Here is a 72,089-nt window from a genome sequence, read left to right as displayed (position 1 = left end):
TCAAAGCATTGTGTCCCGACGTCCTTCAGCACAAGGTTTCTTAAAGCAACTCACATAGTCATTTGCTCCCCTGAACACAAAGTTCAAGATCATCATAGGATCCAAACACAAATAACACACAGGGAGAAAGTTATCACACTCCTAACTAATGGAGAGAAACAAGATAACATGTAGGTATAAATATCATATACACAAAATAAAACTTATTTAAACATAGCTCACGTCATTTCACCATTTTGTTGCCCAACATCACATCACAATACAATACATCTCATTCATTTTCACAACATTCACGTACTCAAGGATCAAAACACAATATCATAAAGTCAATCAATCCATATCGATCAATACACAAGCGTTATGTAACAAATACACTAAGACTCAATTTTATATGCAATGTGGTATCATGTCAGTGAAAAACCTCGTCAGGCGCCTAGGAGTACATGACAAGACAAACCACACACTAGCAAGTCAAGTCACTCTCACTAGGTAAAATCATAAGGAGACCAGTTAAGGTCATGCTGTCTTGCGCTCCAACCATGTGGGATCGACACAGGCTTAAAGGAGCACTCAAACCGGGTGACACCCAAGGTCTACACTTCGAAGAGTTCGTCAGGGCTTCTCCCTCCTAATTCAGGTCCAACCCAGAAAAAATTTTAGCACACAGACTCTACTGTGAACTATACAAAACACACGACTCATCAATTGTTCTCAAAATAGTTTTAACTCGTCGTCTTTTAAGGGTCTTAGCATTAACTCGTCGCCCTAAAAGGAACTTAGCATTAACTCATCACCCTTAAAGGGACTTAGTATTAACTCGTTGCCCTTAAAGGCACTTAGCATTAACTCATCGCCCTTAAAGGGACTTAACATTAACTCGTCGCCCTTAAAAGGTCTTATAGTTGTGTGATTGTACAATTCATAGTTCATAACTCAATGCACACAATATCTCAATGCACACATCTCAATCACGTGCATACGCAGTTTATCACATACACTTGATCTCAATCACAATGGTATAATCTCAATTTAACATGTTATCACACTTCTAAATCATATACATTTTATCTATGAACTATGCAATACACACAACTGCTCAATTGTTTTCAAAATTATTTTAACTCGTCGGGTTCCCACAGTGGATCCCATCACAATACTTGTCGCCCTTAAAGGATCTTACAATTGTGTAATTTCACAGTTCATAGCTCACAACTCAATACACACATCTCATCTCAATACACATATATTTCATCATTCATCACATGTTCAATTTATCACATACTCACAATTTGAATCATCATTTCATAATCTCAACATAACAATTTATACAAAAGATTTATCACAACATGGGGAGTAAAACTCCTCAAATAGTTTCTCACAATTATATCAAAATCAATTAATCAAAATCATGGGTCAAAACACAAAAACATTAAGAGCACTCAAGTTTATCAATCAATTCTCATCAGAACATCAATTGGTACGTAGAACACAATAATATTGTATTTATAATCATAAAAGAAAAATTATAATTCAATAAACATCCCAAAATAAATTCCAATTTAATCCTCTAAAGATCCCTACAAATGTTCGTTCTAACCCCAATTGCGACAAACTTATCCCTTACCTCTAAGTGGGCTCACGTGTGTATTCTGATAGTGATAGCGGCATCTATAGCAATTTCCTGTGATTCCTCAAGCTTTTCCTCTGATTGCTCTGATAGAGTTCCCAAACGTCAGAGAGAAGGAGAAGGGATTGAAAACTCCATTTTATACTGTCTTCGTGTGATGCAAATTTCTCCCTCCACAGACATTTTTTTTTGCAAATCCCAACGGTGAAGATGTGCGGAATTGAATCTCCAACAACATATCCAAATTTAACGAAAATCCAACGGTTAACGAGTTCAGGATCATAGTTTTACCGAGACATTTTTGGGTTTCTGCAGAAAAAGAAAAGACTACGATGCAAAGTGCATTTCTCTCAGATCGGACATGATTTCAAAATTTCACAATGATCCAACGGTGAGAATGTTTGGAAATGAGTTTTGAACCTCGTGCTCAAATTTCACAATGATCCAATGATGAATAAGTTCAAGATCATCATTTTTTCTCAGATAGGTTTGGTGGTCTGCGGGAAAACGAGGGGGTTCTGGGAGGAGAAGAGGGGAAAATGAAATTGAGAGAAAGAGGAGGCATGTCAGTGTGAAATCTGACCTAACACACCTAACGCTATTTATAGCTAGGGTACTCAAAATCTATTATTTACGCTATTTATTTATTTTTATTATTTTATAAAAACAAACTGTATTTTAATCTCTATCAAATGAATAAATCAAATATATTTTTTTTTCTTCGAACAATTATTTTAATACAAATATTTCTCTTTATTTATTTAATTATAAAAATCTCACAATTTTTCTAAAACTCTATTTATTTATAAATAAAAATCCTTTTTAAATTAGTTTACGAAAAATAGGATGTTACAATTCCACCTCCTTAAAAGAAGTTTCGTCCCGAAACTTTGCTGAAAGACCAATAAGAAAGAGATTGCACATCTAGTTCTCAATACCATGTAGTGTGCCTAATTGAAACTCCTTTCAGTGTCTTCGATCACAAGACTCCTCTCCTCTTAGCAACTAAATCCGACAATCCTAGTTTACTCAATGATAGTATTGCATAAGTTAAGTCTTCTCATGAGAGTGATATCTCAACAATAATAGAATGTGAATGACCTACTATTTGGAGTAGGGTAATATCATAGGAGACACGAATGACAATTTGAAACAAACAAACATACAAAAGAAAACGCGACTGATCACATGGTTGACCGTTTTTTCAAACATGGGACGGTTCAAGAAGAAAAAAAGAGAGTTTCGAGACTTAAGATTTTGGGTTAAAGTGTGGTGTCAAGTTCTCTTATGTGGTGGTTCGTGGTTCACCGGTGTAAATCTATCCGGTGTTTACTCCCCTGGAATCTTTCCAACAACTGGTATTAGAGCCAGGAAGTAGCTAGATTATGATTTCTGGGAACCTGGTAGTAGGGTCATTGTTACAACTAGAAATAAGCAAATACTTAGCCCAATTGATGAAATATATCAGGTCCAAGATTTGAGCTCTTGGCACTCTCTTCAGCTTTTTTGTTTGACTGTTTTTGGAGAAATACAACCTAAAGATGGATATGAAGATCTATCTAGAAGAGTAATTTCATATTGCAAAGGTATACCTTGCTTTAAAAGTTTTGGGTGCATGTCTTCGTTCAAGAAGTAAAGAAGCATGGGAAAGTGAATTGAGAAAACTAAAAATGATTCCCAATATGGAAATCCATAAGGTATGAAAATTAAGTTATGATGGCTTAGATTGTTCTCAAAAGGACAATTTTTTTAGACATTGCATGCTTCTTCAAAGGATTGGATAGAGATTAGGTAACAAGTCTATTGGAAGCTTGTGATTTTTTTGCAGCATTTGGGATAAAAGTCCTTTTAGACAAAGCTCTCATAACAATTTCAGGTGCCAGTAAGTTAGAAATGCATGACTTGATACAGGAAATGGATTGGGAAATTGTTCATCAAGAATCTATCAAAGACCTTGGACGACAAAGTCAATATTGGAAATTCGAGTAAGTGCAAGATGTATTGAAATATAACATGGTAAATTGGATATTCAACTGCTTTTATTTGATAATACCTGTGCTTCTTAGAATGTATCTAGTATGATAGACCTGATCATTATTATTTTAATTTTTGTTTGTCATGGAACTGATATTGTTGAAGGCATAACTTTAGATTTGAGTAAATTAACCAGGGATCTATATTTGAGCTCCAATTCCTTGGCAAAATTGTCTAACATGAGATTTCTTAAAATCCATGATTTGTGCTACATGACTTACTGATTTAACGTGTACCTTCCGAACGGTCTCTTGAGTCATTGTCTCATAAATTGAGATATCTTCACTGGGATGGATGCAGTCTTGAGTCTTTGAAATTTTAACTTTTGGGCTGAACAGCTTGTTGAGATTTTCATGTGTGAAAGCAAGCTTAAAAAGCTTTGGGATGGGGTTCAGGTATGAATGTTATTTTATATATTTTTTCTTTTAATTTGTAAAGGTACAATAGGAGAAGTTATTAGGTACTCTAGGATTACTTATGGTCCAAACTAATTTCTAAGTAATACGAATTCAAAATTTTCAATTTACGTAAAGATATTAATAACACTCAATTGAATTTCATATAAAAATTAGTGGAGACCATGATGGTTGCGGACCATCTAATAATTTTTCGAATTAGAAAGTCCCAAGTGGTACTGGTCTCATTCACAAAAGCCACATGTAGCATGATGTGCTTTTATGGATGCTTAGGTTTATCTTTTGGGTACGGCTCATGATTATGAATTTAACAATTTCTGAAGAATGTGATACAGAATCTTGCGAATTTAAAGCAAATTGACCTTTGTGGCTCCAGAGACCTAATTGAGATGCCAGGACGTATCTAAGGCAGAAAAACTAGAAAAAGTAGATCTTGGTTATTGTGAAAGCTTGCATCATCTCCATGTTCCTTCAAAATCTCTTCATCTACTGGAACTCAATCATTGTTCATCTCTCAAGGAATTCTCAATGGCATCAAAAGAAATGACAGATTTGAACTTATCTCATAGTGCTATATGCGGATTGCCATCATCAATTTGGCGCAATAAGAAACTTAAATTTCTTTATTTTTAAGTGGTTGTAAGAACCTTGACTCTGTTAGAAACAAGTTATTATCAGATGATATGCATAATGCATCGAATTTGTTGTTCTTACAAGCACTCCCTTAGAACATTGGCCACTTAGTGTCTTTAAGAGAGTTAGACCTTCGCGGAACAAGTATTGAGAGCTTGCCTGAAAACATACAAAACCTATCAATGTTGAAAACTCTATGGCTAGATGATTGCAGGAAACTCGTGTCTCTGCCAAAGCTTCCACCATATCTTGAACAGTTGAGGGCCTTTAACTGCACTTTGCTGGAGATAGACACCACTCAATGGTTGGTATTACAACACATGTTACAAAGCAGCATACCTTCGTACATGCACAAACAACGTGTATATTCTGACGGTGGATATTTCATTCTTGCGGGAGACCATGTCACCGATTAGTGTTGGTTACCTGCAGGAGAGAGTTCAATAACTATTCCTTGTCTTCCACAACATGACAACTTGTTGTGTTTTATCTTTTGCATCATTTTTAAGGGACCAGTCTTGAATGCTTGTGTTTCGTGTTCTATCTATCAAGGTGGCAAACATGTGGGTTGGAATGGCAAGTCTATTGTGCACTGTGCAAATTTAATTCCAGATCATGTGTTGTTTTTGTATCATGATGTCTGCAAAGTGTACAGAGAGAGTATAGTTCATAGCAGCAGTGATATACCATTTAACTTTGAATTTGATTACTATGATGTCAAGGTTGGACGGGATCAAGAGAAGATAAAAGGGTGTGGGGTCTTTCCTGTATATTTCTCTACATCGGGGTTGAAATTGGTTAGTAGTAGTAGCAGCAGCAAGGAGTTGGAGCCTCAAATAATGAAAATGAATAGGACTTCATCGCTGTGAAATTTCTTGACTCAAAGGCCTCTTATTTGTTGTTTTCTTCTTAAATGAAATTAGTCCTTCAAATGTAGAAATTATCAGTTGCAAATACTCATGATTCTAGAAAATTATGCCAAGTATATAGATGCAAACAATGAATATTTACATGTTTCGTGTTATTTTGTGGTAAATAGTTAGAGACCTTTCGTAGTCCGGATAGAATAAGATAGAGCAAAGAGAAGAATAAAATAGGCTTAACTGTATTTTTTTTATCACTTAGGCATTACAATTGTATGATTTTGATATGTAAGACCCCGACTACTTTCGGGGTGATTGTGAGTTTTCAATTTTCAGTTTAAAATAGAATTTTAAAACGGGAATGTATTCGGTAAAATTGGGTCTGAGTTGGTTTTTTAAAGGTTTTCAAATCATTTTTACCCCTATTTGTAAACATTAAAAATTGGTTTTTGGAATTTTGTTGTGAGTTTATCCTAAATCTCAGTCCCCCTTACACTACTTTCTCTCTCAATGTGACCCTCTCTCTTGATGGCTTGCGGCAAATTTACTGTAGAGGGATACATTTATAAACAATTTACGCATCAGGGTCCCTTTTGAAAGAAATTGCAGGGGGGTCTTTTCTTATTTGATGCCGCCAGTTGCATTAGCGAGTCCAGGGATGCCGCCAGCAGGAGAAACGATTTCCCTTGTGAACCCGCCAGCAGGAGCAGCGAGCAAGCAGTCCCGCCAGCAGCTCGAGCGAGATGCTCCACGTAGGACTCATACCGCCATTCTTCTTGGCGAGATACATGCTGAGTAGGCACTGATGCCGCCAGCAATAATAGCGACATACACCTAGGGCAATCTCGCCAATGCTAACGGCGAGATGCTCCCTGCGAGATCCCTGTTCATGACGAGACATAAAGTCTGTTAGGGTTCAAGATGTTCACAGGTTAGGGTTCAGAGGCCACACCTTGTTCACATGCATTGGGAGACTATACATGTTCGCATGCATACAGTTTAATGGCGTGTAAATTGACAGATAGCTTCAGCTTTCTTCTTGTAAATTTTGTTTAAATACAGCACTTGCAATGATACTCGGAAGTTGCGCATGCTCTCCCTATTCATGACGAGACTAAACATAAGGTCTGAAATAGGGTTCAAAGCTACCTGTAAATGTTCACAGGTTAGGGTTCAGAGGCTACACCTTGTTCACATGCATTGGGAGACTATACATGTTCACATGCATACAGTTTAATGGCGTGTAAATTGACAGATAACTTCAGCTTTCTTCTTGTAAATTTTGTTTAAATAGCGCACTTGCAATGATACTCAATACTTGCAAAATTTCATACTGAAAGAGATAAGAAACCGAAGAGAGGAAGAAAGACTTTCGTTTGAAGTTTGAAATTTGTTGATTCTATAGTAAGTATTTTATATTTATTTAAAGAAAGTCTTATTTAGTTTTGTTTATTTCTCATGTATAAATTTTTTATTTTGAAGTAATAAATTTTATGGTTAGAATAAAATTTGAAGGTCAAATTGTATTAATTTTGTAAATTAGATTTTTAATTTAGAAATTATTAGCAGTAATTATTTGTAAGCCTTTTTTTTTAACTATTTTTGCGAATGAATTTAATTTCTGTATTTGACATATAGAATTTTTTTGGTATTATTTGACATATAATTTAATTTAAGACAAAAACTAATTACATGCTATTTCTTAACTATTTTGTGGTTTGTTTAGAGTTAAAAACGAAGTTTCATTTTACTTGTGATAAAATATAGTTTATGTTAACAAAAAAATTTGTAATTTTAATTATAAAATATAGTATAAGTTAATAAAAAAAATTGTAATTTTAATTATGTTCCGTCTAAAATTTTTTTAAGTGTAATCCTTTCATTTATAACCCTTTTATTTTGTATCTGAAATTTTTTGTGAAGTTGAGGAATTTTTCATAAATTATTTAATTAGAGTAATTTTTTTTAGAATAAAGTATGAATGTGTAGTTTAAGTTTAATAGAGCAAGCAAATAAATATTTTATATTTGTATCATTGACAAAATATTTAATTGAAGTAATAATTTTATTTGTTAGACTAAAATTTGAAGGTAAAGTTTAAGTGAATTTTTTTTAATTAGAATTTTTATTTTAAAATTAGTATGAGTAATTATTTGTAATCCTCTTTGTTCATGGTTTTTGTGGCTTAGAAGAAATTTGACGTGTGACCCTTCCGGTTATAAATATTATATGTGAGTCTTTAAGTTTTTGAAGGAATTTTTTTTGAATTATTTAATTTGACGTATGAGTAATTTTGTTTTTTTTGGTTAGAATGACGTCTCAATGTTTACTTTAAGTTTAATAGAGGAAGCAAATAAATTTTTTTATTTTTATGATTCATAAAATATTTAATTGAAGTAATAATTGTTTTATTTAGAAACAAATTTTAACACGTGAAGTTTAAGCCAATTTGTAATTAGGTTTTTTACTTTGAAGTTATTTTTTAATAATGTTTACTTATTTTAATTTGTAGTTTAAGTTTAAGTTTAAATTTAATTTAGTAGATGCAGCAAGTAGATACACTTATTTATTTTAAAAAGACTGTTGTTATGATTAATTATTTTTAATTTTGTTGATGTAGGTATATCATGAATTCAATTATTACAGTGTTGTATTTCAACGGAAGAGTATATGAAGACAATGATGGTGTAATATTTGAAGACAGTAAAAAGGCGATTCAGATTAAACGCGGAATTAGTTTCAATGCTTTGAAAAAAAATTGGAGATAAGGTAAAGTTAGAAAATAATGAAATTATTTCTACTATAAGTTGTAGATTTTTAGTTTCAGGAAAATATGTTGCGTTGCAAATTTGTGATGACGAAGATGTTGAAACTATGATCGAAAGTTTTCAACAACAACAACAAATGTCAGTTCTAGAGTTGTACGTAGAAAAAGATGTTGCTGGTGGTTCTATGTTTCATGCTGCAAATTTTGCTACGTCATGTGAACGTAATGTATCTCATCATGAGTCAGAACTGCCAAGAAATATAAGCAATTTACATGTTGATGAAGATAATGATGATGATGATGATTATCTTGCATCTAACTCATACGTTGAAGAGTCTTTCGATGAAGATGATAGTCATGATGGAATATCTGATACAGACGATGAAGTCATTGACATCGTTTAACCAGTTTCAATTATTCACCCAAGCGAAGGTAAATGTTTGTGAAATACAAAATTAGTTGAATACATCTATCTTTTTATGAGAATTGTATTTAATGGTAACTAAATAGGAGTAGTTTGTTGACGTGATTTTTTTTTTATAAATTATTAGGTGTACCAGAAATTCAAAATCCATTTTGGAATGATGCTATGCATTATAATAATATCAATTGGAGTCATCCAGATGAGGAGGACATTTGTGGTCTGGACATGCCAACGACTTTTAATGTTGGACAAAAATTATATGTTGGCATGGATTTTGATAGTAAAGATGCGGTCAAAAATGCACTCAAACAATATGTGATGAAGGTGCATCAAATTTTTAAGGTTGTTGAAATGAAATCACACAAATATATCATTTGTTGCCCCAACAACACCGAAGAGTCTCCTTGCCCTTTTTATATAAGGGCAATTTTATCCAAAAAAACGAATGCATGGAAAGTGACACAATGGGGTGGACCGCACACATGTCTAAATATGACTATGACACAAGACCATGAGAAGCTTGATTCAAATTTAATTGCGACTTGCGTAGTAGGTACGTTTTTTATGTTCATATTATCCTACTTTTGTGTTATTTGTTATTTTAATTTGTAATTTTATTTAGTTATTTGAATTACAGGCATGATCAGAGAAGATCCATCAATAAAAATTTCTTTGATTCAAGAAAGGATAAATAGTGAATTTTCCTATAAGGTTTCATACAGAAAAGCATGGATGGCCAAACAAAAGGCGATTGCAATTGAATATGGCGATTGGGAAGAGTCGTATGCGAAACTCTCGTCATGGCTAACACACATGCAAAATCATTCTCCTGGCTCTTACTTTCAAATACTACATGACGATTTTATTGTTAGTAATAGGGTGAGTCGCGAACATCGTCAGTTTCATAGAGTATTTTGGGCATTTGGTCAATGCAAGGAGGCTTTTAAGTACTGTAAGCCAATCATACAAGTTGACGGCACACATTTATACGGAAAATACCGTGGGACCCTGCTAATGGCCACATCGCAAGATGGAAATGGTGGTGTTCTTCCTCTAGCATTCGCCGTGGTCGAAGGCGAGACGCTAACAGCATGGTCAGGGTTTTTGGCCCACTTGCGTGAACACGTCATAGATAAGAATGGAATTTGTCTAATATCTGATCGTCACGCGAGTATAAAGTCTACTGTTGCTAACGAAGCACTTGGTTGGCAACCTCCCCACGGTTATCATGTGTACTGTGTTCGACACATAGCCAGCAATTTCAATCGCAGATTCAACAACGCGAAACAAAAAGAGATGTTCAAGACATTGGGTAAGGTTTATTTTATACATTAATTTAATTTTGAGTTTCATGTCTACGTACAACTTTTGATGATAACAAATTTGATGCAGCGTACACTCCTTGCAAGCATGTGTTTGATCAAAACTTAGAAAAATTTCGTCAATTGAGTCCAGCCATAACAAGATGGATTGATCGCATTTCAAAGGAAAATGGAGCATGACTTACGAGACATCTGGATGACGATATGGTCACATGACAACCAACCTATCAGAATGTGTGAATAAAGTGTTGAAAGATTGTCGCAACATTCCAATAACAGCGTTGGTCAAGTCAACATATAGTAGGTGCCGAAAGTACTTTGTTGATCATGGTCGCCAAGCCCAAAGACAATTAAGAGAAGGCCAAGTTTATTGTTCTAAGCTTGTTACAAAACTTAGGAACAAGCTTGTTCGCACATCGTTCGCGTGTATGATATCCACTCGACAAGGTTTGAAGTAGAGGAGACCTTCAATCCTATAACGCAACGTGGCGGACAAAATTGGGCAGTTAACTTGAATGTCCATTATTGTCAATGTGGAAGGTATTCTGCGCTTCACTATCCATGTTCACACATTATTGCAGCTTGTGGTTACGTGAGCATGAACTACTACCAATATATAGTTGTTGGTTACATCAATGAGCACATCTTAAAAGCATACTCCGCATAGTGGTGGCCTCTTGGGAATGAAGCAGCAATTCCTCCTTCTGATGAGGCATGGACACTAATCCCTGACCCAACTACAATTCGTGCGAAAGGTCGGCCAAAATCAACAAGGATAAGGAATGAGATGGATTGGATCAAACCATCTGACCACCGACAAAAATGTAGTAGATGTGGAGCTTAAGGGAACAATAGTCGCTGATGTCCAATGCAATCTGACCGTGGGAGTAATTCATTTAATTGATTTATGTATGTTACATGACTGACTTGTATTGCTTTAGGTTTTGTTCAATGTATTTACTTCTTGGTCTTCAATGAAATCGTCAGTTACTTTTTGTTGAATGTGTACTTCTAATGAAATAAAATTACATTTAGAAGTTGAAATAAATGGAGTGGATCAATCGAGGTTGAGTGACATTGGTGTTGATCGTTAGTTAGAAACGTTAGTTATTTTCTTTTGTCTACCTTAGTTTTTTTTAACTATCTACAATGACAAACTATGGACTTAGTCATTATGGTTTAGTGTCTAAGTATTTTGGGTTTAGGGTTTAAAATTGAGTGTTTAGGATTTGGGGTTTAGAATTTAGTATTTAGGGTTTAGTGTTTAGTTTTTATAGTTTATGTTTGAGTGTTTAGATTTTATATTTTAGTGTTAGGGGTTTAAAAGGTATGGTTATGGGTTTAGGGTTTAGTTCTTTTTTTAGGGGTTAGGGCTAAGTTTTTTATTTTAAGGGTTAGGGTTTAGTTTTATGTTTTATGGGTTAGGGTTTAGTTCTTATTCTTAGGGGGTAGGGCAAAGTTTTTTTATTTTAGGGGTTAGGGTTTAGTTTGTATATTTTAAGGGTTAGGGTTAGTTTTATGTTTTAATGGGCAGGGTTTGGTTTTTTTATTTTAAGGGTTAGGGTTTAGTTTTTTTTATTTTAATGGTTAGAGTTTGTTTTTTATTTTAAGGGTTAGGGCTAAGTTTTTATGTTTTAGGGGTTAGGGCTAAGTTTTTTTATTTTAGGGTTTAGGGTTTAGTTTTTTTATTTTAGGGTTATGGCTAAGTTTTTTATTTGAAGGGTTAGGGTTTAGTTCTTATGTTTTAGGAGTTAGGGCTAAGTTTCTTTATTTTAGGGTTAGGGCTAAGTTCTTATATTTTAGGGGTTATGGTTAGGCGTTTTATTTTAAGGTTTAGGGTTTAGTTCTTATTTTTAAGGGTTAGGGTTTAGTTCTTATTTTTAGGGTTAGGGTTAGTTCTTATTTTTTAGGGTTAGGGCTAAGTTTTTTATTTTAGGGTTTAGGGTTTAGTTTTTTTATTTAGGTGTTAGGGCTAAGTTTTTTATTTGAAAGGTTAGGGTTTAGTTCCTATTTTTAGGGGTTAGGGTTTAGTTCTTATGTTTTAGGGGTTAGGGCTAAGTTTCTTTATTTTAGGGTTTAGGGTTTAGTTTTTTTATTTAGGGTTAGGACTAAGTTTTTTATTTGAAGGGTTAGGGTTTAGTTCCTATTTTTAGGGGTTAGGGTTTAGTTCTTATTTTTAAGGGTTAGGGTTTAGTTCTTATTTTTAGGGTTAGGGTTAGTTCTTATTTTTAGGGTTAGGGCTAAGTTCTTATATGTTAGGGGTTAGAGTTTAGGTCTTATTTTTTAGGGTTAGGGTTTAGTTCTTATTTTTAGGGTTAGGGTTAGTTTATTATTTTAGGGTTAGGGTTTAGTTCTGAACAATTTAGGGGTTAGGGTTATGTGTTTTATTTTAAGGGTTAGGGTTTAGTTCTTATTTTTAGGGTTAGGGTTAGTTTTTTATTTGAAGGGTTAGGGTTTATTTCTTATTTTTAATGGTTAGGGTTAGTTTTTTTATTTGAAGTGTTAGGGTTTAATTCTTATTTTTTAGGGTTAGGGTTATTTTTTAAGTGTCAGGGTTTAGTTTTGAACATTTTAGGGTTAGGGTTAGTTTTTTATTTTAATGGTAAGGGCTAAGTGCTTATATTTTAGGGGTTAGGGTTAGTTTTTTTATTTTAAGGGCTAGGGGTTAGTTTTTATGTTTTATGGGTTAGGGTTTAGTTCACATTGATGTTCATCGTTACTTAGAAACATTAGTTTTTTCCTTTTGGCTACCTTAGTTATTTGGTTTAGGGTTCATTGATTATTATAGTTTGATACGCGACATAAATTGTATCCATAAGTAAGCCTTAATAAACTGAATATCATACATTACGTGTGAAATTCAAATGACAAATATACAACAAAGCCTTAATAAATGGAGACATGCAAATCATTCATTTTGGTGTTCGTGATGCCGTGAGGATGTGCCACAAGGTCGATCCCATCTTCGTGCTTGGCGATCAGGATTTCTTCTGCCCCGATGCCTCCCCGCTTCTTCTTCGTCAGCCTCCGCAGAAAATGCGTGACGCAAATCAACACCGAATAAGTCACTCGTATTAGGTATTTGTCCCGGTACATTCCATTGTGTTCCTAACGGGGCATTAGGTGTTGGAATTGGGCCATGATATTGCTGTGAAGGGGTCATTGTGGGCCATGAAAAATGAGCTTGTGTTTCCGCAACACCACCGAACGATTGCTGGCTTGCAGAAGTATCAGTGTGATGACCCTGAAAAGGATATTGATACATCTGTGTTGGATACTCAGCAAATGTTTGTAGCGTGTAATACATTCCATGGCCACGCTCCGGCATTTGTTGGGAAAATTCTTCCCCTTCAACAGTCTCCCTTCGTCTGTCTATGCCCTAAGTTTCAACACTTGACTAAAGTATGTGAAACTGTTGTGCGGGAAATTGACGCTCAGATGCAGGACCATGTGACACTGGCTCAGTGACTCTCTCTTGCTCTTCGGATAAAATTGTAATTTTTCCACATAAGGCACGAGATCATCAACTGTCCATGTATTCCTCCCTTGAGGAGACACCATGTATTGTAATGTCTCCGCAACTTCAGCCTGCAATTATAAGGTAAGAAAATTAAAGCCATCATTAAAAAATGTTCAAGTTAAATATTCAAAAAAATTAAAAAATACCAATGTAGCCGTCTTTGCATTTTGTGGGTCAACAAACATCTTTGTCTTTCGCCTATACCAGACCATGTAGTCCGAGTTAAAGCTCAATAGGCCTTCTTGTCGGGGATAAGCGTCGACCCTAAATGCATGGCGATTATTCCACTGATGAATCATTGGGATGAACAATTGCCCCCAATTTTCGTCATGTTTCCCTTTTAATGTTATGCCATGAATGTTTAAGGGTTGTGAAGGAGACTCTGGAATTGGTTGCTGCATCCCAAATTGTCTCAATACTTTGTCCGGTTGGTGCCACTCAATAACTTGGAAACAAATTAGTGGCACCACCGCGTACCAGGCGAGACTTCCGACTAAACAAACGGGTGGCAACAGTGATATAACGGTTGATGGGTACGGCTCCCACACAAACTACATATAACAACATAGTTGTGAACATTTTAGTAAAATAACACATATAATTTTTTATTTTACAAATACAATAGCATGTTCTTACCTCATGACGTTTCATAATATCCAACTTGCGACGAAAAACTCTCACATCATCATTGCCGATATGTTGGTTTCAACATCGCAGCCACCTACAAAGATTAAAATTTAATATATGCTAAAACCATTTATTCTATTGAAATGAAAGACGTTGTTAAAAATGACAAACCTGTGCCCCAGTGGTGTATTTTCTACTTGGGAAGGAGTCCTCTTTGGAGCCAAGGTTGGACATCGTTCCCATGCCAACATTTGTAGTAAGATGCACATACCTCCGATTGATTTAGTTTTATAATCGGTGGCATTGCACATCTCTCTCTATAGAAAACCAAGTACGGCGGCTCCCCATGCATATCTGCCACATTCTTCAAAGTCACGTAAAAATTGAAGGTACCTTAGCAAAACTTTGTTACTGCTTTTGTCAACGAACAAGACACCTCCAATGAATCTCAGTATCCATGCACGGGCAAACTTTCGTACTTGTTCTTCGTCGTCGTCGTTATTTATTTGTGCAAAATGGTGAGCCAGCCAACTTAATTTAACCACACTACCTCTAATTTCATCTTCTTGTGGTCTTACTCCCAATAATTCCTCACATAAATCAGCCCAATCAAGATTTGTTGAACCGATTAATGATAAATCATCCACACTTATACCTAACAATACAGAGACGTCTTGGAGAGTAATAGTACATTCTCCACATCTCATGTGAAACGTATGTGTTTCCGACCTCCATCTTTCTATCAGAGCACTAATTAATGAGGCATTTATTTTTAAGTACCCCATCTTGATAATCCAGGCGAAACCAGATTGTAGAAGAAAAGGAAAAATTTGCTCAGGAATTTGTTCTTCCCCTTGATACGTGGGGACAACTCGTCTGATATGTAATTTCCTATCTTCTTCCCCATTCCAAACATGTTTTGAAACATGCTTAGGTTGCATCCATAATACATCAGCATCGATGGGGCCAGACTTAATGTTAATATGTGATGAAGATGATGATGAAGATGTCATTGCTACTACAAAATAAAATATAATACAATAAATTCACAAATCAATTTATACATTATTTGTAGATAATATAAATTAAATTAAACTACGCACATTTATAAAAACATTAGAAAAAAATCAAACTGGCCAATTTTTAATATATTCTATACATAAATTAAAATACATGTGAACAAAACTTTAAATAAATAATTTTTTTTCTACAATTAACAAAAAAATAATTGAATAAAATATGGACTAACAAATTATTTATAATACAAAAAATATTGAAATGCAAAAAATTATTTAAAAATATATATACAAAAATAATAATAATGTACAATGTATCATATATTTAATAACGTAAATTTCCTAAAACAATTAATATTAATCTACAAACTAAAACTAACACTATCTTATCATATATATATATATATATATATATATATATATATATATATATATATATATATATATATATATATATATATATATATATAACTAAAAACTAAAAAATAAAAATAATTAACTCAAACAATATTAACTTATCAATTCATTTATTTAAAACTATACTATCTATATATAACATACAAAAATATAACACTAATAAGGCAAATTTACGCATCTCTAATATTACAATTATTTATTTACGTGTAAAATGCTTAATATTATAAAAACTAAAAATTTATGTCTACCTAAAATTTACAAATATGTACCTAAAGCTAATATTAATTTATGCCTAATATTTCTACGCTATCTAATATTACGTGTGTGCCTAATATTTCTAAGGCTAATATTAAGTGTGTCTAATGTTTTTAAACCTCATGGAACCTTTGGTTGTGGCTTACTAAAGTATCATATATATATATATATATATATATATATATATATTACATATATAATATCTAAAAATATATACTACAAACTAAATAAAATTTTTATACTAACTAACCTAACCTAACATTCAAATATCTATTATTACATAAAAATTAATAACAGCATACTTATTAATAATAGTAACTAACCTAACCTTACAATACCTATTAATCCTAATTAACCTAAACTTACAATACCTATCTAGCTAACCTATTATTTTAAAAATATTAACAAACATAATATATAAATCATAATATATAAATGTTATTTAAGAAAATCACTTACCAGGGAATTATGAATTATGGAAGAAAAAAACTTAGCAAAAGCAAAGGAACCAGCACCAACAACACAGCACGCAGACACTCAAGAAACTCAACAATGGAGAAAAACAAAGGTCAGCTTGAAGAAGAGAAGTGTGAATCCAAAGTTTACGTTGGAGGTTTTTTTTATAGAAGAAAAGCGTATACAAGGTCAAAAGCTACTCAAATCCTACTTTGTATATGCTGCATCCCTAAACAATGCAAAGCTGAACCTAATACTGAAAAGCTGAAGCCCTAACTACAAGCCTGTGACCCAGCCTGTGACCCCTAGAGCTTCACGTGAATGGCCTGTCTCGCCAGCACTGTGGGTGAGTCCCACGTGGCCTATCTCGCCGTCACTGTGGGCGAGTCCCACGTGGCCTGTATCGCCATCAGGCCTGGCAGTTCCAACTGGCACAGGAGGTGTGTCGCCATTCGCATTGGCGACACTCTCCTCTTTCCCTCCTACGTGGCCTATAACGCCATTGGCACTAGCAGGTTCATCCTTGCCGCCAGTGGCTATGGCGGGTTCACCCTTGCCGCTAGTGGCTATGACGGGTTCCTCTAACAAAACCAACCCCCACGTTAAAAGTTTGCAAATAGACCCAGATTGGTAAATAGTTTTGAAAACTAACCCTCTACAGTAAATTTGCCATGGCTTGCTCTCTTGACGTGGCTTTGTCTTTAGTCTGCTCTCCCTTTCACTCTGGTGGTCACCACCCGCCGCCGATTGCCTCTAGTCACTGTAGATCAAACCTTGTCACTTGTAGACAATGAAGGGAGTGTGGAGGAGACAAAGAGGTCGTGTCGAAGCCAACAACGAAGGCTTGTTGGTTGGTTTGCATGTTGGCGCTAGTGCAGTGTCTACATCTATGATTACGACACCATATGTGGACGAAGACAACACAAGGACCTGCATCTCATGTTTCGCAATAGAGAGGTGGTGGATATTCATAGATCCAAGTTTTGTTTCATCAAATTTGGGTGTTTTGGAAACCTACTTTCTTTTTTTCTCTCAACTCTCCAAAGATTCTTCAAGCAATTTCATCCCTTCTCTGATTATCATTAATTGTTTGGGATGGACCAAAACCTTTATGATGGATGAGTTATATGTTTTGATGCTATTTCTATCTATACATACGTGGTTTGGGGGTTATTGGCTGGAATTTCTTTATTGTTGTAGTGGAAATTTCCTTTTCTTTTAGTTTAAGTTGATTATAGATGTTGTATTTTAATTGAAATGGAGATAATAAGAATTTGTAACCGGATATGATGTTCGAAATTGAAAAGTTTCCCTTGTTCATTGATTGGTGTTCATACACGATATGATGTTATAACATTGTTAAATTCCTCCCTTTTTTGATTTGTATAGTAAGGTTTTGGGGGACCAATTTTTGTATTCAATCAAGAACCCATTTGAAAGGTTCTCTATACAACATAAATCAATGCCTATGCATGATACGAATTAAAAATGCCTATGAACTATTTAATAGAATGGTTGAGAATGAATTGAATTTTTTTGGAATGTTGTGTTGCAATTGAATTTATTTTTCTTATAAATCTAACTAGAACTTTGAATCGGATTTGGTAACTGAAATTTGAAAGCAATGTATTTTGTGTTTGGATGTGATAAGAAGGATTCATAGATAATGTTTTTGGAAGAAGACACATGAACAATATAGGATGAACATACTAGGAGGCCCTCATTTGCAAATTTCATTGTAGCTAATGTCATCCTGTAATTGTATTTTACTTAATTGTTCTTATTATCACATCTTTTTATAAATAATTTCTATCCACTTTTTTGTTTAACACATGTAATTAATTAAAATATAACAATGGACTTATTTTATCTATTTCTAACTTACCGTAGCTCCTAAAATTTCAAAATCGAAACAGACGCTAAAACTGAAACTGGATTTAATTTTTAATTTCAAAATTGGAAACACAAAACCATCCCAAACGGACCTAAATGTGTAAATATAGTTAGCTTTGTCTCACAAGTAATCTATTCTATAATATAATAGATTCATGTTGATAATAAATTAATTAATCAATAGATTGATGTTAATAAATTAATTACTAATAAGTTAATTATCAATTAGATATTAATACATAAATTAGTTTGATCAATTTACATTTTATGAATTGATATATAAGAAAAATATACATTACATATAAAATTTTTTATACATGTCACGAGTTATATGAAAATATATGTAGAAGAATTGTTAGTATATTACAATATTAAGAAGAATTGATAAATGTGTTATGTGAAAAATATATTGATATATATGAAAAAATTAATTAATACTATAAATTGATATTTGATTGATAATCAATTGATACATTGAATATATTTAAATTCAAAATTTATCATACTTTTATTTAAAGTCAAAATTTATTATAACAAATTACATTAACTATCACTTTGGCAGAAGTCATGCATGCCTTGCAGGCCCAAGAGCAAAGAAGATTTATGAGACAAGAAGGAATTGTGGATGCTATGTATTTAGCCAAATGGAAGAACAACATTGGTGGCAAAAGCAATAACCGTGAACCTTTCCCACCATATCCTTGTTGCAAGAAGACTAATCATGAAGCAAAGAAATGTTGGTGGAGGCATGATGTGAAATGTTACATGTGTGGTCAAGTAGGACACATGGGGAAAATATGCAATTCCACTATTAGAAAATATGCTTTCTACATCAGTTATTTATGACTTTCAACATCGGTTCAAAAACCGATGTTGAAAGTATCGACGTTGAAAGTATTATCATTAACATCGATTTTTTAAAAATCGATGTTAACGTAAAATTACCAACATCGGTTATATAAATAACCGATGTTGATAATATGAATTACACCCAAAAAATGTATATTAATGTTGACAGTTAACATCGGTTTTTTTTACAAAAAAACGATGTTAACGTTTTCGATATTAACATCGATTTTTTTTTTTATAGAAAATCGATGTTAACTGTCAACATTAACACGTACGTTAACATCGGTTTTTCCAAAAAACTGTTGTTAATATGCGTTAACATTGGTTTTTTAAAAAAACCAATGTTAACTGTCAACATTAACACATTCGTTAACATTGATTTTTCCAAAAACCCGATGTTATTATACGTTAACATCGGTTTTTAAAAAAACCGATGTTAACTATCAAGATTAACACATTCGTTAACATCGGTTTTTTTTTTACAGAAAACCGATGTTAAGTTAACATCGGTTTTCTGTTAAAAACCGATGTTGTTTTCAGGATTTTTTTTAATACTGTCTCTGTTTTTACAAAAAAACCAAAATTTAACCTATAAATTTAAAATCAGACCACACAGCACACAACATATATCATTTGCATTCTGCTTTCAAATAGGTTTTAGCAGAAAACTAGCTATCAACAAAGGTTATTCAATGTTAAAATGAAACAATAATTGTAAAAAATGTAATGCAAAGTATGTAAACTAATTAAGTAACCTAAAGTTACATAGTTATCTAACATCCTATGTTTGATTTCTAACTTTTAGATAATACTATGCCCACTAGATGCGAAGCGCCTTGAATCTCTTTGCTTCCAATGGTCTAACTTCCAATGGTCTAACTTCATTAAAATTACCAACTTTTTTTGAAATAAACAATTATCGTCTCCCAATTATTCCTGAAAGATCCTAAGATTATCGTGGACATCCAGTGCATCACGTAATAGTCACATTCAGTGCTTCCTTTTTGTCTATTACACTAAATACATAATGAAATTTGGATATTAATTAAACATTAACTACAATTAGTGTACACACACATAAAATATATATAAGTAGAAGTTTTATTTAAATCACGTACCTTAACAACAATCCACCTAGCAGCAGCCTTGGATTTAGGTTGTGGAGTATCATCAAGTCCTTTCAAAGCACTAGTGTTGAATATGAGGAACATTAAAATATTGATGTTGTTGAGTTATGCCAATGAAAATGTATTGAAAACAATACTGACATGTTAATTATTCCCTCAAGGTAGTTGTTTGGCCTGTTATGTAAAGAACAAAACCAGACAACTAGGTTTTCCTTAGGCGGAATGACGACCATTTGCCAGTGTCTGCTGCAGTAGAGATGAATATGGGTTATTGTAGTAGTATAGATTATTTAAATTCAGTTGTTGTGTTTGACTTACCCATTCAGGTAGGCTCCAAGGTAAACATATCGTTTTGAACTCTACATCTAACTCTTGATGTAACTTTCGGATTCAAATTGCGATTGCCCAGATCTCTGAATGGACCGTGGCTCGAGGAATCCATACACATCGGAATTCCCCGCTCGTAGACTTGTCTCAGTCAGATGCATGTGTTGTTAAGACCAAGTTAATTATGTATGAATTTAAAATAATTACTTTGGTAATTAACAGTAATCTAAAATGACTTACAGAATCCACAATTGTATAACAGATATGTTGAGACATTGACCACCGTGTGCAATGTTAGAGAGATCTTCGTGCTTTATGTACAACGGGAAGTTTTGATTAAACACCCCGAATATGGTAGCATCCCACATAACCTGGAGAGGCTTCAAAAATAGTTGTGGGATGGCCAATGTCATCAGGTACAGGGGATCATCGACCTCATCATCCGGGCTTTCTGGAGGTTTTGCTGGAGACACAGCTTCCTGTTGATCAAACATAGTTAATTAACAAGTTTTGATTACAGTGAACAAATTAATTGAAAAAAGAAACATATAATTAGAGTAAAATACATGTTTTGATAAACGCCTTACAAGATGTGTCGGCCAAGCAAGGAAGGTGTTAAGTGCCTGCCCCACTAAGGTAACATCGTCAGTGGGTACAGGAACGAGAGCCTCTGCATCTTTAACCTCCTCAACACCAACGTTGACTTGGCCATGCAACAAAGGGATGTTGTGAACTGTTGTGGATCCCTCATAAAGTCTTCCCAGGGCAACCAGGCAGGAAGGATTTTCTTCAATGTATAGCCTGCATTTGTCTGAGTCACCCGTCCCTGGATCGTTCCCTGAGGGAGCAACACAACTCTCCTTTGTGCTGACACGAGCACCTGAGGGACCAACCTCTGGCTCCGGAGGCGGTGCAAGTTCCTGTAATTGCATCTGAGACTGAAACTTGGACTGCATCTGGCTGAAGGATGCCATCAGCTGTCGAGTCACTTTTTCTGTGATTGACTCCTCCAGTTGGTCCCTGATTTGTTGGGTCAGCTATTGTAGGTCTTCAGGAGCCATGAAGGAAGAACTGCGAGACGTTCGTGGAGCCGATCCAAAGTATTGCTTTATGGTGATACCAGCTCCAGCAGCATGAACACGGCCAGGGTGCTCTGGTTGCCCAACGGCAGCAGTCAGGACATCCTGGCGTCCATGGGGGATGAACGATCCCTGTGACGCCTGCTCGTCCAAAGAATCCTGTACAGAACACATATTTTCCAAGGAATTCACAGAATACACAAAGATAATTACAAATATTAATTAAAAATGACTTACAATCTTCTTAGCTATTTCCTTTGCTGCCTCAGACGTCATCTGCCCAGTTTTCTTCGTGCGAGTCACCTTCCACTTCACGTGGCGTCTGATGGGAGATGGAGGGTCAATGACGCCCTCAGTGCTTCCGGACTGGGAAACTTCTTCCAGTCTTTTCTTTGTCTTCTCAGCCATGAGCTTTTGTTCTAAATATTCATAACCCCCACGAGACAACACGTGGGGGGCAATGTTTTGTTTCTGGATGGCCTGTGCCTTTTTCCGCACATCCTGCAAAAGTTGAACATTAATGAAAATGGTTACTACAATGAATTATAAGAAGTGATTTTTTTGTGGAAAACAACTAAAATGACAAAGTACATACCTCCCACGAGGTGTCTCTGCGGGTCTGACAAAACTGGGCCCATTTCTCCTTGCTAATGCCGTATTTTTCACAGACAATGTCATCCACACCGTCCTTGTTGGCTGCAAGTGCTCATTTCCTAGTCAAGCCAGATTTAAACTGCCTCCAGCGCTCGCCGACAGTCTAAAGAATTTTCTTCTTTGTCCTACTGTCAGAAGCTTCAGGGATTTCAAATTCCGCCTGACAAACAATAAATTAGGTTTTATTGTAAGTAAATAACAAATTTAGACTACTAAAGAAAATCAACGAAGAAAACTCAAATACCTGAAAATCCTCCCATATCAAATCCTTCTGAGAAGCAGGGACTTCCTTCCAGGTGTCATATGTCATGTCGACCTTATCACGAGCGACAATCCCCAAATATGTTCTTAATTTCTTCTTATGGGGACTGTCGGCCTTGCCGGTAGCAGGATCGACGTTGACCACAGGTCTTTCTGCCCCAGGTGGTCTAGTTGCCAATGATCGTAGCCGTGTCGCCTTGTGTGTCCACTTCAACGTAGATGGAGACGCTGATGCGTCTACAGGAGGAGGAGGAAGAGGAGGAGGAGGAGGCGATGCAGGTGGAGTAGCCATGGTCCTTTAAAGAGAAAAAGTTGAGTTAGTTAATATTATAAAAAAAACACTATATGAGTTATGTAAATGAATGTACCAAAATGAAATACTATATTAGAAAATTACGTTAGACGATGTTAATTAATTCTCCTTCATCATGATCATTACGATTAGCATGAATGTCATCAGCTTCTTCTTCTCTGACGATGTTAGAAGTCATTTGTGTGGACAAAGGACTAACATAAGTGTCCATGTATGAATCATCATCTACATTAACACCAATTGTTTTCCTGTGTAGAACCACATACCACCTTTCATCACAAGGGTCTTGCACATAAAATACTTGCTTAGCTTGTTCTGCCATGATGAAAGGGTCATTTTGGTAAGCTAGTTTCTTTAGGTCTACCAACGTAAATCCTACATCATCAGTCCGCACACCGGTGTTGCTGTCAACCCACTTACATTTGAAAACACAAATAGTAAATTTGACATAGTTAAACTCCCATATTTCATTAATGAAGCCAAAGTAAGGGATGGAAGCTACACAAGGATTGTCATCATGTACACTTGCAAAGTGTTGAGATTCAGCCCTTAGGGTGACCCCGCTGTTTTGCATTGTACTTTTGTCGTCTTGTGCTTTTGTGTAAAAGGAATACTTGTTTATGTCGTATCCTTGCCAAGTTATAACATTTCTTTTAGGCCCATGAGCTAGCTTTCTTAATGTTTCAGAAGCATTTTCGTCAGCAAAGATTGTATCTTTAAACCAATCAGAGAAAGTCTTGTTATGCTTTTTCAAGACCTAGTTCTTTGACATTTTTGGATTACTTTGTTTGACTAAACCTTCATGCTGAACTATGTATGGCAAAACTTCATTACTGTTGTTCAACACAAACAAGTGAGCTTGTAACAAATCTTCTACACTTGGAGTGATAACATGCAGTCCTCTTGAACCCTTACCGCCTACTCTGTCGTCATAGTGAGACTCGGGAAGGCCAACAAGTTTAGCCTTTTCAATGTACTCTGAACAAAATTCAACGACTTCTTCTGCGATGTACCTTTCAACAGTAGATGCTTCTGGACGATGTAGATTCTTGGTATACCCTTTTAAGATCTTCATGTAGCGCTCAACTGGGTACATCCAGTGCAGATAAACAGGACCACAACATTTGATTTCTCTGACCAGGTGAACAATTAAGCGAACCATGATGTCTAAAAAAGCAGGAGGAAAATACATCTCCAACTGGCACAGTATAATTGCAGCCTCGTTTTCCAGGTCATCAAACTTGACAGGATCAAGGACTTTGCTACATATGGCATTGAAGAAAAAGCACAGGCGAGTTATGGCTAACTTGACTTTGTTAGGCAAAATGTCTCGTGTGGCCACGACTAACAATTGTTGCATCAACACGTGACAATCATGAGACTTTAACCCCACTAGCTTAAGCTCCTTAAACTACACAAGGCTCTTAATATTTGAAGAGTATCCTTGTGGGACTTTAACCCAGCGCAGACACTGGCAAAAATTGATCTTCTCCTTTCTGGATAAAGTATGACAAGCTGGAGGCAAATATATTTTTTTATCATCAGACCTTGGATGCAACTGCAATCGTATGCCCATGTCAGCTAGATCTTGACGAGTATTTAGACCATCTTTCGTCTTGCCCTGAATGTTAAGGAGTGTCCCAATGACACTTTCACATACATTTTTCTCTACATGCATAACATCAATACAATGTCTAACATCTAGATCAGACCAGTACGGAAGATCAAAGAAAATAGGCCTCTTCTTCCATATGCAACTCTTACTTTTATCCTTCTTTTGGGTCTTTCCAAATACAGTATTAAGGTGTTCAACCCGCTGGAACACCTATTCATCAGTTAACGGTATCCGTGCAGTTTCGTGCTCTTGACTTCCATTAAAAGCTTTTTTCAATTGTCTGTAAGGGTGATGAGCTTTTAGAAAACAACGATGTATAGTGTACATTATTTTTCTACCATGTTTCAGTTGTATGTAGCTTGTGTCTTCTTCACAGATGGGGCATGCATGATGACCCTTAACACTGTAATTGTTGAGATTCCCATATGCAGGAAAGTCATTAATGGTACAAAAAAGCATTGCACGCATTTGAAAAGTCTCCTTGCGAAACCCATCAAACACTAAAACCCCCTCGTCCCACAACTTTCTCAGGTCTTCAATCAACAGACTTAGATAAACATCAATGTCATTTCCTGGTTGTCTTGGGCCCGATATCATCATATACAACATCATGTATTTTCGCTTCATGCACAACCTAAGGAGGAAAATTGTAAATTACTAGTAGAACTGGCCATGAATTGTGTTGAGTGCCATATGGATTCATTCCATCACTGGCTAGTCCAAGCCTAAGATTTCTTGCCTCTTTGATGAAATCCGGATACAAACTATCAATCTTCTTCTACTGGGAGCAATCAGTCGGATGACGGACCATTCCATCAGATTTTTCCCATTTGCATGCCAGGTAAGATCTTTTGCGTTGTCGTCATTAGCAAATAGACGCTTAAACCAAGGAATGATGGGAAGATACCACAACACCTTCGCTGGAGGGCCCTTCTTTGAGTTTTCATCAAAACTGCAGTCCTCATCATCCTTCTCCTTGTACCATGACACCCCACACCTAGGGCATTTCGACATTTCTTCAAATTCATGTTTATACAGTATGCAATCATTAGGGCAAGCATGAATCTTTTGATACTCCATACCCATCGGACACAGTATCTTCTTGGCCTGATAGTAGCTTTTAGGCAATGTGTTATCCTCTGGAAGTAGATCGTGCACTACTTGAAGCAATGAAGTAAAGCTTTTGTCACTCTATCCATATCTAGCCTTGACATTAACCAGACTTAACACCGTCGACAATAGCGTCAAGGAATTGTTGCACCCCAGATACAAAGGCTTCTTTGAGTCACTCTGCAATCCTTCATACACAAGGGCATGCGCTTGCTGGAAAGACTCTTGTTCAAGGTCACGAATCATATCCTCCAAGCGATCTCCTATTTCTACATCAAACGGTTCGGATTGCTGCCCACTCTACATGTCTGTCATTTCACCATGCCATATCCACGTCGTATAATTTCTCTTAATTCCATCACACAACAAATACTCTCGTATGTCATCAAGTATTTGTCGTCTTCCGTTCAAACAATTGATGCGAGGACAATAATATTTTCCATCTTCATCCGGTTGACCTCTTTCTGAAGAAAATTGTAAGAACTGTTCGACGCCTTCCTCATATTCTGGGCTGATGCGCCTTTCATTCATCCAACTTCGATCCATCTAAGTAATAACTCGGTCATACTCTCAAAGTTATTCGATGCATGAAAATCTCACTTTTTTATTATAGGTGTGGCCCTATCCCATTCGGGAAGACCGTCTTTTATGGTAGCTTCATACATCAGGGTTAATTCTATTTTGTTAAATTTGACAAAATTTTGGCAGCATTTCGCATTGGTCTCCAAGTACACGACATGAAATCGGTGAAATTAATTTCCCGATAATCAAGTATGCACTCAGAGAACAACTAGAAATGCATTACCGAAATTTCATCAAATTAAACAAAAGAATTTTAACCTTAACACATGAATCTACCATAAAAGTATTAGTCTCCCCAAACTGTCCAAACAGACAATTCAAGATTGAATACAATGATTAATGCAAACTGTCCGCAAGAATCATTGCATCCAATCTCAAATGGGAATCTAAGGTTCACTCATCATGAACACAATTTGTATAGCATATATCAATTGTCATTAATGGCAGTGAACATGTAATAAAAATATTAATTGGTAACAAACATTTGTACATGTGATGATGAGCAGCACGGTCCAAAATGAAAGCAAGAATCAAAGAAATAACTGAATGAACACCTACATCAATCATCATTCCGAAAAACAGATATCAATATGAATGCTACACTCAGAAGCAAAACTAATAAATAGGTGCTAATCAAAATAAATTTTATTTATTTTTTACTTATATCTAAGTCTAAAGGAAATACACTCATTTGTTACTTATATATAAAGGACTAAAGGAAGTATTACATTAGTTAAAATAAACCTCTAAAATATTGGTAGCTCTTTTTGTACTACTATACCATTATATTATAATAAAGGGTTAAAATTTGTGCACTATATCCTCTAAACTTTAGAGAAATTCAACATATTGTTTGGCTAAACATAAATAGTACAGCTCTTTGGTTGAAATATGACATTCGAATTCAGTGTCACATAATTTAAAAAATATTTATAAAATAGGATGGCATAAGCAAACAACATACCGGAAACATCTTGCATTAATTCAACTCTTGCATGCATCTTTTAGTCGAAAGGAATAACCTTCAACTCTAAATCATATCCACCGAAATCCAGATAGTGACACGAGAAATCAAATGTTACTCCCCTAAGGAATCAGAAGTCGTACTAAAAATACTTGATAGACCATTTTCTATATAAAAAAGAAACCTTTTAATTTTTTTTGACAGAAATGGAATTACCTCATTTCATTCATAATAGTAACTGAAATACAGCGAAGAATAGTATGAAGTATGTATGGACTAACAAAATTAGTAGCGGAGAAACCTTTTAATTAGAGTTTAGAGTTTACACGGTATCAACAAAAATAAGTAGGAACATCAAATTCCTACATGTTCATAAAACTCATGTAACATACATATGTGACAAGTTACCAGGCAAAAATCTGAAACTTGTATAAAACTACATGCCCACTGCTCTTGTATATTTTATTTGACTGATTCTTTACGAAGAAACGAAGAAGAATTCCTATTTTTTATTTAAGTTAAAATATACAAGAGCAGTCGACATGTAGTTAAAATCTAACTCTGTTCATTAAATTATATGAACTTTTCCAATATCTGAGTTTGATTTTGACTAATAAAAAAATAAATAGTTACCAAAATTGTCAGGGAGAGGTGATTCAATTCAAGATTGAATCGACAATCGGCAAGAGTGATGAATGTAACATCCCAATTTTCGTAAACTAGATTAAAAAGGATTGTTATTTATAAATAAATAGAGTTTTAAAAAAATGATGTGATTTTGTAAATAAATAAATAAGGAGATATAATTGTTAATTAAAATAATGATTTGAGAGAAAATAAAAAGGGTATTTTATTTATTTGTTTGATAGAGAATAAAATAAAGTTTGCTTTTATAAAATAATAAATAAATAAATAGAGTAAACCTAGCTATAAATAGCGTTAGGTCAGTTTTCACACTGACGGTGCCTCTTCTTTCCCTCATTTTTGTTTTTCTCCTTCTCCTCTCAAAACCCTTTCTTTTTTCTCGCAGCCCACCAAACCTGTCTCAGAAAAACGACGATCTCAGACTCGTTCACCGTTGGATCGTCGCGAAATTTTAGTACCATGTTTGCAACCCGATTCCGAGCATTCTCACCGTTGGGAATTTTGATATCATGCCTGAGCTAAGAGAAATATCCCTTGCATTGTAGTCTTTCCTTTCCCATAGAAACCCAGAGCTGTCTTAGTAAAACTACGATCCCGGTTTCCTTAACCGTTGGATTGTTGTGAATTTTGGATATGTTGTTCGAAATTTAATTTCGCATGCTTTGACCATTGGGATTTGCGATATAATGTTCGTGGAGGGAGAAAAAGGAATCGCATGAAGATAGTCCAAATGGAGGCTTTAATCCCTTCTCCGTTTCTCTGACGTTTGGTACTCTACCGAAGCAGTCGGAGGAAAAACTGGAGAAATTTTAGGGAACCGCTAGAGATGACGCTATCGCTATGGGAAGACACGTGAATCCGCTTAGAGGTAAGGGATGTTGGGGTTAGAATGAACATGTGTAGGGATCCTTAGAGAACTAAATTTGGGTTTATTTTGGGATGTTTATTGAATTATAATTTTTCTTTATGATTATGAATACAATATTATTGTGTTCTATGTACCAATTGAAGTCCTGATGAGAATTGATTGATAAACTTGAGTGCTCTTGATGTCTTTGTGTTAACCCATGATTTTGATTAATTGATTTTGATACAATTGTGAGAAACTATTTCAGAGGTTTTACATCCCATGTTGTGATAAAATCTTTTGTATAAATTGTTATGTTGAGGTTATGAAATGATGATTCAAACTGTGAGTATGTGATAAATTGAACATGTGACGGATGATGAAATACATGTGTATTGAGATGAGATGTGTGTATTGAGTTGTGAACTATGAACTGTGCAATCACACAATTGTAAGACCCTTTAAGGGCGACGAGTATTGTGATGGGATCCACTGTGGGAACCCGACGAGTTAAAATGATTTTGAAAACAATTGAGTAGATGTGTGTATTGCATAGTTCATAGGTAAAGTGTATATGATTCATGAGGTGTGATAACATGTTAAATTGAGATTATACCATTGTGATTGGGATTAAGTGTATGTGATAAATTGAGTATATATATGATTGAGATATATATGTGCATTGAGTTGTGAACTATGAATTGTACAATCACACGATCATAAGTCCCTTCAAGGGCGACGAGTTGATGTTAAGTCCCTTTTAGGGCGACGAGTTGATGCTAAGTCCCTTTTTGGGCAACGAGTTAATGATAAGACCCTTAAAGGGCGACGAGTTAAAATTATTTTGAGAACAATTGAGGAGTCGTGTGTTTTGTACAGTTCATAGATAGAGTCTGTGTGCTAAAATGTTTTCTGGGTTGGACCTGAATCAGGAGGGAGAGGCCCTGACGGACTCTTCAGAGTGTAGGCCTTGGGGGTCACACGGTTTGAGTGTTCCTTTAAGCCTATGTTGATCCCATATGGTTGGAGCATTCTCGCAAAACACTGTGACCCTGACTGGTCTCCCTATGATATTACCTAGTGAGAGTGACTTGACTTGCTAGTGTGTGGTTTGTCTTGTCATGTACTCCTAGGCGCCCGACGAGGTTTTTCACTGACATGGTACCACATTGCATATAGGCTTGAGTCTTAGCATAACTGTTGCATACGCTTGCTAATTGTTTATTATGAAATTGATGTGTTATTATGTCTTAATCGGAGTGTGTGGTTCCTGTGTATTGTGATTGATGATTGAAAAGTGTGATTGATGAATGACAAGGTGATGAAATAGTGTGAGATATGCTAAGTAAATTGTATTTGGCTACTATATGTTGTGTTGTTTCTCTCTAGTAGTTAGAAATGTGATAACTCACTCTCGGTTTGCTGTTTGTGTTTGGATCCTGTGATGATCTTGAACTTTGTGTTCGGGGGAGCAGATGAATAGGTGGATGACTATGAAGAACCTCATGCTAGAGGACACGGGAACACCACGCTCTAATAGGATGTGACATTAGGATATAGGTTCTATATTAATTGTATGAAACTTAGATGGCCTTCTTTGAGCCGAGATGACTTTATTATTTATTTGGACAAGTTTGAATATGATGTAGAAGAAAGTGAATGTGAGCCTTTTACCCATTTGAAAGGCTTGTATTTTAAAATGTTTTAAAAATACTTTTAATTAATATTTGAATTTTTACTCCTTTATTAATATATATGTGAGGGGTAGAAGGTGTCACAATGAACCCATACTTCTGGAGCTTCGTTTGGAGCAATTGGAAACCATCATCAATAAATATAGCAGCAATCGGTGCCCCAGATTGTTGAAAATCACTCCACTTGTTGCAACCCTGAAAAAAGTTCACATGATGGGTTATTGGAATTTCAAGCTCTGTTGCATTCACAACTCACAAAAGTAGTAATGTATGATAGGTTTTATTCATCTTTTCCAATCAAAAAATTTAAACAAATACTTTTATGACTGGACTAGTATTGTTGTTTTGATTGAATTAATTGTGATATGATATGGGTACCTTGTTACATTGGATACACATATCTTGACTTAAGATAGGCAAATCTAGTACGTTGAAATCCTTGGAAAACTGTCACTCATTGCAAAGATCTTTTTTTTCCCCCTACATTCTCATTTTCGTTATTCATGGAGGAATTTTATGTTTTCTATTTCATTATGACATTACATTATATATACTAAAATCCATTAAGTTCAGGGCCTAGTAACAAGAGTTTGAATAATTTGAACGATCATTTACTAATCTTACATTAATATGAACCAATTTTTGGTTGATTAAACATAAAGACAATTGATAATGTTGATATGGATCTATTATACAGTTTGTATTTAGTATTGGATTGACTCCATATAATAATTCTCATAGCTCACCTTTATCTTATCTTTTATTTCACTTCTTAGGCAATAATTACAAAAATATATTGAACTAAGGATATCAAGAATTCAAACTCAACAAATTTTCAGAAATTTTTTTAGAATCTTATTTTGTAGTTATTACCATTAGCAAACAGAGGCCAAAGGAATAAATAAACTCTGAAAGCATAAAATTTTGGTTGTGGTACCAAAGTTTTAAACAATCTCTTTAACATGATCAGCTAACAGACAAAATGATCAGCTAACAGACAAGATGCAATCCACTAATAGATCTCATTTAGCTAAATAAAAGATCACAAAATCATTAACTGGGGCTCAAAATTTTAAACAAAAGATTTTCACTAGCTTAGGTACTAATGACACCTATAATGGGAGGCTCCAAATTCTATTTCCACTTAAGAGAGATTTGTGGGCCAAAATTTAACTCTAGTTGTCTTTTACTTGTTTCAGAACTAGCCATCGTTTCTGGCTTCTCTCTCTGAGGTTTTATCATTTACTGACATGCAATATTAATTCTTGAGAACTGCATCAAGAGATATTAACTCAATAACTCAGACCTGAAATAACGAGTGATGTGAGGTTATACATATACCATTACTAGTACTAGAGAGTATCTGACATGGAATTAATGTGTAACATGTGCAGGCCAGGCCACTATTTTGATTTTTTATTAAGATTCTCATAACATCTTAAAAATCATCTATGTATATATTACGTACTATACATCTGTTTTCTTGCTTCTAAGTAGATCATCATCAATGGATCCCATATGCAATTTTATATAGTATTAAAACTACATGCCCACTGCTCTTGTATATTTTATCATAATTTTAATCATTAATATATTTTTTTATAGCTGTTGACACTTATTGTTGTACCTAAATTATTAATTAGGTTACATTGATAGCAACGACAAATCAGAGAAGCAGGACAACACCACAGGCCCTATAAAAGAAGCTAACAATAACTATAATAGGCCAACAAGAAATACAACGAAGGCCAATTACCTTTGAGAGGATATCTGAAATGCCAAAGCCGGGATAATGTATCAGCAGCCGGGAGCCATTAGCAACGCACAATTACAACCAATTCCACAAACTTGTTAATTCCACTATGCAGCAAACAAATTCTATCATAACAGAATTGCATCCAGTTACAATAAAAAATTAATATCAATATATAAATAACAAATTAAATATGCATGAATGAAGCTGAAAGTTAGATCTATTAGCTTTGTTTTCCCCTTTAATCCTTTACCGCAGTCCTCTATGATGCATACATCAACACATATTAAACTTTTTTAATTTAGTTGAGACTATCATCATTGTATATTATATAGATAATTTGACTGTGCTCAGAGTTACTACGTACGCCTAACATGTTTAATTTCAGATATCTCCACTAAAGTATGCTAATAAGTGATGAATGTACAGCTTGCCATTATCGCACAGGAGGGCAGTGTCAACTTGACAGCAGAGACAAATTTAGTTGTACCAACATTGGTGTTGGCTTAAGGAAGTTTCCAACAATGAAGTGAGAATTTTGTCATCAGGGAATTGATGGGAAAATTGGGAAACATTGGTGTTGGCTCTGATGAGATTGAGATCTGACCTCATTCTCAGTCTTTGGTTAGTGCATCTTCCTACATCAACCTTTTTTCTGAACCGGTGGGTTTTCTCGCCTTTCTCTAATTTTATGAACTAAACCAATCAAATACAAGATTGGTTCTACAGCTTTTAGGTAATGAATAGTTAAACCAATCAAAATTTTTAATCCATATATATGCTTTTTCTACTTTGCAATTAATTGAATCCTTTGACAACTATCATAGGAAAAAAAAGAAAAAGAGAATGCAGGGACAACTTGCTTGAGTAAAGGTATGTTATTAACTAGTAGTACTTGTTTCACTGTATATATAGATTTATAAAACAGTAAAACACCCATTCAATGAACAACTACTCTTGTTTTCTCTGCCAGAAATTTAAGAACGATCCACAGAGTGTAGTGGTCCCCCCTGCACGAGGAAAGCCTTTTCATCCAAATTGTTATATCAAAATAAAAAGTACCACAAATTAAACCCAATTAATTTCATTTAAACAGTTTTAATAGCGTTTTAGAGGAGAGGCTATCCTAATAAAGTTTGTTTGCATTACACTTAAACCTCAAATTGGACCACTTGGCAGAATATAATTATTGAAGTTAATAGGTTTAACTGGAAAGGAATACATGCATGCACCTATCAATCATATTGATGATACTTATGCCACTTGGCACTTACACTTACACACAGAGTAGAAAATCAGCAGTAGAGATTGTAAATTTGTAACAACTTTACTACAGAGTTGCTATGCATGTACTTGATTTTTATTTGGGACCTAACTTAGATGTAGTTCTTTAGGTGCTTTTGGTATAGTCCTCTAATTAGAATTGGAGTTTAACCCACACAATAAAGGTTCACATTAAAGGTCAACATATACAAGAACACCAAAAGTATCTATAGAACAATATCTAAGTTTGGTCCTTTTTATTAAAATCTCATTTGTTGTGTTTTTAAAGCAATAGTTGTATCCATACTTATTCCTCTAAAGTGCACTAATTCACTTGAGAGGAGCCAAATCCTAGCGTTTAAAGTTTAAACCACTATAGGTTCCATTTCTCTGTCTTAGACTATAGGTTCTAATGAATACATCATCATCATACTTCATTGCATATAATAATCCATACGCCACAAGCCTTACTGTATCCCCTTATTTAAATACTTCTTCATCCTTATATAGTACCCTACGTATTCTCAAAACTCAAAAGGTGTGTTTCTTAAAGAATTAGCATATTCACAGCATACACATACAAACATTTAGAGAAAGAAAGAGAGAGATATGGAGTTTTAAGACTAGGATTTCTTGGAGGAATTAATGTCTCTAAGAAGAGAAACATGGGACACCAATCCAAGAACAGAAGAAAACCACTTCTTTAATGGTTGGAGTTTTGACTGTTTTGATCAAAACTCTCTACCTTACCTTCCAAACTCTTCTTGTGGTCAAGAAGTTCCTCAAACTTACAATAACGACTACCCCTTTAGTGAAATCTATGGTTCCTTACTTGATGAATCATCACCACAGATTATGGATTCATTCTATAGCACCCTTGATACTCCACTCAATACCGCTCCATTTCTTGGTCAAGAGGATTATCCAATATTGTCTATGATGGAAGAAGAGGAGCAGGGTTTGCTTGGGGAAGAGCTTAAGAATTTGGAGCTGTAAACCACATGTAAAATGGAGCCAACCCAATCCTCTGAAATGCTGGTTTTCAACATGGGAACGGGTCTGGAAAGAAAGAACCGATCAAATAAGCTTCAGGGGCAACCCTCCAAGAATCTAATGGCGGAGAGGAGAAGAAGAAAGAGGTTAAACGACCAGCTCTCGATGCTAAGAGCAATTGTCCCCAAAATTAGTAAGGTATGCACTATGCAGTGAGTGAGAGTCATTCATTCAATCAGAGTTGTACTTACATAATGTGTAGATCTAATTTGTTGTGTTGAATGCATATCACAAATGGATAGAACATCTATACTTGGAGACAGTACTATTGATTACATGAAAGAACTTCTGGAGAAGATCAACAATCTGCAGCAAGAAGTAGAAGTAGATTCAAACATGGCAAGCATTTTCAAAGATGTAAAACCAAATGAAATCCTAGTGAGAAATTCACCCAAGGTATGGATTTTCCCTATCACCTCCAAGAAGAAATTACTACGTAGTCCTTCGACTCCGACCTATCTTCATGTGATATAAAACTGAAATTTTCAATTTACCAAAAAGAGTTAATAAGACTCAGCTATGTGTCACATGGAGATTGATTAAAATATAATGGTCCTCAAACATATAATAATTTCTCTGATTGATCTTTTTGAAATAATGGTGCAGTCCTGCATTGATTTTTATATTTTCCTATATTGGTCTTTGCAGTTTGAGGTGGAGAGGAGTGTGGACACCCGGGTGGAAATTTGTTGTGCAGGGAGTAAACACTCGGGAAGCATTAGGCCTAGAGATTCAACAATGTGTTATTAGTTGTTTCAATGATTTCACAATGCAGTCTTCATGCTCAGAGGTACATCACTACCATGGTTTTTGGGCACTGCCTAATATATCTTATTTAGTTGCATATTTTCTATTCATCCTATATGGCGTTTTTTGATTGAAGCGCGGTTTAATCAATGCTATTATCTTGTTTGTTATGTAATAGGAATCGGAGCAAAGGACGATGCTGAGTTCTAAAGACATAAAGCAAGCGTTGTTTAGAAGTGCAGGATATGGAGGAAGATGTTTATGAGAATTGAACAGAGGAAGAAGAGCTGCAAGTGCACTTAGGATAGTTTTTTATTCCTCATAAGGAGTATAATTAACGTTCATTGGTTTTGTTCTCTCACATATGCCTATGACAAAGGATAATTTTTTTAATATCAAATTGCCAGAGTATGCTGGACTCGTCCGTGTGATTCTCAGGCAAAATTTCCAATCATAAATGTTCATGTGGATAGTGGATGTAATAATTCAATTTATGGACGAAAGCCTAGTTATTAATTGTCCCTGAATCAATGCATGTGAAGAGCTCAAGCAAAAATGTTAAGACAAAAATAATAAGAGAGTAAAGTTCGGGTTTTGTTTCTATTCTTTTGGGACATGGCTTTTCAATCTCTCTTTTTGTGTAACTTCTATGTATAAAGACATTTTTCCTTAGAATGATGTGACATTGATAATTAAGTACTTTCGTTTAATCTTGTGCTAGTTTTGTAAACGTAAGAATGTGATCTTTACTAATTTACTAATTTGTTCACAAGCAGCATAAAGCATCGTGTCTCACTCAAATCATAGGAAATAATACCCTAATTTTCTTGATGATCTATATTTCTCCCCTGCCATGCCAGCTACTTTTTAATCAGTTCCAATTCAAACAAAACCTCAAGTAACAGTAATAGAAAAGTTCATGGTACAAGATGAAAGGAATAAAAGAAAATCTAGGAGAAGAGAAGGAAGAGGACCTCGACAATTAGGGAAGAGCTTGATGAACCAAGCGTGAAGCCGAACACCATCATCGGATTGGAGCCACACGTCCTCGTAGGTGAGTCTGAGGCGGGAGGGGTTGATGGCGTAGGACAAATGAATCCATTAAGCTGTAAAACAAAAAATTACAGTTTAGACAAAGATCCAGTGTCCACTTCGTCATTCAAAAGCAATAAAATCACCATAACATAACACTAACACCCTTTACTTTTAGTACACAAAACCCAAACCAAACTATGTGCTTTAAAATGTCAGCAATGTTAAAAACACTTTTTTTTTGTTACACATAACAGAAGGAATATCTTGTTTGTCAGACTAATCTCTTTCAAGGAATCTGAAGACACTCAAACGCGAGTTACCTGCTCTCAACCAGATTTTTTTCCATACACAAGTTAGGATTCAAACCCTTTTTACCACCTACTTGAGATTTGAATCCATCATTACTCAAATGAACCACTTGTTAGTGCATGTTAAAAAAACTTTATTCAAATTAACAAGGCTTATCCTACGAAAAATAATAAATTAATAAATAAAAAAGTTAACACACTTAAACTCGAAGGAGATATAAGATACATCCAGTTGTTGGGAAAAGGGTGGAAGGAAGAAAGAAAGTTTCCGGATTGAAATCCTCCAACTAACATTTCTAACAACCTAAAAAAAACACTCAAACTCGAGCTTCAAACTTTGGTATATATTAAAAATTTTAAAAGTAATAAACATAAGCACATAAACGACACCAAAGTTCACGAAATGGAATTATTATAATATTTAAAAAGCGAGTTTTAACTGGACCTGGGACGATGATAGGATTCGGAAAGAGGCTTAACAGATCAAGGTAATAGGCAGAAGCTGCAAATCCCAATCTTTCTCTATAGAAGGAAACTTCCCCACCAAATTCAAGTAATTATCGTAACTAGCAGCAGCACCCATCAACCAAAACTTGTCATAATGAACCTGCAACAACTTCGCTAATTCTCCAACCACACCCCTCAAACTTTGTCCCTCACCACCTGCAACAACTTGTCAAGAACCTGCAACAACTTGTCATAATGTTAGGGTTTGTTTGAAAATCAAGAAGGGTTTGTTTGAAAATCAAGAGCTACAAGACAGGAACGTAGACCAACTTCTTGATTTGGCCTTTGTGATTGTAAATCAAGAAGGGTTTTTGGCTAGCTGTACCTTGGGTTGATGCTCACAGTCGCGGTAGAGAAAAACTTTTGTTTGTCCGTCAACAGAGCACGCGGGGGAAAGAGGGTTTTTGGCGTTTGGGTTTTATAAAGAAAGCGAAGTTAACATCGGTATTTTTTAAAAACCGCTGTTAGTTACCCAAACTTATTTACAGAAATGCCACCTTGTGTTTGTTAACATCGGTTATTCCAATAACCGATGTTAATTGTACGATGTTAAATCTATTAATTCTAGTAATGTTCCCATCAACAACAAGGAGATGTCAACATTGCCGATGATCAACAAGAAGAGGAAGGGAAACAACTACTTGCAGGCCTAATGACCAAGTCATTTATGCCATAGAGGAGAATTATCTACAACACTTGGAAAAACATGCAAGTATTTTTTCTTCCACTCTAATGGAAAGCTTTTATCTCTCATTTTTATAGACATTATTTCACTTCTAGAAGGATCAAATATAGTGCACTTCATATCTTCAAAACACAGGGAATAATTCCTTTCTAGCATTTGATCCATGCTCAAAAGGCTTTGGCTTAACTCAGGCACAAATAAAACATTAGTGATATATTTGATACCTGAAGGAGTTTCAACAACAACTCCTTTTCCTTTGACATCAACATGCCCTCCATTGCCTATGGTGACTTTGGAGAAGTAAGTTTGATCTAGCTACTTAAAGATGCATTGTGGGTCATATAATTTGTGCAACCACTAACAACTGCTCCTCAATATGTTGGTGATTCTCAACAGCTTGAGTTGACTACGCTTTCTGGTTTGCCTTATTTTTGCATGCCTTCTCCACATGGCCAAGCTGATTACAGGCCTTACGTTTAACTCTAGGCCTGAACCAACAAAAGTTTTCATTATGATTGTTCTTCTTGTAATAAGAACAAGGTGGAGACTTTTACCAACCTCCTCCTTTCTTGTTGCTTCTTCTTCCTTTTCTTTTCCACCATATGACTTTTTACTAGGACTGCTCCGGCCTTGGGCTTTGCCTTTGGTGTATGCCACAAGAGCACTTTCCATGCTTTCTTCCATTCTCAAAGATCTCCTATGTTCAGTGGCTTGTAGAACATTCACAAGCTTTGGAATAGATATTTGAGAGAAATCCTTATTTTCTTCTAGAGAGGAGATTTTTGACTTAAACCTCTCTAGAAGACACACTAGGATTTTCTCCACTACATGTTGATCACTTAGCTCCTCTCCAACTAATCTGATTTGTGTAACCACCTTCAAAAGTCTATCAGTGATCTCTTTGACAGATTCACTTTCTTTCATCTTGGCTGCTTCAAACTTCCTTCTCAACTTCAGCCCCTACATTTTTTTGCTCTTTCACTCCCTTGGAACTCCTCCTTCAACTGATCCCTTGCCTTTTTTGCAGTCTCAAGAGTTAGGATCTTCATAAAAATGTCATCATGTGCTTTGCCTTCCTTTGCCATTTTGTCATTGTGACTCCTTATTTGAGCTTTTGTTGGGTTTTCAGGTAATGTAGTTAGGTTACTTTCACTTTTCACTATATCCCAAAAACTTTGAGCTCTAAGGCAAGTCCTTATTTTTGTAGCTCACAAATGAAAGGTTTCACCTGTAAATATAGGAGGTGGAGGTAAAGAACTACAACTAATGGAAGCCATATTTGTGTTTGGAGGTTTTTTATGTGGGTTATCTCAATGATTTTTTTTCTAGTTTTTTGCTCCTTCACAATCCCTTAAAGATCATTTAAGTTCTAGATACCATGTTAGAATATGGCATATGAGAAAAAGGATGTAAGTCTGAACCAAAATGTTTTGAGATTGAAGCAAAACAACTTCTCAAAACAACTTTCAGACTTAGCGAAAATAACTATTAGACTGTGCAACGGTCTGAGCAGACTATGCTATCAGAAGAAAGCTAACAGCTATCAGACTAAATAGAAACATAAAAGTACCGAATTATAAACTAGAAACCTCACATGAAAGAGAGCAAAATTGACTTGATATATTTTAGTAATGCAACATATTTAGAGTGGTACAATGAGAGCTTATATGGACAAACTAAGAAGCTCCTCATTGGGCAAAACAAAAAGCACTCATTACAAAGCTAGGAAGTAAGCAATATGAATTGCAGTTTCAGTTTGCTCGAGTACAAACAACTATTAAACTAACTTTACAAGCAACCCAAAATGAGCAAATATATTAATATTAATGATAAAAGAAAATTCTCAAATTTTAACATAAACAATATTGATGCAGATGTATAACAAGATAAAGGATTGTGGGGAAAGAGAGCAGCCAAAGATGCAATGATCAGTAGTGATAATGCTGACAAGTGAATCTACCATTTATTGGTTCTCAGCCTCTATTTATTGAAATTGAAGTATTCCATTACACTACAGTTCAAAATGCTAAAAAAGAAAACCTTGACCTTAATTGTTCCTACAAGACTACCATAAATTTATGGATTATCTTTGTTGCTATCCAATTTCCCCACATGGTTTTCTTGAGATTCTTTCTTTGATCCCAAAATATACTCTCACAGTGCTCTGTGCAAAAAATATTTGCTACAAGGTGCATGTAACAGCAAGAACGTGCAACAATATTGGATTGTCTTCTTTTTTGAATTATTTTTTTACTTGATTTAATTGGATTGTTTCCTTCTTTAAAATTATTTTTTATTTGATTTAATTAAAGTAATTAAGTGACATGATAAAATACTAGTGATTGCTTGTGTAAATATGTTTTACACCAATGATGCACAAGCAATTTTTCTGTATAATTATTGATGCACTTAATAGTGTTATGATATTATTGAAATGTCTATTAGCAGTTAATCTTAGGTCACAAATAATTAATAGTGTCATGATATTAATAAAATATTTCATAATGATTAACTTTATCTCACGAGTAGTTAATTTAACTACATTGATAATTATATGTACAATTATTTACTCTTAACCAGTTTGAAGTAAATTAAGGCTCAATTATCAATTTCTTCTGCAAATTATTTAAAATGATTTAATTTAGTTTGTAGATTGTTAAAATGTTTAATTTGATCCTCAAATTTTAAAAAATAATAATTTGCCTTCAAATTATTTAAATGGTTCAATTTGATTTTCAAGTTCTTAAAAATTTGAGAACCAAATTGATTCATTTTTAAGAATTTGAGAATTAAATTGATTTATTTTTAAGAATTTGAGGATCAAATTAAATCTTTTAAAAGTATGGTTACCAAATTAATATATTTTTAAGAATTTAAAGATCAAATTAAACTTTTTTAACATTTAAGAATCAAATTGAATCATTTAAAATAATTTGAAGACCAAGTTAATAATTAAGCATAAAATTAATTATACACATAATTAATCATAAGGCTGAAATCTGAATGAATGCTGAGTGAACAAATCCCAATGGGACGTTAATCATTATTCAATACTCATCCAAAATGGGTAAAATGCCAATAATTTTTTAAGATAACTTGTACGCTACAAAAGGTATGATATAAGAGAATATGGTAACTGTATAAATTACAAAAAGAACAATGCACACATAAACCTATGTTTGAATTCTTACAATCAGCCTTCCACATAAAAATTTAGATACAAAGGTATATGAAAATTGAAAAAACTGTAACACCTTCAAGTTTTCTTGTTAGGCTCAAAGACAAACTTGATAATGGAATCTCTGATGGACAACAAATCTGGGAACTCATTTTTGAGCTTGGAAGCATCCATTTCATTGTTACTCCTAGGAGCAACTATTACCTTTGCTTGTTCTCCCAAATCAAAATTCTCCCATTTAAATTTTGGGTCTATGTAATCCCTAAACAATTCTAATATCTGATTGTGGCTAATGACTCCTGGGTTTGTGAAGTTCCATATCCCTTTCAAGTTCCTCTTAGCCATTTCAATGGATATGGGTAAGAGCTCATCTAGCACTGTCATGCTATTAGGTATGTTTACCACTTTGTTGTAACGAGAAATCTTTGTGATGAAGTTTCTTGGATTGCTAAGATCTGATGATATTGGCATTCTAACTCTCAATGTGCAGACATTGTCATAGTTTTTTAGAAGGTCCTCCACCTGCATGTATTTTGCCATATCCTTAAATGTGATTAACTTTGCAAGAAAATATAAATATGCATGATGTGTCATAGTTAAACTTTTCCCTTTTCTCAATATATAATTACTGGTCATGTTCTTGTTTAATAGTAGGAAGAATAGTAGCAACATACTGTCTAATGGACTTTCTATAATTGGTTAAAATTCATTGAAAACTACAATATTATGAGAGGTTTATTAAACAAGATGAGACCACAAAATTTTGTTATATGAGAGGTTCATTAAATACAAAATTTTGTGATTTTTGATAAATTCCAACCAATAAGAGAGAAAGTGTGTTCAAAATAAAGTGTTGCTAATATTTCTTTTGTTGGTAGAATCTACCATGTCACTCTAGTAAGATCACCTCTAGTGAAGGATACCTTTGATTGTTACCGAAAAGAAAAATATTACAATGGCACTACTATAAATAAGATGAAATGGAAAATTTCAGAGATATTACCATGGCCTTGGTCTTTGAATAGAAGGAACCAATGAAATTTGGTTTGTCCTCCTCCTTGAACCCAATGCCTGATCCTAGAGGATGCTCTTTATCATACTCAAATATGCAACCAGTTGCAAAATTCATCATATATAAGCCATGTTCCTTGCAAACATCAGCCAGAGTTAAAGTTCCCACTACATTAGTCCTTATAGTTTCAACCTTGTGTGATTCACACCAATCAACATTAGGCCTTCCAGTAACACCAGCTGCACTCAACACATGGGTTGGCATTACCCTTCTCATATCCTCCATAAGTGATTTCCTATCTTCCAATCTTCCTCTCCCATATTCCCAATCAATTCTCTCTTCTTCACAAAGCTTTCCCAACAACCCCCCTATCCAACCTGTCCTCCCATATATCAAAAACTTCAATCCTGAATTTTTTCTACCAACTTCAGTATATGACCTTGCAAGCCTCGAGTATCCATATTGAAAGGACCATTGAGCTTCATCAGAGAGATTGATAGCCGAAAAACGCGGATGCGGATTTAAAGCAGTGGATACATCACCCCACCAATCAGGATTCTTTATGTACCAATCAATTGTCATCTTAAGTCCTTCCTCCCAAGGAGTTCTCTCCTCCCAGCCAAGTTGTTTGAGCTTTTGATCATCTAGGAAATATCGCTTATCATTAAAAGGCCTGTCTTGAACAAACTCAATGACATCTTTAGGATTCAATTTAAAGAGCTTGCAAATATCCTCTGCCACATCTAACACACTCCTTTCTTTCTTAGTGCCAATGTTGTAAACTTGGCCAATCTCTCCTTTGTGAAGTATGACATCAAAGGCTTCTGCCACATCCTCACAGTGGAGGTAGCTCCTCACATTGGATCCATCTCCATGGATTGGCAATTTCTCACCCTTCATGGCAAGAAGAATGAATTTAGGAACAAGCTTTTCTGGGTATTGGTTGGGACCATAAACATTATTGCCTCTAGAAGTTATAATTGGAAGACCATAAGACCTGTGATAAGCCATGACCAACATTTCTGCACCTGCTTTTGTTGCAGAATAAGGATTGGTTGGTAGAAGCTGAGATGCCTCATGGTTTCCAATATCAGCCTCTAAGTCTGTTTCACCATAGACTTCATCTGTGCTAACATGAATGAACCTTTTGACACAATTGGTAACCCTGCACGCTTCAAGAAGCACATGAGTGCCATAGATATTGTTGTAGGTAAATTCCATGGAGTTCCCAAATGAATTATCCACATGTGTTTGAGCAGCAAAATGCATAATGGTGTCTATCTCCTCTTCTATCAAAATGTGATTCACAATATCAGCAGTGGCTATATCACCTTTGATGAATTTGAAGTTTGGTGATGAAGCACATGACTGCAAATTCTTGAAAGTGGAGCAATAGTCTACTTTATCAAGAGCTACAATCTTGTAGCTAGGGTAACTATCAATTAGCCTGGTAGTGACATGGGAGGCTATGAATCCAGCTGCTCCAGTAATGAGAATATTTTTTGGTTCATACATGGTTGGCTTTGGTGACTTTTTTCTTCTTTATGTCAATGATTTGCTATATCTACAATGTTCTGTTACTGAACAAAAGAATCAAGGATTAATCTCAAGAATGAAAAGGGAAAAGAAGCATAACATGTACTACAAATGAATATTAAAGTAAACATATTAAGTAAATGAAATTTGTAATAGTAGCCTTTGAACAAATAAAGGGCAATAAGGGGCTACAACTTGTAGACATGAACATGGTATTGGTAATGCAAATTCACAATGAACAAAATCACTTTTCCATTACTTACATAAAAAACAATACATATCATACTTTGACAATTATCCTAGAGACACAATTCTGGCACATAAATTAAGATTGAGACAAAAGGAAAATTTGGCTGTTAATGATTGTAATGTAATAGTCTTGAGGAAGAACAAGAGCACATAGACTTTTTACTTACATTAAGTTTTGTGGTTTGGTCATGGGATGGTTGAGAGAAATGGAAGCAATTGGTGTGCAATGATCAGAAAAGAGGAGAGAGAAAGTAGTAATGTTTGTTTGAGATTAATTGGCTCTCATGATGTTCCACTTGGGGCTATAACTTAAAAACGTGGACTAAGATCCGAAAATTGTTTGAAGCTTAATTTGGTTTTCAATAGGTTACCTCTCACTTGTTGATCTCCAAGACAATGACCTTAATTTTAGGATTTAAGAGTGTAATTAAAAAATGATTGAGTGTTGAAAAGAAACGTGTCTCTCTGTTCTAGTTGCAAAAAATAGAAAACTAACAAATGATTTAGGACCCAAAAATGAATGGTAAGGATTTCAATTGAAGTTTAACCATTTTATTAAATAATTGGTTGCATTAGAGGATACGTCGTGAAAATGGTTTACATTCACTCATTCAGTAATATAAGATGTATAAAAAAGTATTCATAAAATATGAAGAAATGGATTTTTTTAGAGAAAATAAATTAATGACTTATTAATTTGATTGGATGAATTGAATGATTTAACACAGTTTAATTTGATATAAACTTCTAATTAGTGATGTGTTTAATTCACAATTTAATCTTTTTTATTTTTATGATAAATAAGAGAATCAAAGATAATATTAAATTAATCCATCATATTTAATCAATTAAATTGGACTCTTCATTTTTAGTCTGATTTAACAACCACATGTAACTTGTAAACTTTTCATTGTTTGCATTTATGTACATGTTAAAATGATGATAATTTTTTTACAGTGTCCTTTCTATATTATAATGCAATTAACGAAAATAGATGTTGAACATAAATTAATCATTTTTTATGCAATAAATTAATCATTATTTTTTTTTAATAAAAATACATATCAAACAATGATTTTGACATCTAACTATGGTGAATTATCTTAAAAGTAAGAAAAAGTGAATCAATTAATTTTTACTTATAATAATAGGTCATAATTGGATGTTTGTTGATTTTTACCTATTATTATAATGGTAGATTACAATCGGTGAAATATATTAATAAAACAATAAGCCTGCAACCTATTAGTGTAATTTTAGTAATTTTGCATCTTAGTCCCCCTATAAAATGAGCATGTAGGACAAATTTGTAAATCATTCATTTAAAATTTGGTAAAGTTGAAACCTATAGTAGCAGCTGAAGCCACAGCCCACCGGTGAGATATGATTTTCCACCCGCGCTCTGCCAGACTGCCATTATCGGATACGATGCCACCACCTTCGTCCTCCTTCTATGCTTCCTTCTCTGTCAACTTTTCGTCTTTTCAGATCTAGGTTTTGATGTCAGTTTGGACTTTTCCCTGTAGTCCAATCGAATCTGAAGCGAAGGGGGTTTAAAGCAAAATTCATTCTGTTTTTTTCACTCATTTTCATTTTTGGTTTTGAACTATAATAGGGATTCTAGAAATAAAAAAGAAAAAAAAAAGAAGAGAAGATATATCTAATACCGGTACCACATTCAACAATATTCTATACCTTTCCCTTACTCCCATGTTTTTGATTCTCTGAATACTAGTTTCTATTTGCTGGATTGGTGTTTTAAATTGTTTCTAGTTATTGGGTTCTATTTTAAATCAACGTCATCATTTCCTTTTTGATGTTAGGTTTGTATTTGCTGAACTGGATGGGGGGGGGGGGGGGGGGGGGTAATACTCAATGATTTTGTCTACTCAAGTCAAAATGATATTGGAATAAGAAACTTTGATTGGTTTCTGGATGTATTCATAGAAGATTTGCATTGTAAGCATCGAGCTTTCTGGGTCCTGGACTTGAGAATTGGAGCAATTAGATTGTTTGGCCTTGGTTCATGCGTGGAAAAAAATTGGTACAATGATCTTTAAAATAATTTGAAAGATGCACATGACTCCTTTCTATCAAAATATTTAATCGTATATTAATTGCTAAGAGGAGGAGAGTGTAAATTTTGTGAGTATTTAGGAGAGTTCTGTAGGGGTCAAATATGAAGAGAAAACTGTAATTTCATCAAATCTCAGGGAAAGTTGGTGCAATTTACTTTTAAAACAATTAAGAGCAACCTAGAAATTGATGTTTATGACAATAATGGTCAGCAGCTTAACCAGATGAACTGATAGCGTACCGAAGACTAAGATTATTTGGTGTAACTCGAAGTTTGTGTAATCAAGATGGAGACCCCTTTCTACAAATTAACAAACTTGGTTTAAATATGTTATTTTATTTGATTTATTGTCATTTAGTCATAACCTATCATTACATGAAAAAATTAATTAATTAATCGATGTTTCATTTTTGAGATAGTTCAATGTAATCAGATGTATGATTTTGTGATAGCATGTTAAGCCGAAATCTATTTATGATAACATGTTGGCATGAGCATTAACTTTAGTCAAGCTACGACTACATGAACCTATTTTCTATTGCAATTCTTATTTTAGAGTTTAAAATGTTTAACTTTCTGCATCTCTTAATTAGCTATAATTATTCTAAGTAAATGCTATTAATGCTGAATTTTCAGTTTCTACACTTCTTAATTAAATGTAATTATTTCTGTAAAAAATGTAATTATCCGTTACAATTTGTTTCAAGAGCCACAAGCACAATTCCCTTCTTGCTTGATTCTCTATAGTGGTACCGAATAATGTGTAATGTAGAACAAATCTTAAATGAGTCAACTTTGCTCTCACCTCTCAATACCATTCATGTGTGTGCGCCCCGACTTGTCTAATTGTCATACAAAAACATTCATAAATTGAAATGGAACTAAGGATCAATTTGTTTAAACTTAAAACAAGTAATTTTAAAATAAGCATTTTTTTAAATTCCTTATTTAATAAGGAGGTAGAATTTGCTTACTAACAAACATAAAATAGATTTTTTTAAACAAAAGTTTAAACAAATATATTAAAAAAATATAAAGCTATTTTTTATTAAAATAAGTATTTTTTTTCAACAACTAAATTTAAATAAACTGATCCTAGATGCCCTCAATCAATCAGAACTAGCTAGAAAGAGAAGAGAAAACAACTGCTGACAAAATATTCATATGAATTTGAAACTGAGGATGAAATGATTGTTCCGGATTTAGAGCAAGAGAAACGAAAGCTGAGTGTTGGTAATTGGTGGCCTTGTTTCTTACGGAGATAATGAATTCATATTAACAATAATTCTTAATCCTCTTACTACTTTTATACTTTCAAGATAATAAATTTTTTTACTTTTCATTTAATACTTATCATTAAAGATAATAACAGAATTTGTAAAAAAGGATATAATAGGAGAATTTAATAGAGAATTTTAAACACATTAGTGTGTTTGAATAGAGAATTTTAACTGAAAAAAATAATTTATCACATAATTTAAATTTCTTTAATTTAAAATTCATTGTTTGAATATTTTTTTATCAAGAATTTAAATTTTTAGAATTTTAAAACAAAATTTTAAACAACTAAAATGTGGAATTTTAGTTTCCTTCTACGAGATGAGAAATTAAAATTCTCTTCTTGATAGAAGAACCTTCTAAAACGTTTGCGTGTTTCCTTTATAACCTTCATCTTTTCTTCCACCAAAAAGTTCTCGAAATCCCATTCTCGAACTCGGGACTCTTCCCTTATGCTGATGATCATCTTCTTCAAGAAATATCGTCTAAGCTCGCAAAGTATCGATCGGTGCGGGCGTAGGAGGACACATAGAACTGCACCCGCCAGTCAGGGGAGCAGTTGTCACTGCCTATCACGCGGTGGAGGTGCTCACTGACGTGGAGGGCCTGGGCCATCACTACTACAAAGTAGGCTTTTTACATCGGTTTTGACCCGATGTTGTAGCCAACGATGTTGAAACATCGTCGTCCTACTATGACGGTTCAACGACTGATGTAGAATGACTTGGGTTCCACTACAGGTGTCAACCCAAACCCGATGTAGAGTGCTGACGATTCTACATCGATTATTAGGAAACTCGATGTAGAAAGCTGATGATTCTACATTGATTATCCTGATAACCAATGTAGAATGGTCAACTTTCTACATCGAGTTTCCTAATAACCGATGTAGAATCGTCAACTTTCTACATCGGGTGTGGCTGTCAAGCGTTGTAGAATGCTACTCATGGTAAAGCATTCTACATCAGTTATTCGTATAACCGATGTAGAATTGTTAAAGCATTCTACATTAGTTTGCTGTATAACCGATGTAGGATAATTTTTTAAAATTTTTTTTGCTTTTTGTTTATGAATGACAATAACAATATATTCAAATATAATTTTTTTTCTTGACGCTCATACTTTAACCTGGTCAGATTTCTATCATAGATGATGCTACCATGAGCAATATCCCAACGCAATGCCGGTTAGCCCATTATCAACCTAGGACAATGGACTGCAATTCAAAAGAGTACCAGAAAAAAATAGAAACTTGAACATAAATGACTCAGCAAAGCCAAATGGAAAAAAACAAAAAAGAAAAACATGAGAAGAAAAAAATTGCAATGAGGACACAAAAGTTCATATCTATATCATATAAAGTTGAGTACATTTTTTACCCATTTTATGGTGACCATAAATATAATATATAATAGATTTATAAAACAAGCAAAATGATGCTAAGAATGGTAGATGTACAGTGTAAAGTTATTAGATGAAAACATATCTAACCGGATGAATTTCGCACGCTGCTCATGACTGACATCTGGTCCAGGTTTTGTATATCCTTTGGGAAAATAAGCCTCATAAATTGAATTAGCAGAAGAATTTCCTCCAACTTCAATCATTGCATCTATTTTATCACTTGACCATTCATCCAATGTCACAGACAAAACCTGAAAGTAAGAAAATAATGTCTGAAGGCTGTAATGCACGACAATACCAAGCATAAATAAATAAGTTCAGCACACTATTAACTTGATAGACACAACTCATTGAAAAGATAGCAGGCATAAAATGATTAAAAAAAGCAAAAAAAGCTTCGTGCACCATGCCTCAATGGCTTAGGCACGCCTTTTAGCACCTTTGCCTATAGTACTTTCATTAAACAAAATCCTAACACAGGTAACAAGTAGTGCAGAGTGATAAATTAGGAGGGGCCTTTAATGCACTGGTAGAATGATCACACCATCTATCTGTTTCATTATTTCTAACAGTGTTTGTTGACGGGGTGTAATTGTAACAAGCATTTGTTATTGGCTGCAAGTCTGCACAATAGAGACTAAAGGCCCAGTTTTCACAACATTTGTTATTTGTTGTTGGCTGCAAGTCTGCGCACTGGATTGCTCAATAGACTATGGATATGCTAAGTACATCACTCTGATGCAAGACAATGATATCCACTATCCAAGCCAGGTGGATATCACCATGCTGTTACTAGTCAATTATATTTTACTTCCTATTCTAATGTCCCCCAAAATCAAAGTCACTCTCGTTTAACTTGAGTGTGGCATTGGATATAGATGAGGTATCTAAGTTACTAAGTCAAGAGGTCAAGTCTTGATGAAAACATTTCCAGGGGAAGGGTGTGTCCCTTGCTTTGTTACCAAAATTTTATACTGAAATTGTCATCATGAATTACTAGTGCGGAATAGGCACTTCATGCCTTAACTAACAATACTTTTTATCTAAAAAAAACTAACAATATCTTTTATTTTTTATTTTTTGATTAAAAGATGTAAATAACGGTCGAGGAGTTATCTATTATAATAATAGTCTGATTTAGAGGTAGTTTTTAAATTAAATAAAGAACAAAATCATCTAAGAAATATGTACAAGATTATTATTATTATAATAGTTATAAATAAATTTCCAACTCATGTACGATGCAAAAATGCTAAACTATGAATTTCCTGCAACAGGTAGCAAGCAGCAGGAACTCCACTCAGCTACAGCACTGTAGTGTTGCCTATTTGCCACTACTGATAACTATGCTTTGTCCTGGTTTATTATAAATTGTAAAAAGGATGCCATAACTAACATCATATCTTCCTACCAAACTTGCCTAACTGCTCTGACTTAATTATACTTATACCCAAAATTAAAATTGGCACTCTAGTTGAAAGAACATTCAGGATACACCACTGCAACCTCAAAATTAATTGCACTAGCTTTCAATGTTTTAAACTAAATAGGTAAGTCGGGGAGCAACACAAATTAAAAACAATAGCTGGTTAATCGAAGTACATATGAGCCAAAACATATAGATATTCTATTAAAAAAATGAAGTAAATATCAAAATCAGATCTTTACTACAGAATCCAACATTAGCGAAGTGAAATATGTATTAACCAACTCATATCTTATAGGAAGAACTTTTTTTCCTCTCATGGAAGTTGCTATTTGTAGCAAGATATAAAATTATAAATGTCTGATATGAATCTTTGCAAACATCATTCTGGGTCTGCACAATATCGTCTTCCAAGGTTAAAGAAACTTCTTTTTCATTCACGAAGTCTACTTGCAGGACACAAAGGAGGGGAAAATATAAACCTTAATCTATTCACATGTACCTAGTCAACTCAGAACACTCAAAATTTGGAACATCATTTAGCAACAGTCGATTACCTGCCCCCCATTTTGCTGGTAGAAACCATAATATATTGTTTATTGATAAATTAAATTAAAAAACCATAATATATCCATGAATGATAGATTGACAGGTTCATTCACAACTCTCGACTCATGAATCAATATATTTTCATTTTGAAAGGCCCCGAATAACAAGTTTATCAATATACATTATTAAATATTTAAATTAAAGAAGTCATAATCATCATAGTATATAATATAAGAATATAAAATAAATTTAATTTATGATCAACGTTCTATAAATAAAATAAAATAAAATCTCAGTAAATATAAAAATGCAATTCTTTACATTGTAGGTTGGATATGAATTAAAAGTCATAAGTTTAAAAATTATAAGTATTAAATGAGTAATTAATTTTTTAATTTAAATATATTAAAATGTATCAAGTTTACATATTTGAGTGTGGTGAATTAATTTTGTTACTGTGGAAAAAAATGTTTTGAAATTCAGACAAGGAATAAGAGTTTAAGATACTCAATTATAAAAATACAGAACCAAATTAAGTTTTTAAAAGAATCGTTGCATTTCAAGTATCAAAAAACAAAAAACAAGGGGAGAAATCAAGTTATGCAACTAACAAAATTATTAGAGAGAGAGAACGAAACCTCTTGATTATGATTCTTGTTAGTATTAGAAACTGGTGGTGCCTGAGAGGCATGCTGAGGCTCCTGTGGGGAAGACGAGTCCGCTGCAATCATGACGTTACCTACTTGTTCTACTAATTCTGGAGTATAAATTCTGCCCCTTGGCCCGGCCACTTGGTGGTTTATCAGGAGTATACTTTCCAGTGAGAGCACATGCTGATTGACTGCATAACATTCATACGAATTTAAATTTAATCCATTATCTGTGTAATTTTTCACACTAACAGTATACAATATAACGAGCATGAAGAAGATGATGATCAAAACTAAACGTGGAGTTGAGTGGTGATTTAATTTAACATCACCAAATGCATAACTGAGTGAAAAATTTAAAGTAAAGCACAAGGAGCAATCATATTTTCTTACACAATTACCAAAGATGTAGCTTGGCGCAGGTCACAATATGCTTTCAGTGGATTTCATATCCATACACTACAACTAAAGTCCACTCATATGGAGTTCAATTTGTCAATTAAGCAACACCTCTAGTTCAATTGCCAAAGGTTATAACTGACTAAGTGACTACGATATTCACAGGTTTTATCCAATTGCCATATGGAGTATATTAATGGCACGTTTTATCCAAGCATGTACCTTACTTATCCCCAGGAAAAAAAACACGAATGTAATGAACATGCAACAAATCAACAAATCAACAGAGGAAACATTTGAAGGGGGAAAGGATGAAAGGATAAAAAAAAGATCATAGATGCAATGACTAATTTTGGTGAAAGTTGTGCTTCCACCCAAGAAAAATGTCAGATAATATTATTCCACAATAATTTTGGCTATTTCCTTGAATATCAGAAATGTTATTTTGCATTGCATAACAAGAGCACAACTTATAGACAATAGATATTTCGGACACTTACCTCTCCAGAATTAACAGTGATGATATGGGGAGTAAAATTAGCACCAACGTACTGAGCATGCAACCCATTCACCTAAAACGGTAAAAAAAAAAAAAAAAAAACCCTCAATAAAGTAAGAAAATGTGTGAAATTCACACAGTAAGAAAACGTGTTCGAAAGAATTTGTGTGTTGGTGGTAACATTTCGTACTTCTCCTTTTAAATAAGGATGGTCAATATAAATATACGATCAAATACATGTCTCTGGTCAATTTGGCCCCTCTTAACACCACAAGCCCAAACACCTTTGACAATGCTTACTTCAAGAACTTGCAGAGCAAAAAGGGTCTCTTGCACTCAGATCCTGCAAGTTTCCAAACTGACTTTGCCAATGCAATGATTAAAATGGGGAACCTTAATCCTCTCACTGGGTCTAGTGGCCTGATTAGGACCAATTGTAGGAAGACCAACTAAGATTTTTGGCCTTCTTGTACTAAGTATGAAACAAAGTCAAGGTTATGGGATATTTTAGATACTCTATGTTGTATCAGTGGCAGTTAATTAGGAGCAAAGTAAATGCTTCCTTAATTGTAGTAATAATATAATATAAGAATATCAAGGTCAAAATGTTTGGACTTTGGTTAATTCTGGACCGGCAAGAGTTGCTAAATCTCCGATTAAATTAATTTGAATATTGATGTTATTAAGAAAGAGATTGGTCCGAACCCTGCTATCCTATCTCTTCATAAACTATATTTTCTATATTCACTCTTAAATAATATATCTCAATCCTCACTCTTAAGTCTCAAATAAAAGTTTTAGAAAATTTTCTCTATTTTATTAGGACAATATTTTTATTAGGATAACTTGAATGGGAGTTTCTCTCCTAATTTCAACAACAGATAGCAATTCAAATAAAAAAAATTATATGATGAGAGGACAATATTGTTATGTGAAGCAACGGGTTCTCATCCAAAAATATGTGACGCTAGTCATCTTTTATTTAATAATACTCAATATTTTTTATCAGTTCAATAATACTCAATATAATGCTACTTTTAATTGACCTTTCTATATTCCCGTTGCTTTTTCCACGTACACGGCAATACCATGATGTCAAATGTACGTTTCCATCTCTTATTTAATCATGAGTTGCCATTTCCAATAAAGCAAAAATTTTATGCATCTTTGCATTATTTTTCATGTATTTTAAATTTGATAGCCAAATTTTATTTAATTAAAATATAATTCTACCTACTTCCTATATTTTTTTATGTTTAAAATTATTGCACGTAGATTAATAAATATTCAATGAAACTAAAAATTAACATATATTTATGTTATTATTGAGAGTGCTTGCTACTTAGCTTTTAATATTGTATGCAATGTTTCATTCTCGCCTTTCTTTTGTTAAACTTTTGTTTACAATTCTCAATCAATCTAATTAGATAATGAAAAGAAAAAGAAAAAAGCACGTACAAAGAACTTTAAAACTACATCAATTTAATATAATATAGGTAGCGGAGACCATCCCCATGGAGCAAGAACAGTTAACACATTATTTACACACTTGTAATTTTTGTAAAAAAAAAATTACACACTATAAGTAATTCTTCTGAATTTTTTACAAAATAATATTTTTAAGTTATAAAATTTCCACACTAATAATAATAATAAATCTATCTTATATCAATACCAATATCTTGAAGTATGTTAAAATGATAAATAAATATTATAAGTAATATAATAGTTAAAATAAAAAGGGTAATATAAAAATATCTAAAAATGAGTGAAAATAATATTAGCTATCATTATTAATATCTATCTTATGTAATAAAATGGTTAAATAAGAAAACCTTATTTAATGTATAAAAAAAGTAAAACATAATAAAATCCTACCTTATGAGTAGAAGGGAAGCAATATATAAATTCTTACATTGTCTATAAAAGGATAAAATTCAACAAAAACTTTAAGAATAAAAGAAAAATAAAATATAAACTTACATAAAAAAGTTACGAATGTCAAGGCAGCATGTGATGCTAGAATGAGCTGCGGAAAGAAGTGGTGATCTTGACATTTCAACTTATCAACAACAAAAGGGCAAGAACAACACTTACATCATAATCCCACGATGGATCCACCACCTACATTTCTCAATTATGAATAAAAAAACTCATTTTTATAATCCTTTTAATTTACTTGATATAAATATAAATATAGATGGCAAAAGCAAACAAAAAATAATAATGTCAATGCACAAAGCATGTTGTCCCTTAGGATTCTCACCAAATAAAGACAACAGGTTAATAGTATAAATTTTCACGTTAGTAACACTTCTCTACAATTAGTCAAAATGCTTGTGCAATTTGTTCATCACATTTTGAACAATGTTACCAAGTTCAATTTGTTCATCTATATTATAATGCAACAATTTTTATGGGAAAACTCCATAGAGTAACTGCGAAAATCAATGCAGGCCGAAGCAGAACTAAGCTTGCCATGATAATTGCATGCACTACAATATGGTAAAGTGGTAAGTCAAACACAGTTAATTTTTCACCAAGATAAAAAATATATGGTACCACAATATTGAAGTTTCTATCCTTCCATTTCTTTATTCAAAATTAGTAGCAAGAAAATTAAAATCGCCTTGAGCTTTTAAGATGGAGGAGTTCATTATAAGCTGTACACCATGACAAGAAACCTTACTCTACTGAATGATTGCAAGCTACTTTTAAAATATATGAAACAGGTAACAACCACAAAACTTTCAGATATATTTACACCTTTTACCTTTTCAAAAAAAAATTATAAGTTGTACACCACGACAAAAAAACCTTACTCTACTGAATGATTACAAGCACTTTAAAACATAAAACAGGTAACAAAATTATAACTTATAGCTATGACAGTTCACCAGGAAAGTTATGGTTTAACAAGTTTAGAACAAGTGCATACATTTTTACACCAGCCCTTAGTGTCTCTTCTTCCAACGAACTCCATTTCCTTTTCCTCCTCCTTGGCTGTCTTGCTTGTTGCGAGTTGTCTATTGAATCCTCCCATTGAAAAAAAAAGGAAAACAACTAATATGCCAATGCAAAAATCAAAATGATATACAAGTACAAAAGCAGAACATTTTTCTAAAGTTTAAGCTGATTTTAATTGCACTACTAGAAATGCAACTTTTTACGACACACATTCTAAGACGGTTATTTAGGACCGTCTTAGAATGTGACGCAGTGACAAACTTGTAATTAGGACATCTGAAATTTTTTTTTACAACGCACATTTTAAGACAGTTGTTAATAACTGCCTTAGAATATACTTGGGTGGCAATTTGGTAATTATTGACAAAACAACAACGATGGTCTTAAGATAAAATCGCCTTAAATTCCCAGTGGTTAATTACCATGTGTGCACACCCAGGGCTAAGTTGGACACACAGAACAAGCCAAAAGAAAGAATTGGAAAGGGCTTGACGTTCAACCTTCTCTCTCTCACACACACACTCTCTCTTAGAAGATCCTCTTTCGTAATCTCGCGCCGCTTCTTCACCGTTCTCGCCTCCGTCGAGCTGCTTCCTCGTAGGTTCCCCGCCGACAGGTACGATGTCTCCTGCGATGGATCCCAAACCATTCACACGAAGCCCAGACCGTTGAATTTTCGAGCGTCGTTGGTTCCGCGCGATGCAGTCCGTCGTCGAGCGCGATTACTCTAACTACAAGGAGGTTAGCGGCGCAAACAATGATGAAGGACTAGCGATCGCGAATCTCAGGATTGCTCTGCAGATCATAGATGCTCTGGCCAAGAAAGGGATTGCGGAGCTCTTCCCCATTCAGGTAACGTGTATTTGTTGTGTTCATTAGTTTTTGTTTGGAAAAATTGTGACTTCTTTTTTGTTAATAAGTTTTCTGCTGTTAATTAATGTTGCGAGGTTCATTAATATTTGTCTGACAAGAAGCCAGAAGAAATTCCCACTGTAAGGCCTATTAATTTTTTAATAGATAACACAAGTACATTACACCATTAAGATGAGCAGAACATACAAGATAACCAAGAGGGAAGTTATGAAGAGAAGTACAACAAGCATGAAGACTCAAGCCGCCAGATTTTGATTTTGAAGCAGCAAAACATTGTTGAAACACAAAATAGAACCATCCAGGTAATTTTCAACATATACGTGTCTGTCGTTTTTGTGTTCAGACCAAACCCTAGCTCCGCATCACAACCATGTCGACCAAGCAAGGTATTGTTTTTCTTCTTTCTCCATCCCTCAAACTCCTGATTTCGATCATTTAATTGATTTGAACCCTGAAATTCAGATCTGTTGATAAAGACTAAGATTCTTTGGTTTGCAATTTATATGATCGATTTCTTATTTTTTCCCCCTCTTTTGGGCTATTAGGTGGAAAAGCTAAGCCTTTGAAGAAACCCAAGTCTGATAAGAAGGATTACGATGAAGTATTTCATTGAAATCCCCTTTGGAGTTATCTTGTATTTTTTTAAAAAAATATATTTTATTTATTGTGGTCAAAGATTAGAATTTCCATACTTGATGGGCTTCGGATTGAGAATTGGCAATAAGTTTAAGGAAGAGATAACACAGGGTTGAGATTTTTAGGCTTGGTTGAATTATTGGTTGTTTTCAATATGAATCTTTCCAAAGGTTGAATACAAATTCATTTAATTTATATTGCTACTATTCTGGTTGTTGCGATGTCTATTGAAGAATTAGAAAATTTTAATTTTGCACTTATCAAAAATAAATTGCCATGTTAGTTTTTGGTAACATTGCTCTCTCTCTCTCTCTTCATCCCTTGTATGCACTGTAGGTTAGGTTTTCACCCGGGCTTTCATTTTCTAACTTGTTATCCATTTGTTTTATTGTTTCCATGTTGCATTCTGCATAAGCAAACAGAACTAACCAACTTGGGTCACTCTAAGAAGTACCTATTGTTTCCACATTGCATTTGTTTTATGCTTGTTTTCATGCATTTTGCTTTCTGTTTGAAGTGACATGATTCAATTGTTTTGGCATTGTAATCATGTTGATGATAGTAAGCTCACAGTTAAGTGGGTCTATGTTAGAAGGGTAAGAGGGGGAGCATAGAGGAATTGTTGTTCTTTTAACAACTGTCCAACTGATAGTAGCATGTGTTGTCTGATTAACAATTAAAATGAAGGGGTGTGATATAAATATTATACTTGAGAGACAAGGGGGTGTTTGGTTCATAGATGTGGAAAAGAAGTTATTGAAACTTGAGAGCAGAGGGGAGAGGCACTCCAAGAACCTGTTTTATCTTTCCTGTTTTTGTTTTAGAATGGTTTCTTATTTCTTCGTTTTGTTGAGAAATTTTGGTTTTGACCATGATCAACATATGATTTATTCTTGTTGGTTTTACACACAAACACAACTTCTGAATCTGGTTATGACCTTGCAATTTATTTGTGTCGGTATTTTGTAGGTTGACATGGCTAACATTCAGAAGAAAAAGGAAGAGGCGAAGGTCAGATATTGTATTGTAAGTTAGTACATACTAGTCATCATTTCTAATAATGACCTTATTTATACTTAATCATGTTGCTTGTATTGAGCAGGCGCTAAAGGAGTTGAAAGCCAAGGCGCAACAGAAGGGAAGCTTTGAGGTTTTGGGCTCAAGAAAAGTGGAAAGAAATAAGGGCTCTTTATCATGATTGTATACATCCAATATTGTGCAGGATTTGAAAGGTGAATTCTAATGCTCAAGAGTTTTTATGTTTATATATATTATTTTGCTCATGGGATAAGACTTCTGTCTGTTACATCCAATCTCACATCTGTTACTCAACCAATCAACTTAAAAGTTTCATTTGAATTTGAAATTGTTTGTAACCCAAGAATAATGGTGTTGCTTTGAACATTTTAATATAGATTTCCCTGTTTTCCATTTGGTGCAATAAGGTAATAATTTTCTTTTTATTATGAAGCAGTTAAAAGTAGGCGCAACCCAACATTTTATTTTGATTGATGGGACATGGAGCAATTCAGCAACAATGTTTAGGCGCCTTGAGGTTACTTATAGGTGGCTTTCTTCTTTTTTTTTTCTTCTTATTTTGTATATTTTCATAATGATTCTAGTTGAAAATACAAAATTAATCTGCTGCATGACTGTTAGGGTGTTAAGGTTGGATAAAATCTCATTATATGGAATGCTCAATCATTTTAGACTTATAATCCTTTGACACATGTTAGAGTGGCCCAATATCCTCTATCCTATTAGTATTGGGCACATGTATAGTATGCCGAGGGAAAGGAGAAAGTAAAAACATTATTAAGTATTTAAAATGTTCTTATGTTACTGGTTTAGTTGTTGATACAAAAAATGGAATAAAATGGAGAATTTCAACTTGTAGTTGAACAGTGCTGACAGAAGCTAGCACTATTTCGAATTTCTGATACCAGGAAAAGATCACTTCTAGTGTAGCAATATTATAATGCTCTTTTCTTTATAATATGTGATTAGAACAAAGATGTAGATAATATAATACTACATAATACAATAATATGTGATCAAACAATAAAAATTCATGATATATTTAAATTTTAAAATAATTATTGTCAAAGGATATAACTTATCTCAAACAATAAAAATTCATGATAGTATAAAAGAATTTAAAAGTATATTGTAAATACATATAGCATTTATTCTTAAGATAGCAATATAGCTTTTATGACTATCCTTTCCGGACAAAGTACAAAAAATAAATAGATAACAAATTTCTCTGTCTAAAATCTTTTTGGCTAAAGTGAAAGTTCGATAAAGAGTTTGTTTTTATATACTGATACATATTTGATTTTATATACTTATTACATATTTGATTTGTTTTACATACTTGATATACTTTCTTCCATTTTTATATATTTGCTAATTCTCTATTAGGCTGAATCAAAATATTTAAATTTATTTTCATGGAATATTTAATTTGATTTAATAGATGAAAATAAAAATATATATAAAATACGACTTAAAATAATATACTATCATATACGAATCAAATAAAATATGTATAAAATGTATAAACATACACTCATATAAATGTAGAAAATATGGTTTAAGTGTATACACAAAATGGTACACGTACATGTACACATATATAAAAAAAATAAATGTTTAACTATAAAAAATGAAAAAAAAAAGTTTTACGTTTAATAACAGCTAGCGTAGTACATTTTTTCATTAACTAGCAGCCTAATTAACGCCTTTTACTCCTATTGTAACAGCCAGGCCTTTATTTAATGTTGTAATTAATTATAAATTTAACACATGCATAATACTACTTGTCAGTTATTTGTGCAGTAAATAGGAAGAAATGGAATTTCTTGATTTGGATATGATTTTCTGATCTGCATGATTTTTGGGTTACCTAAGTGTTAGTGCCCCTGCTCCTTTTCTTTCTACCACCTTCCTTAAATTCAAATCCATTGTGACTAGGGTTTCTGGCATGGTCGCTTCACCTTCTTCCGCGATGCTTAATTTTGGTTGCTACAATTCTCAGTACGTGTTAACCTAATTAAGCTTGCTTTAAGTTTTATTTGATTGGCTTTATGTGACTTCAATAAAAGCTCAATTACTCAAGTGCTGTTTGTTTGTTTTTTTATTTTTTTTGCCAGCTGGTTGATTTGATGCATGCAAATTCACAATGCGTTTGTAACCCCTATTTTGGTTTTATTAAAGGAGATTTTGGGTTTTCAAGTTATTAGGAGCTTGAACACAAGAGTATAATATCATCATATATCTCAATATCTCATGCTCTCTTCAAAGTTCTGATCTACGATTTCATTTGTTCACTTTGGTGCTTTCTTTAATAGCAATTGTTGGGGACATAACTCCATTGGATGGAGGTTCTAAAGCAGAAAAGAATCAACGAGAACAGGCAACACTAGATCATATGTGTAAAGTACTTGGAGGAGGATGTACAAGTACTTTCTTTTCACTATACATGAGTTTGTTAATGAGATAATAATGAAAATTCACAACTCTTGGTCTTTAAAAGGTGAGTTACATATTGATGCAAAGGCATTTCCTCTTTAATTTGGAAATTTTCATATACAACATGTCATTCTTGGTCATTGTAGTAGTGTCTGAAATTGGTTGACAAGCTAGCTAGTTGTTAAAACTTAATTAAAACTATTCTGTATTAGTTTCATTATATTTTGCCATTGTTGTAGTCTCTCTTAGTCAGGAGTTCGACTTGTAGTTTGAATGATGTGATAAGAAGAGAAAGAAACATAAGCCATTTGTACTTGGGCACACTTGCACCAATTATATTAATTATTTTTGTCTTCCTCCGTTAACAGCGATAGTCAGTTTTACTTGTGCCTTGAGGAGGAGGAGGAGTAATTTTATACCAAGTTGTTCAGTATCTTATCTAAAGTTTGTTGAGTTTGCTTTGGATGAAACCAAACGTCACACTCACTTGATCCCTTCGCCTTTACAGGTATCTCTTATTCTTTTTTTTTTTTTAATTATGGCCATTTTCCTGTATGTGTTGGACCTGGAATGGTTGATTAGGGTTAGTTAGTTCCATTCTGGTTTAGAACTTTTGTAATCACTCATTTTTTGATATTGAAACCCAAGCCAATGTGAAATTTCCGCTTTGTTGTAGTTTTTTAAAACTTAATTTGCAGAATTCTTCAAACCAAATTTAGGCTGTGTTTGGTATGTGTGTCAGCTGAAACGAACAAAAACATAGTATGTGTTTGGTAGGCCTAAAACTATAACTATAGTAGACTTACCCTTTGGCAGTCCCTGAGGAAGAAGAGAAAAAGAAATTGATTGAACTTCTCTATAAAACAACTTCTCTGGGTTAGTGCTCAAAACCAATAGATTATTACCATACATTGGATGATAGTGTTTAATATATATAAATGAAGTAAACAATCGCTTTGGTTTGGTCAATGTTTAATAAACATCTTCCATTTATTATGGAAGAAAAAAAAGTGAGATGTAAAAGAGTTTTATTATGACTAAGTGTCATATCTTGTCCTGTTGAGGATGTGGTGTACTGTTCCAATCACCAAGTTTTAGCTTCTCAGGATAGAACTAGCTCTTCAATTAATAAGCCGCTAACTTTTTTTTTCTTCTTGTTATTGAGTTATTCAACTTTGTATTTCGTTTATATTTTGTTATAGTATTATTTTAAATTTAGTTTTATTAAACACATAATTGTTTTGCAGATTGTTAGTTATGAATTTCTGTCCCTAGTTGTTCTCGACTCCTCTGCTTTGTTTGCTTAATTTGCTCTCCACCATTATTTGTGTGCGCAGATCTTCAATCTACATTTTTGTATGTTGTTTTGCTAGGAAAAGTTCAGTTTCATGAATTCCAAGGATGTTAAAGGGAGTCTTAGTATGCTATCATTTGAAGCTACAAAAATTAGGCTTCTACGAAGATTGATCATTGAGACAGAAACAATGCAAGTGGTTTTTTTAATGCCCATCAATTATCAAATTGATATATGGTTGGTATCTACTAGTGTCTTAACAAAATATGCCTTTGTGTAGTACCTTGTAATCTATTACAACAATAACAATTTCAAAATTTGACTTTGTATTTATTTGTGCCAATCTCACTTTTCTTTTTCCTTTACCAATAAAGGATCCTTCATCTAAAACAATGCATGTTAACAAAATTAGTAAGCATCCTATTGTATATGCTTCAATATGCAATCTCTGATCCTGTTGAATTTATGATGGTTCGTACTAGACCGATGTAGAATGACAAGGGAAATTAAGACGGTTATTAAAGACCATCTTAGTATGCTTGACTTTCTATGACGGTTATAGAATAACCGTTGTAGATAAGCTGTTACCGCTTGCATACTAAGACGATCATATAAATAACCGTTTTAGTTTCGTATGACATTTTACATCAGTTCAGTAGGAATCATCGTAGAATGCATAATAAAATAGTGACATTTTAAGATGGTTCTACAAATAACTGTTTTAGTTTCTGCAACCTTTCTAAGACAATTGTTTAATAACCATCGTAGAAAATTTAGTTTATAATGATGGTTTTTGAGAATCGACGTAATATTTTTTTCTATTTTACGACACTCATTTATATGATGGTTTGAAATCGTCGTAAAATATTCGATTTAACCGTCATAAAATGTCCCTTTTCCAATAGTGTTGACAAAATCCTAAAGCGAGTGGGGACTCAGAAGTAAGCAAAAACAAATTACTACTTGGTACCACTTGACAATAACAACACTCGTAAAGTCGTAAAGGTAACAAACAACATAAAAACACTTCTTGTGCCCATTCATATCATAGTAGATACTTAATAAGACAAATGATCAAACAAGAAATTGTTTTTATTCCTTACACACCAACACTTGCGCACTGGCCATAGAGACTCATTAATATATACGAGGTGTACTAGAAACACATAGTGGAAGCAAATTATGCAACACTAGTTCCACAATTATTATCACACAACTTCACAACTTTAAACACATACTTACACACTACTCTGTGTAGCACCTAAAAACAAACATAACTCGCAAGGAACAATTTCAAAACCAAAATTCACAAATCAACCCTCACGATTATATATAAAAAGAATAAAAAAGCCACCTTTATCCCTCTGAGGAGTTAAGTCAGACCCACCCACTTCATGATTCAATTCACATCAACACTCTCTTCCAATGGTTCTTGATTCTCATAATGCATTGCCACATCCTCCATGCATGCACCATCATCGTTCTTCTTCTCCGTTGCCGCAACCGTTTCCAAAAATGAAGGCCCCATCATTTCCCACGCTTCCTTCAAATACACCCTCACCTCATTCATCGCGTCCCTCCGACTATTCAACCCCGCTAGCCTCTCACGAGTCTCCTTGGAATCCTCCCCAAGCGCATCCTCTATCTCATCGTGCCACTGCACCAACTCCCCAAAGACTAGCCCACTCTAACACGCCTGCAGCGCTGCCATGTTGCCGCGCCAAATCCACCGTACGGTGCCGGCGTACTCGCCATCGATAATGTCAAGGCACGAGGCGAGGTACTTGACGGTGCACTCCATGGCGATTGCGCAGTACGCGCGGTGTTAACGTTAGAGATAGGGGAGAGGTCTTCGAGGATGTCGAGCACAATTTCTGATACTGTGGTTGTACGAAGGAGGGTTTGGAGGATGCGGAGGAGGAGGGTTTTCTTGAGGCGGGGTTCAACGGGGGAGAGAGGGAGGGCGGTTAGGGTTTTCTTGATGAAGGAATTGGGGACGGAACTGCGGAGGAGGAACTCCATGACCCATCGGTGGTGTAGTCACAGGAGGAGTGGCTACGGGAGGTGTAGCCACCGGAGCTGGAGCGATAGCTTTAGATGGAGGAGATGCTACCATGGGAGATGAAGCGGGTGGGAGTCAGAGGAGAGAAAGGAGGTTAGGGTTTTCAAAATTGAATGAGAGTGAGAGTCATAGAGATATAATAAGATGGGGAGACAAAAGGACACTTACTTCTAAGAAGGTTTTCTAAAAACCGTCTTAGAATGTCTTAGAAGGACAATCTTCTAAGACGGTTTTGTTACAACCGTCTTTGTTGAAAAATATATATTTACAAAATTGTCATCACTAATAAACTAAGACGGTTCTTAGGGAACCATTGTAGTTTTGCTGTCGTAGAAAACACCTTTTCTAGTAGTGATACCGTCAAATTCCATTGGGCTAAGTCCAATGGTTAAAGAACCGTATACTTTAGACTCTTCTTTCTATTCACACTCAAGCTTAGAGGTTGTGTGTCCTTCAATTTCCATTGGCCACACCAAATGATTAAAAATCTTTATGCTTTAGACTCGTTGTTGAATTCACACTCGAGTTTAGGGGCTATGCATCCTCATGTCTCCATTGACAGAGTTCAATAGTTAAAGAATTTTGTGCTTTAACACTTTGTGCTATTCACACTCGAGCCTAGAGGATGTGTACCCTCGAATCTTCATTGGATTGCACCTGCTTTATGCCACTCGAGCATAGGAAATCATAGAGATAAGATATAATTAATCCTTACTATATAGTAAACAACCACTATATAATCCGTTTTTTCACTAAACTAGGTGATTTTTTTAGAAAGTATAGAAAGTATTTACCAAGATCCTATTTTCATCAACATTGGTTTCAAATATAGCCAATGCAAAAAAAAGTATTTCTACATCAATTATATTATAATTAATGTAGAAAGTAAAAAAAATGGTGGAAAATAGGTGGCACCACCCTGCCATATAATCCGCACTCAATCCAAGAGCAAGACAGAATACACTCTCTTATGCGCTAGATAGGAAAACCTTATTCCAGAATAGAATTCAATGGACGGAGATGCCATTTTGGGTTTGAGAGTGTGCATAAACGATGCTTTAACGGATGATGATGTGTTGCATTTGATTTTGGGGAGGGTGGAGAGGCAGGAAGACAAGGAAGTGTTCAGGTTGGTTTGCAAAAGATGGCTTCAATTGCTGAACATAGAAAAGTAGAAGATCACTGTACCTACAGGTCTTGACATGCTCCAAAGAATGGTTGATAGGTTCACATGCTTGGTCGAATTGGACTACTCCCAGTTATTTTCGTGAATTTTGTGCCATCACCGATTCCGACCTCACTGTCATTGCCAATCACTTTCCATGCTTGAGGGTTCTCAATTTGTATAATTGTGAAGGTGAGGCCAATTTCTCTCATTTTTAATTTTAAAGATTAAGTGATGATTTAGCTAGTTTCGAGGACTATCAGCAATCCATTCACCTTTTAAGAGTGTGCTTGGTTTATAGTCCATGATTTTAAATTATGGTGAGCCAGAAGAAAATTTTTACATTGCAGAAAAATGTAGTTGATGCGGCCGTGATATGATTGCGAAGTGTCAAAATACCTTAAGTTGCGACCATAAGTGTGGTTATGGATCGCAATTTAAAATCATGCGTTGAGTTGAATGAACACATATTTCCATGCACGTTTTGTGAGAAGTAGGAATTCAAAACTTTTGATTCAACGACCGGTTGAGGGTTGGCCTCCCAACAATAAAACAAACATGCACTAAAATTTGTAATTCAGAGTATAAGATTGATTTGATATTTTATTGCCTGTGTTTATATACATGTATTACAAATGTTGGAATGAAAGTGATTGCAGAAGGTCTCCTCTTATTGCATTCCTTGGATGTGGCTTGCTGTGCAAGGGTGATTGAAACTGAAAATGACGCAGGATCAGTTGTTGTTGTTGCCGAAGGCTGTCATGACTTGTGAATATTGCTATCATATGCGACAAATGGTGTATTAGAAGCTCTCCAAAAACTGTCCTAACTTAAAGGAGTTGAGTATGGATGAGTGCATTTATGACGATAGACTCGTAAGCCTTGCAATTGGTTATCGATAGATCAGATTTTTAAACCTTAATAAATGCTATGAAATCAGTTATGTGGAGGTTTCTAGCATTTGTAAGGCTTGTTCCTCTTCTCCTAAGACATTGAAATTGGTAGATTGCGGTGAAATTGGAATGGAACCAGATTGTCCTTGGCCAAATACTGTGGTAACTTGGAGACCTTACTCATTGGTGGTGGCCTGGATGTGTCTACTGATGTGATAGAGTGGCTGGTTATTGCTTTTCAACTGAAAATCTTATGGGTGGAATATTGTCAAAACATTTCTTATTCTACAGTGAGATGTATATTAAGTCAATGCAGAAACCTTGAGGCACTGAGCATCAGTGGCGGTATAGAGTTAACTGATGCCACTTTTCAACTTATAGGCAATGAGGAGGCTGGGTTGAGTTTGAAAATTTTGGATGTTAGTCATTGTCCAAATAATACAGTGACCTCTATAGGAATTCTTATGGATAAATGCAGTTCCCAGGAATACTTGGATGTGACCATTTAATGCAATCCTACCCCCCAAGGGCATTGGATAGAAGACTCCAAGAAGATTGGGCCAAAGATGCAAGAGAAGGCCCTAGGGTTCTCATGTGCCTTACGAAAGATTTCGGGCCCATGGGCTAAGTATGAGCCCACTTATCTTTGTACATATTAGATTAAGATTTCATTAATTTTGAGCCTTGTATTTAGAGCTCCATAATGTAGGTAGGGTACCCTAGAAATATAGGATTTTCCACCCCTTGTATTTTAGGGCACCTAGGCTAGTTTTTGTATTAGGGATAGTTTTGTAATTTCACATGCATTAAGTGAATATTTGATGTGTGTGTTGAGAAATAAATTTAATTGAATTGGGAGAAGCCCAATCCAATTAAATTTTAGAGGGGGATGTGAGCATTTGCTTGCTACACCCCATTGCCACATCATATAGTCACACTTTGTGCATGTCCTTCATGCTTTACATGCCTCATGACTCCTAAGCACACTTAGTGGAGAATCTTGAAATTGATCTTGGATTAGTGGGCTGAACCCTAACTAAAATTCACTAATCATAATTAGTGAAATTTTGGCTCCACAAATTCAATTTCAAATTCAAGTGAAATTTGAATTGAAATTCAAATTTCCCTCCAATTTTGTGTGACACTTAGGCTATAAATATAGGTCATGTGTGTGCATTTTTTTCAACTTTGATCATTTGAATGTTAAACTTCATATTTTGGAGCTCTTTTAGAGCACAAAATTTTGTGCTCTTCTCTTCCTTTCCCTTTATAAATCTCCTTCTTCCTCCAAGCTCTTATCTATGGCCTCCTATGGTGGTGATTCTTCTAAACTCATCTTCTCCTTGAAGTGGCGTCTCCTCTCTCTCTCTTCCTTCTTCATTTCGTTGCCATTCATCTTCCAAGAAGAAAAGGAATCCATTGATGAAGAAGATCCTAGGCCTACAAGCTCCAATGGAGCTTACATCATGTGGTATCAAGAGCATCTTCATCTAGGTGATGTTCTTTTGCTTCCTCTATCTTTTTGTTCGGTGAATTCTCTTTAATTTCTTGTTCTTCATCTTATTCTCCTTGTATATCTTCCATTGTCTTGTGGTTTTGTGTTGTTTATAGTAGATTCAAAAAAATAAACCGATTAAATCTTAGATCTACACTTGTTCTTGCATTTCTATGGTTCAAATTTTATAGATCTACTCTTGAATCATGTTTTTGTGTTGATTTTAGGTTCTATCATTTTTCATTCATAATATTCTTGTGCTGAACCTTAGATCTTAATTTCTTCCAAAATATTTATTCGAAAAAAAACACAAAAATCTAAGTGTAAATCACTTAATCCATGTTGTCTTAGAGTCATGTTTAGTCATAGTAATTGTTACATTATGTTCTAAGTTTGTGTTGAAATTTTATTTTGTTTATTGAATTCTAGATACATTTGTTCATGTATTCTTGTCATTCTTAGCCTATCTTTTGAATTTTGAGTCTAATTCATGCATGTTATTTAGTTCATAACATGTTTTAAATCAATTCCTAGAAGTAGTCTTGTTGTTGAACTCTTTTTCTTGTTTTCTAAGTTTCCTACATGATGCCTATGATGAAATTGAGTTGTGGTGCTGAGTTGTGGCTGAATTTGTGAATCAAAATAAGTCTTATGCTCTCTTGAATTTTGTTATTCAAGATAATTGAGCATAAGCAAACACAAATTGTAACTATCCCAAGCCTTAAGAAACATAAACATTACTCTTGATTTCTAGGTTGAAATTGCTGGTGCTGGTAGCTTGAACATATGAACATGTATAAATTACTGGGAATTGGTCGCTACATTTTTTTGAGCTGAAATTTTTACTGAATTTTCTAGACATCTGGACCAAAATTATGAAAAAAGATCCAAGTGATTTGGATTAACGTAAAAAATAAGAAAAATCACACAAGTTGACAGAAAAATCAGTGTCCAGGAAAAAAATAGTGAAAGGGAAGTGTGCTTGTTGTTTTGGCTCAAAATTTGTTCTATAATTGGTGCCTATTTTATACTAATCCTAGTTCTGAAATTTCAATTGAAAATTACTGTGAATACAAGTTCCAAAACTAGAGGTTTTTTGAGTTTTTTTTTTATAGTTTTTCTACTCTACTCTAGAGCCATTCTAGGTTTCTCTTTGAGTTCTAGCTTGCTTTTGTGTGCTTTTCATTGCTTTAATTGTTGAATAATCCTTGAAAATTTGTCTTGCTAAAACTATACTAGTTTAGCTTTCATTTCATTTTTTTTAGTCTTTGGTTATCACTTGTCTCTTTGTTTCCTTGCTTGTGAGTTGTCATATAGGGAATTGGAAAGGAGGATTGGTGCCATACCTTGAAGAATTTGAGTCAAGAAGCAAGGGGCCAACCACCTTAAGAGCTATTGGACTAAGAAGCACTCCAAATTGAGTGAAACACCAAAGAGAGAATACCCACCATAATTGATGACTTTTTTTTTGTAATTTTGTAATTGGAAATTTGCTTTGCTTTCAAATTTTGTAACAAAATGGCCTTTCATTGGAAGTAAGTTGGGAGCCTCCAATAGGTCACCCTACATCCATTTGTATGTAATAATTTTAAGCAATTTTCCCTTAGGATAGTGAGTGTTTTGTTGGGAACCTTAAATAGGTCATCCAAACACTCTTAGGATCCACCTAGTTTTCATTTCTTGCACTTTAATTTCTTGCTTACTTTCATAGCTTATTTCCTTTACCCTCAATTGTCAAACTTCCTAGATAGCTTGACTTTTACCAATTAGTTTTTACCTTATCTTTCATACCTCTATTAGTGTTTATTTTGGCTAATTTCAACCATAGTTTCTTTTACCTTTTGTTTTCAAACCCCCAACAAGAAAGAACTACAACTTAGAAACCACCATGTGTTGGATCAAGTGACCTCGGAATAATTAAGAAGGGGGGGTTGAATTAATTATTCCTAAACCTTTACTAATTTAAAAATTACTCTTCTAAGGCTTTTACTATGTTGTTAAGTAAATGAAGAATAGAAAAGAAACTTAACCAAAAGTAAAAGCGGGAATTAAAGTGCACAACGAAAATTAAAAGAGTAAGGAAGAAGGAGACAAACACACAAGAGTTTTTATACTGGTTTGGCAACAACCCGTGCCTACATCCAGTCCCCAAGCGACCTGCGGTCCTTGAGATTTCTTTCCAACCTTGTAAGAATCCTTTTACAAGCAAAGATCCACAAGGGATGTACCCTCCCTTGTTCTCTTTGAACAACCTAGTGGATGTACTTTCCACTAGAACTGATCCACAAGAGATGTACCCTCTCTTGTTCTCAGTCAACAACCCAAGTAGATGTACCCTCTACTTGTACCACAAAGGATGTACCCTCCAATGTGTTAAGATAAAGTTCTCAGGCGGTTAGTCCTTTGAAACTTTGTGAAGGAGGAAACAAAAGAATTCTCAGGCGGTTAGTCCTTTGAAATCTTTTGTTTTAGGGAAAGGGAAGAATCAAAAGAATTCTTAGACTATGTCATTTTGAATTCTTTGACAAGGGAGAAGGGAGACACAAAAGAATTTAGGCGATTAGTCATTTGTTCTTTTGGAAAAGGGAGAAGAGAGACACAAAAAGAATTCAGGCGGTTAGTCCTTGGCGAATTCTTTTTGGCAAAGGGAGAAGGGAATGAAAAAGATGAATAGCACAAGTTTTGTTTTCAAGGTTTGGAAAACCAGAAAACTTAAGAAAGAATTTGCAAAGGAAGAAGAAGAAGAAGAAGAAGATGTCAAAGAGATTCAAAGTTTGTAAAAGAATATGTGGAAAAGTTGTTTGTAAAGATTGTAATTTTATTTTCTAAATCAAGGTCTTGCTTTTATAGACTCTTCAAGTCTGGTCAAGGAAACCATTGGAAGAGTTATAACCTTTAGAAAAATCTGAAAACCATTGGAAGAGTTACATATTTTGATTTTTGTTTAAAACTTGTCACTGGTAATCGATTACCAAATCCTTGTAATCGATTACACAAAGCATTTCATGAAAGGATGTGACTCTTCACATTTGAATTTCAACATTCAAACACACTGGTAATCGATTACCAAATCATTGTAATCAATTACACCATTTTGAAATCAATTGGAACGTTGTAAATTCAGTTGAAAGATTTTTGAAAACAATATTTGCTACTGGTAATCGATTACCAGAGAGTAAAAACTCTTTGGTAATAAGTTTTGTGAAAAATTCATGTGCTACTCAATGTTTTGAAAAACTTTTTAGTACTTATCTTGATTGAGTCTTTTCTTGATTCTTGAATCTTCAACTTGTCTATTCTTGATTCTTGATTCTTGAAACTTGAATCTTGAAACATGATTCTTGATTCTTGAAATCAAATTTCCTCTTGATCCTTGAAGTGTTCTTGACTCAATCTTGAACTCATTCTTGAATGTCATCATCTTTGTTATCATGAAGTGATCTTAACTTTTGAGCTTTTTGTCATCATCTTTGTTATCATCAAAACTCCTTGAATCAATCTTGATTCATTATGAAGCTTGCTTTTACACCATGAGTCTTCATTCTTCATCTAGTATTAATGGTGAGGGTTCTACTCCTAAGGACCCCTTGTATAAGATATTAGATGAGTTGAGTTCCCTTAAGTTGGGGAAAGAAAAACAAGAGAGAAAAGAAAAAGGAAAAAAAAAAGAGTGAAAGAAATAAGTCAAGATGAAAAAGAGAAAATAAGGGAAGAAGAAAGAAGGAAAATATGAAAAGAGTTAAGAAAAGAAAAACATGCCTCCTATAGTAGTCATAACTCTTGCAAGAGCTTAAGTGAAGAACTTCGTAACTATTATGAAGGAAGGCATAGGTCACATCTTAGACCTCACTCCCATATAAGAGAAAAGGAAAGAAAGCCTCAAAAGGCTAACATTAACCTCCCATACTTTCATGGGAAGGACAATGTAGAGGCTAACTTAGATTGGGAAATAAGGGTAGAGCAACAACTTAAAAGGAAGTTTGCTTCAAAATCTTATGGCTCTCACTCTTATCCAAAGAAAGACCAAGGTCAAGGCATCTTAGGGGTGACTCCTTCTAAGCCCAAATATGATAAGGGGAAGACAATAGAAAAGCAACCCCTTAAGGCTAGTATGCAAGAGAAGGCTAGCTCCATGAAGTGCTTTAAATGTCTTGGAAGAGGAAACATTACTTCTCAATGCCCCACCAAGAAAACCATGATTATGATGGGCCAAGACATTTATAGTAGCCAAGATGAGGCTACTACTTCACCTTCCTCTAGTGAAAGTGAAGAAGCAAAAGGGAAAGAATCTAGTGAAGAAATCTACCCCCAAGAAGAAGAACTGTCTTTAATGGTTAGGGAGAAGTGTAAGGAAGTAAGTGTCTCCTCCAAGAGGTTAGCTAAGAAGGAAAGAAATTTTGAAATAAAGACAAATATTAAAGTTATTTCCCTTCTTAGACAACCTCCACATTTTCTCCTTTGTGAAAAGACACTTGTTAGCATTGCCACACCTCTTAGGCTTGAGTTTATTCCTCAAGCAAAGGAGTTGTTGGATGAAGGTTTGGTTCGTAAGAGCTTAAATCCTTGTGCTTTGTTGGTGCCTAAAATAGGTATTATTAGGCACCAAATCCCTATGATAGGTGGTATGATGAATGTGTTGAGTGGTACAAAACTCTTTTGTAAAATCACTCATGCACCCAACATCTTCATGATTTGTGTACATAGGGACTCATTAGGAAGGTTTGTTCTTATTTTTTGTTTCAATGCAAACCTAGGTGCTCATGTGGGACACCTTAGGTTTGTCGTAATTTTTTGTAGGAATAATCAACATGAAAATAAAGAAAAAGGTATGTTTTATTCCACTACTTTCCTTAACTTTTTAAATAGTGATCAAGGGCTTCCCATGGACCCTAAAAGAATAAAGGTCATTTCTGAGTGGCCTACTCCACCAATTATAAGGGAAATTTGGGGATTCAATATCTTAACAAACTTTTACAAAAGGTTTGTCCCATATTTTTCTATACTTGTAGCACCACTCATTAAGTTGGTGAGGAACTATATTCTCTCATGGGAAGATGCCCAGGAAAGGGGTTTTAAGTACTTACCGTACTCTAACATACCTAACATCACTAATACATATGTTTTTATTCTTTTTTACAGGTGTTGAGGAAAGAATCCATGAGTTTCAAGAACCTCTGGATTTGAGGTCAAATCCTTTTCAAGAGGGAGGAAATGATGCAATATTACCCCCAAGGGCATTGGATAGAAGACTCCAAGAAGATTGGGCCAAAGATGCAAGAGAAGGC

General features: G+C 34.3%; 1 protein-coding gene, 1 long non-coding RNA gene and 3 pseudogenes across 12 annotated transcripts; 3 read left to right on the top strand and 2 right to left on the bottom strand.

Annotated features, from left to right (window-relative positions):
* The first annotated feature begins 33,962 nt into the window (after positions 1-33,962).
* LOC100795911 (transcription factor bHLH93-like) lies at positions 33,963-35,523 on the top strand (annotated as a pseudogene).
* A 2,141-nt stretch (positions 35,524-37,664) lies between these two features.
* On the bottom strand, positions 37,665-39,380 carry LOC106795837 (uncharacterized; annotated as a pseudogene).
* A 1,463-nt stretch (positions 39,381-40,843) lies between these two features.
* On the bottom strand, positions 40,844-43,393 carry LOC100776241 (trifunctional UDP-glucose 4,6-dehydratase/UDP-4-keto-6-deoxy-D-glucose 3,5-epimerase/UDP-4-keto-L-rhamnose-reductase RHM1). The gene is made up of 2 exons (XM_003545506.4): positions 41,870-43,393; positions 40,844-41,388 (listed from the first exon to the last, which is right to left on the bottom strand). Exons 1-2 carry the CDS (start codon positions 43,391-43,393, stop codon positions 40,945-40,947), a joined length of 1,968 nt encoding a protein of 655 aa, XP_003545554.1. The 3' UTR covers positions 40,844-40,944.
* An 11,955-nt stretch (positions 43,394-55,348) lies between these two features.
* LOC100795385 (uncharacterized) lies at positions 55,349-61,506 on the top strand. 11 transcript variants are annotated; one of them, XR_005888228.1, is made up of 9 exons: positions 55,349-56,087; positions 56,331-56,386; positions 57,391-57,447; positions 57,524-57,653; positions 57,896-57,987; positions 59,398-59,460; positions 59,577-59,959; positions 60,264-60,403; positions 61,269-61,506. It is a non-coding gene; the product is annotated as an uncharacterized lncRNA (long non-coding RNA). The 11 variants fall into 11 exon arrangements; XR_418004.4 differs by having other exon boundaries at positions 55,349-56,171; positions 57,391-57,432; XR_005888225.1 differs by having other exon boundaries at positions 55,349-56,171.
* A 2,755-nt stretch (positions 61,507-64,261) lies between these two features.
* LOC100775698 (F-box/LRR-repeat protein 2-like) lies at positions 64,262-65,818 on the top strand (annotated as a pseudogene).
* Positions 65,819-72,089: the final 6,271 nt, after the last annotated feature.

This window comes from Glycine max, chromosome 14, assembly GCF_000004515.6.
Source record: "Glycine max cultivar Williams 82 chromosome 14, Glycine_max_v4.0, whole genome shotgun sequence".
In the NCBI taxonomy this organism is placed as follows: domain Eukaryota; kingdom Viridiplantae; phylum Streptophyta; class Magnoliopsida; order Fabales; family Fabaceae; genus Glycine; species Glycine max.
This window is presented reverse-complemented; position numbering and strand designations above follow the sequence as displayed.

Bases quoted from the DNA above. Each gene is read 5' to 3' on its own strand.
- LOC100776241 (XM_003545506.4), bottom strand. From the start codon at position 43,393: ATGTATGAACCAAAAAATATTCTCATTACTGGAGCAGCTGGATTCATA. The intron at 41,389-41,869 runs GTAATATCTCTG...AAATACATGCAG, and splicing joins ATTCAAAGACCAAGGCCATG to GTGGAGGACCTTCTAAAAAA.